Genomic DNA, 71,540 nt, shown 5'->3' on the forward strand with positions numbered 1-71,540 from the left:
CGGCTTCGGGTGCTCTTCACGTCTCTTTGTTGGTGAACACCCGGGGGGTCTACAGACCGCCTCTAGCGACTGACATCTACCTCTATAGCCGCGCAGTGGTTGTGTTTATAGCCACGCCGTGACGCGCGTGCCTCTACGAAGCAACACTCCATATTTATCTTCTATTTGCACCATCGTCGAGCGAGCACGTATACACGTGTAGCACGAGTCTTGTGAGCAGGTTCGTGAGCGCTCCCTCCTTCTACACATCTTTGAGCGTAGCTTGGCCTACATACCTTTGCAAGATGTTAACAGCACATCTAACGACGATTCGATTACACACCATGCTTACCACCTGCTATTACACCTCTACACATGCTACACACACTGTACATCCTTCTCTACCACATCTACCCTCTACCCTCTACACTCATCTACACCTCTATACATTTACACATCTACACCTCTACAAACATCTAAGCATCTACATCCTTACACAATCTACACCTCTATACCATCTATACATTTCCACCTTCACATATCTTACACATCTAACACCTCTAAGACCGTCTACACATTTACCATACACCTCTACACCCTACACCATTTACACCTTAAGCATCTAACATTTAACACTCTACAAATCTACAACCTCTACATAACCTAACACAGCAGTGACCTGCTACCTGTTGCAGCCCCAGGCACGTTTTGGTCCATACTTCTTGCTGATAGACAAATTAATTGGTCCACCGTATTTTCAAATTATTTACAAACACCAATGTATTAGTAGCTGATTAAATGTATTAATTATTCATACCCCAGGGTAGAGTTTTTTTATGTTCCTCTCTCCGTTTGAAAGGGTGGGTGGGATGGGAGTAGGTGCTTGTCCCAGGATACTCCAGTATTCCTCCTGTTGTGGTTCGGTGTCGTCGTGACCAAAAATGTAAAAACCGGAACGGCATTCCTCTCGTCGTCAGCACCATCAAGCCTACCTGTGGTGATATGTCTGCTTCGTGAGGTGGTTTGTTGACTTCACCTGTCCGGAGGAAACCTATGCTTGACAAGGTTAGAAGGCATACCATCTAAGTCCTGCTCGACTATCAATCGGGTTAGGAGCAACTGGAGTTGTGGTTTTCATGTCAATGCGTTAGAAACGAAGCTGTGAAGTCTCTCAGCTCTAAATGATGTTTCATCAAACATGGAAGTCTGGTCTGTGCAATGTCCAAGATGAACATATGTCATTCTCAGTCGTTCTAATCACGCCTGTTTGGTCATACGTCATGACACTTGGGCGTAATACAGCAGGTGGAACTTAAGGGTTGTTTATATTTCTCGCTCGAAAGATCTTACCTTGGGTGTTAGGGTGAGCTGGTCATGGTACCCCAACGGTTGACACATTGGCCCGCGATAGAGCCTTGTGTTGAGCAGTGGACTCCAGTACCTAGAGATTGATGGTTGCTGTAGACCACCTGATTACCACCACAGCAACCAGTGAGGATTACGTGGTTGCTCAGTTCCCCTTACCGCGTTGCAGTCTCGTCCAATCACAGCTCGTCATCACTGACATCGTCCCTACCGTCTATACTAACACGAGTCGACAGCTGTGTCATTGTTAGCCAGTGTGTCACCATCTCCATGGAAGCCTGTGTGGTTTCACCCAGATAGTGAGCACCAGTGACAGCCATAGGGGCACGGATAGTCGATGAAACTATAGGTTCGACTGTGCCGTGAACCCGGCGCGACTGGCTATGTAGCTTGGTCGCCATTTATACGTCATAATGTCACCGTTATGACGTCATGTGTCCCCTTATATCACCGTTATAATCGACCGTAGGTCACACTTATATCCTGTACGTCACACATTGTAGTCGTCATGTCACCTTTATAGCACCATAAACGTCACCAGCATCATTGTCACCATCGCTGACATACCCCCTGTTCTTATTACTGCACCACCTATAACTGTCACTGGTTCTCTCAGCTCTGTGTCGGAGTAAGCTGTGACACTGTTGACATTGCGTCACCAGGTGTTGGCTCACGTGTCGGACATCAACTCATCACCTTGTAGCTTATGATTGCGGTCGTGTGGCGGTCGGTTAAGTGTGTTGGAGCAGGTTGTGATTGTCTTTTCTCGTCCGTTGCCGTACCTTTACCTGGAGCTCCTCACCGTAAGGTGTGCAGACCAATGTATTCAACTGTAGCGTCTGCGCCTTCTCGTTAATTTTCTGGTCTCAATTAAAACCTTACAGGAATCGTGACGTGAGATTAGGAACTCCGACAAAGCAACTTCAGTAAACTCCTATTGTTTTTTAGAGGAGATAATTAATTTTAAGAAGGTCTGAACTTGCTGTAAAGAGTTGTTTTGTGATAGTTCGACGCTGTATCATAGGTGTTGTAAATCATCTTACCTTATCACGCCATTTAAACTGATGTGAACTTACATAATCTTAGTTGGACCATTCAGCAAATGTTTTTTGACTCTTCCTATAGATAAGGTAATTAAGTTGTCACTCTGGTGTGGATGTTCCGCTTGCCTAGGTGTGTCCTAGCTGAGGGCTTTTGGCTTTGATCATGAACTGCCTGCATTGGCTGCTGACGTTGTTTTTTCCAATGCAACTCATAGAAACGAGGCTAGTCGACAGAAAACCGCTTCCGGTTTAGTAATGACGACACGGACTGTCAGACAGAGTCTCAGAGAGGAAACAAACAATAACAGAACACACACATAAGCGCGGTTTATAGCTGTTCGAGGGAAGGGACGCCACTGCTTGTCACTGTCCGACGCTTGGGTGTCAGTGTGTTTCCACTTCTGCGGGGCAGCGGTGGACGACCAGGTGGATGACCAGGTGGATGGACAGACGAGACAAGTAGGGTGTAGCGGCGCCCACACGACTACGCTCCGTTCAGTCCGACTAAGAGAGCCAAGGTTTGGCTTCACGGCAACTTTGATGAGGAGTGGATAAGAATAAGATTCCTCATCCTCATTGTTGACTCACTTTATTCTAACATCTCAACTCTCTCTGTCCTGTTACACTTTCAAGTTCGCCGGATAGCTAGAGAAAATTGTCTTTTTCACATACGAAGATATGGCCAAGAAATACAAGTCACGTATTACAAAAACGTATTACAATACAGTATTAAAGGCTCACGGTATTACAGTCACGATAATTACAGTCACGTCATGCAGTCAGTATTGTAGTCACGTGTCTTATTACACTCACGTGTATTGACAGTCAGCGTATTCAGTCCAGCTATCTACAGTCCACCGTTATCTCGCACGACACGTACTTTGGTCACGTGATTACCAGTCACGTATGTGCAGTCACGTATTACATCACGCCGAGGAAGTCTGTCAATCTGCTCGCATGGAGACTAACAGCGAGAACTTGCCCCATGGAGGCCGAGCGGGTTGTTCTCGGGGTACAGTCAGCCATCCACCCACATATACCTCCGTGGTCTGATTGTTGGGGTACATTCACAAGTGTTGCGGGGCCTTTGTCATGAGCTCAGTTAAGTCCTTTACCATCTTTCTCTCCCCGTGCGTCCCTCCCTCTGGCTTTCCAAAGCGCAGTAGATTAATGCCCCCGCCGATACTCCAAGGCCCCACTGGAGTAATAAAGTCTACGTGCACGCCCTTCCAGCTTCCCATCCTCGCTCGCTAGCAGGGAGAGCGAACTGTTGTCATGTCTGTCAACGAGTGTACTTGACAGTGAGCGACACTAATGTTACACGAAACTGTCATGGTTTGAAACGTTCCAGGCAATAACTTCCATCCGCCTGAAAGTCTTTAGAACAAATTTAAAACACAAGACTAACGTTTGGCGACTTTCCTTGGACAAAGCCCAAAGGTCCGATGGCTCGTCAGCCTGGTGGAGACTACACGCCAAGAAGAGTTCCCCGTCGCCAGTGTCACGACTGTCAAGCTGTCACCGTCGTCACGAACTGTCTACCAATGGCAGCAGCCGTGTGCCACTGAAGGTCGCAGATGTGATGACTGGTTGACCGGAAGAAGACCTAGGCCGCGAGCTACAGGTCTCCCACGGGTGGGTGGTGGGTGAGTGAGGTGTGGTAGTAGGTGTGGGTGGTTGGGGTGTTCGGGTAGAAGTAGTGTGGGTAAGCTGTTTGTGCATTGTGATTTTGCGGCTAACTTACTCTCGCTCGTGCGTGAATGCTGGGTGCCACAGTCTGCGAGTGTCAGTGTCCGACTGACATCACGTTGTACGCGGGTGAGATGGAAGTGAGGTGTCTTGTTAGTCTGTCGACCAGACAACTTCGGTTATGATCAAGGAGAAGGTAGGTTAACTCTCGACTGTGTTCCGTTGTTTTAACTCTGTCATTCCATCTCCAAGTGTTTATGTCAAAGTCAAAAGCTCGTAATTCCTTACAAGGAAGCAATTTCAGAAATTTTCTGTTTCGGCATTAATGCTTAATTAAAAATAAACATTATGCCTTAATTACAAAATAAACATTGTTTCAGGAACCAAATCGACTAAGGAATCAGCCAACGATGTTTTGGAGTTTGTTTGTTTGTTGTTTTTTTTTGTTTTTTTTTTGTTTGTTGTTTTTTGTTTTTTTTGTTTTTTTTGAATTTTGATTTGTTGGGTGTTTTTTTTGTTTTTTTTTTTTGGGTGTCTTTGTGGGTTGGGTTCTCGGCTGTTGTTCGGAGGTAAGATAAGGAGTGGCCTTGGACCCTATCCACCTAGCTTCGTACGTACTCCGTCTGTGAATCAGAGTAGGGGAACATACTTTAAGAGGCGCTGTCCGTATTGTATTGTCAGTTGCCGTCCCTCTGTCAGACACCGTGTTTCGTCCATGACAACCTGTAGGTCAGCAAGCTTTGTACTGTTTTGTGGTGGAGTGCTGGAGGGGAAAGGGCCTCATACATAACTGAATTGCAAGTCTTCTGGTCGCTCTGTTTCATGATTATATGTTATTACAGGATCTGTCTTTCAACACGAAGTGTGGGCGTATGCAACATCTTCCCTCTGCCAGTCCGCCCTCCCCATCCCCCAGAGGCCGCCTGCCACCCGAACGTATGCGCTGTCTGGACTCAGGTCCTAATTGATCTTGGAGTCCTGTAATACAAGGAAAGAGAGAAAAAAGAAGGTGTTTTTGGGCTAGCCCACCCTGTGCAAATACAGCATGCACAGTCAGAGAAAGAATAAGATGTGACCCTGCGAGATCGAGAGCGTGGATACCCAGGAGGATCGTTGCGGCCACGGCAGCGCTCGGCGGAGCCTGTAATCAATTAATCACATCTCCATAAATAGCCTGGAGTCTTGTAACACATGTACTCTTACTCAGAATTGCCTGCAAACAGTGTAACATTCTCTCCAGCTACTCCTTGCTTCAATAGTGCAGTTTACTTCCCTCTCGCATCCTGCGTAGTCTTTCTTGTGGTAATGGAAAGTCCTTGGACACATCGTTCTGTCAATAAATATATTTTTACTGATCGCTTGAGGTGATGTGGTGTGCCCCCTGTCATATTATGTAATAGCTCTCACCTGTAATGTAGGTGTGGCGAGCCGTCAGCATATGATTAAGCTGACCACCTGACTCTTGCTGTGTTTACGTGGGTCCTCGTCGCTGGAATTTTTTGTCTTCGTCGTGGCCTTTTGTTATGTATTTGTTGTCATGTTTGATATACACTTAGGTGTCGTATTTCCGTCTGAATAAACTACAAATATTCGTGTGGTCAGGCCCAGTGGCAATAAAAGATCTCATGTCCGATGGCGCGTGGTAGCAGGATCACGTTATCTCACCCAACTTACCAGTGAATCGTTTTCCCCCGCACTACACTAACAGGTGAGGCTGAAAGGATGCTGATTACCTTAATCTTGCCGAAGGTGTACTGACAGCGACGGACCAGAAGGTAAGGACAATGACATGACTAACTGTCTTACTCCATAGCTTGCGAGTCCTTGCCACGCGCTGGTTAAAATGTGAATAGATTAAGAAAATGAACCGGTCTTTGGAATATACCCGGTGTGTAGAGTGTGTTTGCTCAATTTGCTCAAACTAGCTCCAGATATTCCACAGTCCTTGTCTGGTAGGCACGTGTATTTGTCCAGGCAGACGGCAAAACCCACAGTCTTGCTCACAGTGATAGTGCTCTATTTACCTTGTATGAACTGGCCGGCTAAGTATTCCACTTAGCGGGTGATTTGATGTTTGAATCTTTTTAAAAGCCACCCCCACCTTTCCCTTTATCAGCTTCAGCAAATACTCCACAGGCGCACCGAAGCTGGGAGGGACCGGCGAATAACATAAATAAAAAGAATGACACTCGTTTCCTCCTTTCGTCAACGGTCCTCTTAAGACCGGGTGCCGCCTTGTACTTTGCGGGTGGCAAACGTAGAGTACAGCCACCCAGTCTAGGAGCCAGACAGGACTGGGCGGGCCTGCCTGGTCTGCCCCAGACTGGATCTGTCAGTCTCAGTACTCTAGCTTGACCTGGGGCGTGGAGGTGTTGCAGTGGAGCAAGGACGTGTGTGACGTGGTGTGCGACCATCGAGCACGCGCGCCACCATGAATGGACAACCTCCACCCTAGGTCATCATCAAGGACGGAATGCTCTTCCCTTTCGACGCAGAGCTTTATGGGCGTCAACTTCACTCATGCGACAAGTCTCTAATACCGAAGGAAAAGGTATTAATCTATGCACTGTGTTTCCTGTCCGCTTGACTGGTCCTGTCTGTCTGCCTGTCCTGGGTTGTCCTGTCTGGCTGCCCTTCTGTGTGTAGTGATGTCTCCTACTTCTATGATTGTGCACGACTGTTTTCCTGTTGTTGGTGGTGACTGTGCTGCCCGTGACTGCTTGACTTGCTTGTGTCGGGTCTGTCTGCGGTCCAGTCTACATCCGTGTGTTCGTCTTCTGTCCGAGAGTGCTCTAATGTTTATGAACATTTCTACAAGAGTGAAAGGAGGAGTCGAGAAAAGAAAGAAAGGTTCCGGAAAGTTTTTAAACATAAGATGACGGATGGAGAGTCCGAAACGCATACGTTAAAATGAAAATGCAGGCCCTTAAACAATAGTTCTTTCAAAAAGCATCCTCGTTCGTAACACTGTCTTGTGCCAGGTTCGCGACTGTCGCACAATTGAAACTGTGAAAGCATAAGAAGGGTTAGCGAGGTTTTGCCGTCAGAGGTCAGAGGTGAACTCCCGCCAATACAATTAAATGTTCGCTTAAATGGCTTTATTCAACAGCGGGTGTGACCACAAGATGTATCCCCACCACAGCAACCAAGTAAAGGTCCCGTGGCCTCATGTGACGAAAGGTGTTTACTGTCAGTCACCTGCCATCCTGTCCTGATGACATCCTGTCCGTGGCTCCACAGTTGTCTTGTCCCTCGGTGTGAGTGTAGTTTCACTTTGTCTCTCAGCAATAGACTGAAGTGTATCTTCTCAGCCAGAAATTGTACAAATAGCTTGACTCCTTCCACGATCTCATTTTTCGTCCTTGCGCTCATTTGTTTCAACGGCACAAACCCCTCCCTCCCTCCCTCCTAAGTATATCGGAGTTGGCTAGCCCTGCTGCTGGGACTGGAGGTTTCATGTTTCAACTACTAAGGTCAAAATCTCCGGATTTCACAAAACATTGCTTCACACAAGCACTGGATCTTTCAACAATTTTTTGTACACGCCTATCGAGATTTCGTTTAGAGATTACAAGTTCTGACTTTGTTCTATCTTGACTTTGTGGATTAATTGTACTGAGGCTCTACGGCGAGTACAGCAAAATTCAGACCACTTGAGTAGATACTGCAATATTGCACGTATAAACCCTCTAATCCTCCTACCATAAAACAGATTCTACCGTTGTTGACTGACAGTGGAGTGTAGGCATAGTTTCATGATATATGGTATGGTGTGAAAGATGTGAAAGAGGACATGACACGTCCCGCCAAGTAGGAAGGAAAAGATGACAGGAGAGCCAGGACGCAACGGCTTTTCCGTGTGTGGAGGCCTAACAGACGGTCGCCGTCAATCCATGACAATCCACCCAGACCATGTTTTCTTAGTGTGGTTGACAGTGTGGCTTGCGTGGATTCACAAGGAGGTCACAGCTGTGCCCGGCGTGATTTCACTGATTCGTGGTCTAAGCAATATTATAAACACTGATCGATATATACGGTCAAGGTGGATTGGCCTGTTTAATAACTATGTGTTTCGCGCTTTCGATGGGATGCGTGTCACCCTGTACTGAGGAATCTGTCATCGACGTGTCACCACTTAGTAATATTTTGTCTTACCTAAAAGGCTTGACGAGACTGGATTGGCGCAAACGTTAATTCCGCCACCGTTCCGACATCGATAGGCCCCTCACACACCTGCCGTTTGTTGAAAACGGAATTAAACAATACGGTGTTACGGTGTGAGGCCATTGCGCCTCTTGTAGACTCTTCCTATTTGACTTAAGGACCGCTTACGGTATACGGAGATCTGCAAAGAGAGATAGACGGAAATAGTTTTGGGTCACATAGCTTTGACTGGAAAACTGCACCCCAACATTTACAGTATCCTCGCACCTCACTAGGGATACCGGACCGCTAACCGTGTGACCCGTGTGGACATTCGCCCTGCAGCATGCAATGTCTGGTAGTTCATTGTAAGGATATCAAGCCACGAAGTTATTGTGCTTTTTAAAAAATGATGATACAACAAAAGTATTAAACTGTGAATATTACAAGAACGGACATTCATGTATTATATTACATAAACGTCTTTCGCGTCGAGAGGACGGCTACAGAGCTTTGTTGTACAGTCCCTGAATGTACCAAAGTCTCGTTCGCCACAGGTCTCCTGCGCGGCGGGGCCGTGACGGTGGTGGGGTGGTTACGGAGCATGAAGCGCGCGCGCATCGCAACCACCACACACTTCAAATTCTTCTTTCGGTCGCTGCCCTCTCCGATGTCTACCAAGAAGATCCGCGATTCTATAATACTAAGAAACAGTCGCGAAACGCTTGAGAGGTCTTATCCATTGACGTGTATGTCGAATGGAACAAGTATAGCGCGTGTAGACTAACAACAGCCCAATGGGTTGCGTCATCTGCCCACCGGCATCTGGAGAAGTCCGTCACGTGAAACCCTTACACGGCCAAGCGACACAAAAGCGCTCCAGCAACCTATTATTATCACGGGGGCACGGGTGTGGGTCATTACGCTGTCTTTCGCCTCGGCTCAAACAGCGCGTGTCGCTGGCTCGACCACGCCATTCCGATGAGGTTTGACGTACTTTTGCACTGTAGTCATTGTATGTCAGACGCAGCCCTCGTTGATGTCCAGCGTTCGGGAGCGGTCTCCGTCGCTCTTTCTTCGCGCACGTACATACGGTCGCGACGCACACACACACCACACTTCCATTCTGGGCAGAGAGTGCGAGCTCGCACCAGTCGGCTCGTTCTCTCACTGTGTGCACGCAGGGTCTCTCTCTCTCCGAAGAGACGTAGCCCACCCCCTCGCCAGTTACGCTGGTGTTCGTCGTACGTTCACGTCTGGATCGATAGAGGCGAACGTGCAGTCAGTAGTCATGTGTCACCGCACCTACTCCGTCGGCCGGCGTATGGTCCTGCTTGTGTTCATGGCGCTGTGTCAGTCTTCTACTTGTCTTCTTATCTTCTTCTTTCAGTAGTGTTGGACTGTCTGTCGAGCTGCACCGGTTTGGTTACTGTCCTTCTGTCGGTTTACAAGAGACCCATCCAGCCGGTATTTAGGAGGGCTTGGCATTGGTTATTCCCCTAGTGCTTGACGACTACACACACGAGTTTGGCTAGGTGGGCGCGCGCGAGGACCCTGGAGGTCCTAGAGCGACACACACGTCAGTGTCTTAGTGTTATTGGTCAGCCTAGCAGTGTGCGACGTTGGGCAGGCTAGGAGTCGCGAGAAGCTACTATGTGGATTCGCACGCCACACCGTGCCAGCCTGCATTTTCAACGGCAATGTTTTCAGAGGACACACTGGATGGACGCGTAGGGCATGGAGCAGGCCCGAAACTGCCTCGCTAGACTTCGCGACGTTACTCGGAGTTTCCGGCACTAGCTGGCGCTGTGCATGCAGTCCGTTCTTTGGATCCAGAAGCGGAGTTAAACGAGTAGTAACTGCGCGTCGATCGACTCCGGTTCGGACAACCGTTGCACCACGCGCGCTTATCACCCAACTGTGACAGTCAAATCAGTAGCTTATCTTTCGTTACTGGGGCAAGCTCTTAGGTGTCTTCACTGAGTGTGTCGTGTGGAGCAGCTCGTCTCTGTGAGCGAGTCGGTGTCTGAGTCTAGTGGGTGTTCGACACTCTGACTGGCGCGTGTCTGGGTTCGGCTTGTTTCGTGTCTGTCTCGTGAGTCTCACGAATCGTCCGTGCAGGCGCTTCGCGAGTATTGGTCGTGCGTTGTCGACTCGCGCCGGTATCTGGCTGAGCCTCTCGGTTATGAAGGTTCGGGGGAGCTCTGTCAGTTGAGAGGTAGCACCATAATGCCTCTCACACAAGAGCTCAGGGCCTGCTGCTTTGGGCTTGGCTTAGATTTTGTCAGGAGGTTGTCACATCAGAGATTAGGGCGCGCTGTGGCAAGGCCCAGTGTCCCTGTCAAGGGGATGCAAGCCGCTCAACATTGCGACTTCCGATACAGTGTATTGTCTAGCTTCTTGGCAGAGTTTAATACCATTTGGTCGAGGAGGCGATTTGGGCCGATGACCTGACGCTGGCTGTGGACCAGATCCTATTACATGTGGTAGGTATCTTGGGGTACTCTTGGCACAGGGTGGGTACGAGAATGACGACGGTGTGGAGCTTGAGGGTTCCCAGGTGTCCCTTCATCGTAACTCGTCCCTATCCGGTAAACAGTCGGCTTCACTCGGTGGCCCTTGTGATCCTGCGGTGTTCGATTGTCGAGTTGAGCTGCCTCTATTTGTTGTGCGGCGTTGCGAGTCACGAATGTGTTGATATGTGCATGTGTGTGACGGGTATGTTCTTAACGGAGCGAAGGTGGTAAAGCGCAAGCCATTGTACAAGGATCGTCTCTGTTAAGAGATGTGCGAGTAACGGAGTTGTATATGGGACTGTGGTGGTAGATGGGGCGACTGAGTTGAAGGAATGCTAACGGCTCTCCTCCGTAACAGAAGTACATCAAGTTCGGTGTGCAAGAGAGTTAAACGGATTAGAACCCTTGATCGCTAGGAGAGAATCCTTTTTAGACTTCCCACAAACATTCTCACTCTGATTCGGAGAGTTTGCATCCGGCCTCACTCAACGCGGTGTGTGTACGAGACGGTTTCATTCGGAGCGCCAGTATACGAACACGCACAGCGCGGCCCCCCTCGGAGATTATTTTAATGTAAGGTGAGAAATGACAGTCCGTTAGCACCAGGGGCCAGCCAGATGGCGTTGGCTACGCAGGTGGCAGCACCGGAAAGTGGACTAGAGAGAAATCTCAAATCTTATGTGAGATATGAGGGGGAGCGGGTTGAAAGCAGACAGCGTGCTGTAACTTCTGTTGGGTTCACACATGGTTCGAGGGTGCATGTAACTGGCGTTGTACTTCAGTGATCCGCACTCGCTAAAGTTTGCTTACGCAGCAATCACACACACACAACAAAAACATTCTTCAACGAGGTGATTCTAAATAGAGACAGAGAACAGAAACCACGGCAACATGGCTCATTTGGGACATGTCTTTGTTTACTCCTTGGTGTTTGCGGGCCTTACGCTTTGATGCTTGGGGAGGTCGCTAACGAGGTGTTTCGTGTCAGATGCCTACTTCTGGGAGTATCTCGCCCGCTGGGTAGGCCCGTTTCAAAGCAAATTGCTGTGTGTACGGTCACCAGCTGACGGTGGTGGCGTCAGGATTAGCCCCGACATTGAGCTCACGTGCTGGCTGTCACGCCGTCATCTGTGACAGATCTTTGGGCTTTGCCCACTGGGCGAGAGATACCGACTTCGAGGTCAACGCCAACGTGGACGTACGACAACTAGCTTGGATCATTGCTGGTTCTCGAGGCGGAGAGTCTCTGAGGTCCGACATCCTCTCTGCCCGCTTCAGCCTCCACCTTGCGCTCACTTAACGCTTCTCGTCTCGTGACGGGGTGGATCCGCTCTTTCGATGGCCGGGCACATCGTCCAATTGTTTCTGGTCTTTTGTGGGAATCCTTCGCCTCGGATATTCAGGCTTGGTGTGCCTACGGGTCGTAAGTCGATGTTTACTTGTGGCGTTGGCAGCGTGTATGAGCTGTTCTCGTGTGTCCGGCCGCATTGTTGCTGATCACCGTTACACGAATACTCTTATATCGTTTCTCTGTTATTTGTCTTTTACATGTGCGCTTCCGGGCGTAACCTCTGTGCATCTTTGTTCCATTTTGTGCTGTGGTGCCTACACTGCTGCCTCGGTCCATTCTCTTGTATCCGTGGCTAGGACTGCACTGAGGGTACACGTGTTGGTGTTGAGACGTTCTATCGCACATCGTGAATGTTCACGTGAGCCGGCGTCGAGAGCCTCCAGTCTTCGTCTGCAGGTGCGTATGTCTCCTGACGCGTTCTGCACATATTCACCCCATGTTGAAGTGTGGTTCCGTACCGAAACTGTATCTTGACTCGCCGCCAAAGATCGATATAGTGTCAATTCCGCAGTATCCTGAGACTAGGTGTGGTTACGTGCCCAGCAGTTACTGATAGAGGAGACGGTGGTGTGTGTTATCGAATCGCGTAAGAGCCATTCTCTTATCTTGCAATGAAGGAGTATAGACAGGGGGTGTGTGTATGTATAAGTTCACGATGCTGCTAGAAAGTACAATGGTGGTAAGACACCTATTAAGCTGCCTACTAGCGGACAGTGTCTATTGGGAGTAGTAGAGTACCAGGCTGCTCATCATTCATACGAGTAAACCCTTGTCTGGTCGGTGATGTTCTATGGTCGTTAAGTAGGGTGAAGGATGACCATTGATGGTACGGCGGCCCTGGACCCTGAAGAAAAGGTGGACGGCGCATAACAGATCTGAGACGAGACGGTGGCGGTAGATGACAATTATAACACGTGAGAGCTCGGAGACGTGGGAGCGACAGTGAGCTCGCGGGAGCGCGTGAGGTGGTCCGCGTAATCCATGAACAGGTGCGCATGACAGTCGACCGTATTGTCAGAGGATATTGAAGAAATGGCACTGCTGTTAGGCTGTAGGGTGCTGGTGGTCTAAAGCTTTTGTCCTGATGATGCCACTAATTGCCTGTATCTAGTATCGGTGTACGTAAGCCTTTGTTCTGTCTTTTGTAATCACATAAGCCAGACTTCCAGAATATACTTACTCGCTGGCGACAGTCTAACCTTGTTGACTCACCCCGCAGTCCGCACTTTCAGCCAGCACACCCATACACAAGGACCTCTCACGGTACACACACACATACAATCTCTGTCACACTCACAACACATACACTCTTCTCTCTCAACACAGACACAACCTGTCAGCAACACACATGGCTCTTCTGACACATACACACTCTCTCTCTCTCACACACACAACGTGCGTAACACACCAACATACACACTCTGCTCTCTCTCAACAGCAACCACCACCTACAACACCACATGACCACCAAACACACACACTGCAGGTCGTTCTGTTGCTGCCGAGGACGTTTTCGTGGCCTGAGTCCTCATGGCCTACGTCCCGTGACTGGTCCTGTCCTCTCAAGTCTAAGTGCACCGACGGTTCCCGGGGAGGGAGCACTCAACGGTCCAAAGCTATTCTGAACTTCGCGGTTTCCGGGCAACACGCAGACTCGACCGCCTGCTGTGAACGGCGTTCAGTTCCTTGCTGCCCACGTGTTGGTCCGCTGACGCAGCCGACAAGACTTCACCTCCGGCGCTGTCGCAGGAAGAAAGGGTATCAGGTGAGACCAGCAGTGACCTCAGGTCACCACTCACTAAGTCACACTGCACTAATCACACTCACAATCAACAGGTATTCACCCAGCAGCCAGAAACATCTCGCTGCCACCACAGATAAGCCAATGGTCATCATGTTCACCTGTGTAGTGACAATAGGGTAATCAACTGAAAACAATGAACACGTCACCCCTCCTTCCAGACAGGTTAACAGGTCACTGGTCAAAACAAAGATATCCAATCAAGTGAAGTAAATGATGTCCAAGTGGTCACAAATCTTACGCGTGTTGTTGAATTTTTACTTTCTGTACATCTGCTTCACTTTCCCTAATCGTCTCTGTCCTTGCCCAGATAGCCAGGAGAACTCGGATCTGTCAGTGTTCCCAGCGTCCTTAGAACTCGAGCATAGGTGGAGGGTCGGTTCTCAAATGGTTCCTTAACCTGGGGAAGGCAAAGGGTTGGGAGCGACACCGTTCACATGCACGGTGCATATCATGTCTGGGTGTAGAAGGTCGGCTTATATCTACCTTACAGATGACTCCGGCTTTCTTCTCTCTGACACCAGGAATCGACTGCAGGGGGCAGCCCCGACAATGGTCAGCACTGTGCTGTAGTTGTACATGTGATGTTCCAGCTCGCTGTTGCTGCTAAACATTCTACTTACTAGCCATGCTATACCAGCCTCAGGGCTTGAACGGATGAGAAGCTACATTGTATTTCCCTATTGTTTATCTGTGTGGCGTGTGGTGAAAGGCGTGTCTGAAGCTAAGCACGAGCACTTTATCCCAGCTATTCGGTGTGCTGTGTATGTAGACCGACGTATAAGCAGGTTACGAAGGTAGAGCGTGGTCGGCAGCAACAGCAGAGGAGAGTGAGGTAATAGGAGGAACTCTTCCAGCTAAAGAGTTCGCTCACTGGTACCAGAAATTAGAACCGAACAAGGGGGAATAACTCAAGGTTTGTCCATGCTTCCGCACACAGGGGGCGAGTTCGTTTTGCAACAGATAAACGCACGTGGCTGATCCAACGTGGTCTCGGACATTAGGGTGGGAGTAGCCCGGACTATTGGTGTCAACGTAACCCGTTCGCGAAGCACAGTCACGTACCCACGGGTGGTGTATGTCGGTCATCCGTATCTAAGGTGACACACGCCGGGGCTTGTGGCGACCAGAAACCTGTGGCGGGTGTCTCTTGCAGCCTGGGGACGACGGAATGATGCTGCCTAGCTCAACCGAAAGTGCGCTTTTTTCTCCTTGACAGCCGCCCGCACTCGGCTTCCCAACTTTGCTGGGCGACTTTAACAGGAACCATTACAGGTGGACTGGGTAGTCTTCTTTTTTCTCTCTCTCTCTCTGCTGTTACAGAACCATGCGGAAGAACAAGGTATTTATTTATTCTGGCTCGGCCTTGTCTATTTAAAACAGATACCTTATTTACGTTGTGCACGTAATCTTTGGTTTACTTGCAGTGGTCAATCATTGATTAGACTTTCTTTGCTTTTTTAGATTAAAATAAGGTCGAGTGTTTTTAGTACGACATAATTTTTGTTTGCTAGTTACCGTGAGTTCCCGGCACCCATAGCCTGAGACTTGTTTGCCGGTGACATCGACTGACATGTGTTGACTAGTGTGTGCATTGTGTTTGTTTATTGTTTGCTAAGTAACTTACACAGTTGTGGGTGCTGATTCCTACAATTCCTTTTCAAGTTACCATAACATTTTTGGAGATACAGACAGTGCCTGGTTCTATCGTAACAAGCGGGACGTTCACGAGTAAGTCTACATTAACTACACGAATTACTAGCAGTTGTACTCTAGATCACACAACCCTAAAAGTCTACAAGGGAGAAACTGGAGCGAACTAGGAGTGTATTCTGTTGTAGCTGTCCCTCTGAAATTCGCCGGCTAGCCTCACAGTCTCACAGCCACATCTATCATACATCGCACCGAGCAAGAGCCTTTGCTCACACGTTTAGTGCAGTGAACTCTGACACTGTGATGAACATGAAGTGCTGAATGGCTTGACAATAGAGAGATGGAATTGCAGCTTTCGCTGTGTTGGAATACTATACAGCGAGAACAGATACAACTGCGGCTGTTTCGGCAAGTACATTGATAATCACAATTTGTTCTCTTCTCCCTGGTAGACTATGTACAAGTAGCGCCAACCTTCAGCTGGCTGGACCGCGATAGAGCAGCATGGAACATGGCAACCACGCGATGGGTCCTTTCATTGTGTTAATTTGCTGTCATTCGCGATAAACCACACTTGGTGTGGATGTTTGTGAAGTTGACACTTACATGTGTGTTCTCTGTGTGGCTATGATAAACGGTGTGTTTGTGTTGGTCTCAGAGAGAGAGAGCAAGACAGACAGTGTCATCAGTGTGAGAAATACGATAGTGACAATCGGTGACAAAAATGTGACAAACAATGTGACAGAAAGGTATGTGACAAAAACAATTGTGACAAAAACAACATGTGACAAACAATGTGACAAACAATGTGACAAACAATGTGACAAAACAATGTGACAACAATGTGAACAATGTGACAAACAATGTGAAACAAACAACAATGTGACAAACAATGTGACAAACAATGTGTTCATGTGTCTGTGTGTGTGATGCTAAATCGCCTTTAATAATGTTGTTGAGGTCCTTTGTGTACAAAACAATTTAACTAAACCGCTGCTACAGTGCGAGGAGGAATGAGAGAAGGTGATGTGAATGTCACCCGTGCAAGTAGGAAGCTTGTGACAGACTCTGGTGTGCTGCAGGTGAGGTCAGTCCCTCACTGACCCCGACCAACAGTCTCCCCACCCCTGGTACTACTTTTCTTGGTCAACAAGCACATCGGCAAACACACCACAGTCCGCACTGCTTCGTTTTCAAGCACACCGAACCTGAACAGTGACTGGGGTGTGTGTAGTTAAATTTACATCCCCTTCGTGATGACTGTGTTTCGCTCGTTTTCCCCACAAACCCCTGTACTGTAAGCAGCACGCCCTAGGGTGGTCAACCTCTCATGGCACGGCGACACGACCTGCAGGAAGGCAGCAGACGGACCGTGACGGGTTCGATTCTACACTCTGGCGAAGCGGGTGTTTGGGTCTTGATACGCGCCTCTGTCCACATAGTGTATGCATGTGTGGTCCTGTTGAGACTCCTTCACACCATGTAACACAATAAGTGCGAAAAAGAAAGATTTATTACATAAAGTATCATGACAAGACAGGAAGATGACAGGATTATTCAGTGAAAACTGTCAATATATTTTATTATGATGACATAGATGAACAGGGAATTTTTCAGACAAGATTATTACACGTGTTGGACAGGATTTTATGATCGCTGTAGTTACCCTGACAATATTAGACAAACATTTCATTCTTATCATCCCAGACAACAAGACAGTATTATTGTTGTGTTATAATCAGACAGGATTGTTAGAGGGCTTTTATTATGTCAGGGCTGAGGCTAAGGTGACAAGAGAGCTACATGTCTGTCTGATGTCACAAAGTCCAGTTGCAACAAGACAGACAAACAGCATGGCCACTGAGAGTACAATAGGTCACTAACCCGTAGACTGCTCACACCTCGACAAATACACTGTGTTTCTATGATGAAACAACACCTTTTGTTTTGAGACCGTGATGCATGATGACCAGAATGTTGCCTAGTGAAACTAAAAGAGCAAAAAACATAATTTAAACTCGTTTAACGCCTTTTTTCAGTTTGAAAGTGGTCAATCCTTTAAAACAATGTGACAGTTATCTGTTTCTTAATTAATTAAATAGTATAGCTGTTGAGCAAGTGCCACAAGTCTACCTGGTTTCGCTTGTGGACAGCTTGTGTACCTACACATTCCTGTAGCGGGGACAGTCGTGTGGTAAAGACACATCGATGGACGGAGAATGTTTCAGGTAGTAGGACCACTTGATGCAGTCTGAAGAATCGAAACTTCACTGAAACCATTGAAAGCTGATCACAATTCGGTCTTTTAGTCGATCAGTGAACAGGTGGTAGCCAGCAGTCAAAATACTGAGGTGGGAATAACACAGACACGACAGTGGGTAAGTGGCTTGGTTGGGATATTCTCCACATCATCACCCAAATAAATCAAAGCACAAAATGGAATCCAAGCCAGATCTCCCAAAGTGAATAAAAAAACACTCAAGTCGATCTATTGCAGGTACTGTGAGCTGGAGGAGCTCCTTTACACTCAGAAGGTTGAGGTGCAGGGTTGTAGGGCGAGGGTGGTCCGGTGTAGTTAGTGTGCTGAGAACGTGCATTCCTCCATATGGTCCTCCATATTGTCCTCCATGATGTCCTGCCTGCTGCTGACTTGGGTCCAGGTGAGATTTCCACTGAGACATTGAGCAGGCTTGCACATACCATGACAACAGCCAGCTGTACATACGAGCCTGGTTATTAGTACTATGATAACAACCAGCTGTACCTACTACTGAGGACAACAACCAGCCTGTACATACTATGCATAACAATCTAAGTAACCTGTACATCACTATGACAACAACCAGCTGTTCATACTACGACAACAGCCAGCTGTACATACCATGACAACAACCAGCTGTACATACGAGCTGTATATACTATGATAACAACCAGCTGTACCTACTATGGCAACAACCAGCTGTATATACTATGATAACAACCAGCTGTACATACTATGACAACAACCAGCTGTACATACTATGATAACAATCTAAGTAACCTGTACATACTATGACAACAACCAGCTGTACATATCATAACAACCAGCTGTACATACTATGACAACAACCAGCTGTACATACTATGACAACAACCAGACTGTACAGTACGATACAACAAGACCAGCTTTACATATAGAGCTGTATATACTATGATAACAACCAGCTGTACCTACTATGGCAACAACCAGCTGTCATCATACTGATAACAATCTAAGTAACGCTGTACATACTATGACAAGGCAACCAGCTGTACATACTATGACAACACCAGCTGCCAGAACAACATGCTTCATGAATGAGCGACTGAGTCTAACACGGCAAAGAAACGCAATGAAGTGAGAGTGCGAGGACACAACGCTTTCTTACATCAAAGTATTGAGTTGTACATTTCTATTGTTGAGTGTGAGGGCGAGTCAAGGAGCTGCAGTTCCCACCTTTCAGCTAAAATATGTGTGTGTATATACTGAGTGGTGTACACACCGGCACTACGTTGTCTCAACGTATCAGACTACGCTGCACTACGTCGTGTGAACTCATGAACCAGGTCGTGCTCAACTGTCACAAAGGTCAACAGGTAAGTACTATAGTCTACCGCTGAGCTGACAACTGTCTACGTTTCCTGTTGCCGGGGCAGCCTGCCGGGTAGATCATTTCTCTTGTGGATTGATGTCTGACTTTTGATGCAGCAACCAGATGCAGATGATGCTGGCGATGAAGACGATGGCCGACAATACGCAGCCTACGATGAGGGCAACGCGCCGCGCTGTGAGACACGGGACAGTCACGACGTGTAATGGAACTGACAGACATGAAGTGACACGCTCACGACACATGCAGTTTGTCACTAGTGGCTTACAATGTTTGTGTAAGCGCAGGCTCACAAGTACTTAGATCATCAGTGACATGTCTTTGTACGGTGGGTGTATGTTGAAGTCTGTTGGAACTAACATCCAAGGAAGTCAGTGAACACGTGAACTGTTCGTGTTTCACAGTGAGCTGCTGAAACATCTTGTATTGTTTGTATGTACGGGAAACATCAGTTGTACCATCTCAATATACTTACACGGTAAGTGCTTCATCTAGAGTTGTTTGAAATGTCATTTCAGCTGTCATCGGACTGTCCTCGCCATGTGTCAGTTCCTGATAATGTGTGAACTGTTCTTGTTACACTGGTGTGTATCATGTATGAGCTGTTCTATGTATCATATGTATGAACTGTTCTTGTTACACTGGTGTGTGTCATATGTATGAGCTGTTTTATGTATCATATGTATGAGCTGTTCTATGTATCATATGTATGAGCTGTTTTATGTATCATATGTATGAACTGTTTTATGTATCATATGTATGAACTGTTTTATGTATCATATGTATAAACTGTTCTTGTTACACTGGTGTGTGTCATGTATGAACTGTTTTATGTATCATATGTACGAGCAGTTCTATGTATCATATGTATGAGCTGTTTTATGTATCATATGTATGAACTGTTCTATATGTCATATGTATGAGCTAATCTATGTATCATATGTATGAGCTGTTCTTGTTACACTGGTGTGTATCATATGTATGAACTGTTTTATGTATCATATGTATGAACTGTTCTATATGTCATATGTATGAGCTAATCTATGTATCATATGTATGAGCTGTTCTTGTTACACTGGTGTGTATCATATGTATGAACTGTTTTATGTATCATATGTATGAACTGTTCTATATGTCATATGTATGAGCTAATCTATGTATCATATGTATGAGCTGTTCTTGTTACACTGGTGTGTATCATATGTATGAACTGTTTTATGTATCATATGTACGAGCTGTTTTATGTGTCATATGTATGAGCTGTTTTATGTATCATATGTATGAACTGTTTTATGTGTCATATGTATGAGCTGTTTTATGTATCATATGTATGAGCTGTTTTATGTATCATATGTATGAGCTGTTTTATGTATCATATGTATGAGCTGTTCTATGTATCATATGTATGAGCTGTTCTATGTATCATATGTATGAGCTGTTCTATGTATCATATGTATGAGCTTGTTTTTCTATTGTATCATATGTAGTGTATATAGTATGAGCTGTTCTATGACTATGCTGTCTATATGTATAGCTTGTTCTATTGTGTCATATGTATTGATCATATGTGAGCTGTTCTATGTATCATGTCTGAGTTTCATGTATCATATGATGAGCTGTTCTATGTATCATATGTATGAGCTGTTCTTGTGTCATATGTATGAACGTGTTCATATGTTGAGCTCTATGTATCTATGTTCTATGTATCTATGTATGAGCTTTCTATGTTCATGATGTATGAGCTGTTCTACTGTATCATTATGTATGAGCTGTTCTATGTATCATACGTATGGTAATGTGAATGCTACCATACACATGTACGTTACCAAGGGCGTGTCTGGGCGCGCAAGGTCACAGCATTCGTCGGAGCAACAGCTAGCCTGAACAATAAGCTTGTAGGTTGTGTAGCTCCCTGAACAGTATTACCAGCCGTTACCAATCCTACAACAACAACAACATCAACAACAACAGTCCACCGCATTTCCACACGCCTGTGTTTGTAAAGATATAGTTCCAGCAAAAAACCAAAGAAATGCAACATAGACACACACAATCTCACTCTCTCACACTATACCCTACTCACATACACTATACCCTACTCACATACACTATAGCCTACTCACATACACTATACCCTACTCACATACACTATACCCTACTCACACATTTCAGTCACCATAGAAACCCAAGCACATATGCAAGCATGCTGATGTATTTGCTCACTCGCACACTTTCACTATACATGAATCTGACTATAAATAACCCTCACTATACTAACCCTCACTATACATGACCCTCACTATACCAACCCTCACAGACTACAAGCAGATAGTCCAACTATTATCAGTTCTCAACCCCAACATGTCTGTACCTGACCCCAGAGGGCACAAGACAACAGACCACTGGCCGCACACACAGCTAGACAACGATTGTGACTACAGGGCATAGGTCACAGGGCATAGGTCACATCCAACAGTTCTGCTCACACACCTGGGTGGTGCTTTCATGCCAGAATGGAAAAAAGATAAATTTCTACAATTTGTACAGATTTCGTTGTTATTTATTTTTTTCATAAAAAATTAATTGTAAAGATTGGACACATTATTTTAGAGATTATTTATTTAAAAAATTACTCTACAATATTATAGGCAGATTATTTCATAAAGATTTTCTGTGAGTGTAGAAGATAAAAGCAGCTCATTGAGTTGTCAAACTACAGTTTTGTGGCTGAGAGCAACGCAAGGATGGGGTTTTTCTTCACCCGGGTGGGCGAAAGGCGGCAGCTCCTTGCCGACATGGGACTGGTCACACAGCCAAGACTTCACCTCGTGACTCTGTACAATCTCTGCTTCACGACAACCCCAGGACTGATGGTGTTAGACCATTGTGTGGCACCAAAATTACAAATCTGAACATTTCATGTCACGTGAACGTGGTCCTGTGAACACCTCGTGAAGGACTTACAGACGAGACGAGACGAGAGCCAACACTTACAGCCCCCCAGTAACCTCTGTGACCGATGTCTCCCCTGACAACCGCTTTGTGTACAAACGGAGTGTAGCGAGCTTATTAAGAGGTAAAGCAAGTAATAGTAGAATATTTTAATTGTAAACTTATGTTCAAATATCCGCCACTACTGTTAACAAAAAACTGTCAAAACTGAATGGAAACAACGCTACACCAAATAATGAATCAAATGATTAGCATTAGTGAAGAGGTCAAAGTACAAATTGACGGTTAAACAGAGATGAATCAGTTTTGATAACAACGCAAACAAAGTACGATTGTGAAAGAGGGAATACGAAAGGAGGAAGCAAGACAGTGATGTAATGCATGAGTTCACAACGACATTTGATTAAAACTAGATGAGCAATCTGTTACGGAGGGTACGACATACCCTAGTTTAGTGGGTCACAAAGACAAAAGCTGGAAAGACTTGCAGGCAAGTTCACAGGGAACATTAAGTCAGTCAGGAGGGTGGCGCCTTCTACCCCGGGTGGATCTTGTCAACGTGGGCTTCCGTCGTTCTCAAACGGCGTCAGTGCCTGTTAGTGAGGGCTGTGAGTATCAGGAGGCACAGACCCCTGCTGAGGGACTTGTTGCATCACACTCCAGTTCTTGTGACATAGAAGGTAATGAGTGGGTTTAGCGACAGTGAATTCAAATGCCGTCTACAGGGCGGAAAATGTGTCTGTGTGTTCACAGGAACCGTGGTCTGGATACTGCGGGACCTTCACTCTGGACATGGAATATTTTGATCAAGATGACCTCCACCCTGCCAATAGGGTGTTGAGATTCACAACTGTATAATGAAATCACAGTATGACACCGACCATAATTGTATGACCACACTGTGTGACACAGTGTGATGACATTCACAACACGCGGCTATCTAGATATTGCTGTGTGTATATTAGTTCATTGACAAGTGGAGACACTTCATCTGTATGTGTTACAACTTGCTCTCTGTCGTTCAACGACTCGGGTGGGCTCGTGTGCACCGTGTGCAGTGCGGTGCTGGGAGCCTTTTCGTCCGTCATGCACTAGGGCCAGCAGGGATATGCCGCAATTTTCGACACCTCAGGCCCGGCCAGGTCAGTCGCCTGCCATCTCTTTGGCAGTCTTGTTTTCTTTGGCATCGGCCCACTCGGTGGGCCGAAGTTGACCCGAGGTTACTCCAGTAAGTTTACAACTCTCTTGGTTAGGACACGGTGGTCCACCTTTTGGCCTCGGGTCATGTTGTGTAGCGGTTAGCACGAGTGGCAGGTCGGCTACCGCTTCAACGGCCTCGGGGGACGGTACCTGTGTGCTGTGTGTGGTAGGTCAGCCATATCGGTGGGGCCGCATACCAGGTCACTTGCGGCTCACTTTGGCCAGGCTGTCACCTGCTTCTTAGCCTTCTATTTTATCGATAACCGATGTTATAGGAGCGGAGTAGTGGGACTGTGAACAGTGTTCGACGTAGGAGGCCAGTGATTTTCTACTGTAGATTAACTGAGGGTTGGGGGATTCCTATAACGGAGCAAAACTGGCCCTGGCTGCTGTAGTTGCTGGTGCTGATAGCGCGGTGAAGCTGTGTGCTTGCGGGCTGGGTTGCAGGAAAGGCGACAGTGGTGGTCGATGTTGGGTGGTGGCCAGAAGTGAGTTGGTGTGAGATGGCTTTGTCGTTAAGTAGTCTAAGCATATTCCAAGGTTCGATTCTTTCCATTTTCGTCTGAAGTCAGTGACACGCGTGTAAAATATCGGACCAGATGTGCTCTTGGATAACTATCTTGCTGGTAAAGATGTTAGGGTCACGCTATGGTCGAAAATGCAGGACCCTGAATAAATCCCTTCGTTCATCTTTGGACATTTCAGTCCTGCTTTCGTATTAAGAGGTTCAATCGCCGTCATTCCAGTCGCAGACTGAATTGACTAACGTACGGAATAAATACATTGGTTTCTGCCAGAGGCTTGAAGATCCATAGGATGGGATCGGAAACCTTGTCCGGTACTCCGCACTGACCGTTGCACACTGACAATCTCAGTGAACTAGTTTGATTGTGTCTGGTGCTTGTCTTTGTCGATGACCTCAGCGGAAGACGAAAGAATCAGTGGTCATGGCTTTGAATCCTCATTTCAATACATGGGAGAGGGTTCGCGGGCTGCGGTTGTTCTTATCGACACTGTTTGATTCATTGTTTTGATGTCAATAGTAGCGTGTGACCTTCGCTCTCAAACTTTCAAGCCCTCGGTCTTTCTCAAGTTGGGAGGGGCTCTCTCGGTCCCCCTCTCTTGCTCCGCCCTATCTTCTTCTTTCTTCCCCTCGGGTGTGGATAATCTATAACTTGGTCTACTTCGTTCTTGGGCTGTAGCTTAATCTTTCCCCATACATACCATTGCCTATCTTTACCGCGATCATATATGTACTTACACACAGTCACTTGCAATAGCATCAGAAGTAAATAACAATAACTGAGTCAAGCACGTGTATGATACCCAAATCACAACATCAACAATAAACAAGCAAATCGAAGCAAAACTCAGCAGATACCAGCGATAAACAAAAACAATCTGCTTACTTCCATGCAATGTCGTCAATACCACTAATAATCAAGCAATAAAATTGCAGTTGACTATTTTGTAATTTTATGTTTTACTTTGTCCGACCTCCCACCTTACGCCGACACTGGCCACACGAGGACCGACGACGCACAGGTGCCTCCCCCCGCCACACACACTTGTCAGAAACTGGAGAGATTCGGCCATAAACGCAATCCTGTGTCACCTTGTGAGTGACATCAAAACATTTCCCCTGGCGCTTGTGGCGGTGGACAGTCACCTGCCATCTCACCTGGTTGAACCTCAGCCCGCCACAGACTCCTTGCAGGAGTAGACCAGGTGTGTATGAGGGACCGACACGGTGACCTGGGGACCCGTCCCCCTCTCCCCCCACCCGCAACTGACCACCTGAGCTGACACTTTCGCTGGGTGTTCATTCAACACCTGCAGGAGGACAAGTTCCTGAGGTCTACTGGACATGCCGTCAGTCCAGACGAAAAGTTCGACAACAGGTGGGCACCCAGCACTGGTAGGACTGCAGGCACAGCAGCTGGTGGTGTCCTAGTAGTCTTGTCTACACATCATGTCTACACATCTTGCCTACACATCACTACAATGTACACGTTGTGCTACATGTCATGTCTCCACATCTTGTCTACACACCATGTCTACACATCTAGTATACTGTGTACACGTTGTGCTACATGTCATGTCTACACGATAATGTTTGTCTACACACCTTGCCTGCTCGTTGTGTATTGTGCCTCAAGTTGTGGAATGCGTGCTGACGTCCTGTCTGACGGCTCACGTGACCTGATGCTGCTGTCTGGGGTCAGTGGCTGACCTCATCGTCTACCTCACGTAGACCTTGTTTCCACCGACACAGCTACATTCCATTTCCGTTTACTTTGTCAGGTACTTGCTTGGTGAGGGAGGACATTTTGTGTTACATTTTGACACGTGACTGTACCAACATGACACTGACATGACAGCAGGCTTGACAAGATCCCTTGATGTACTGACTGACATACTGTACACGATAGACCACTCTCTCAGTCTCTCGGTCTCTCTGTCTCTCTGTCTCTCTGTGCTCTACGTACCTTGCCAGTCCTGATGGACGCGAGCTGGAAACAAAGACCGTGTCACCATGATGACTGTGCCACTGACAAAGACCGTGTCACCATGATGACTGTGCCACTGACAAAGACCGTGTCACCATGATGACGTGCACTGACAAAAGACCGTGTCACCATGATGACTGTGCCACTGACAAAGACCTTGTCACCATGATGACTGTGCCACTGACAAAGACCGTGTCACCATGATGACTGTGCCACTGACAAAGACCTTGTCACCATGATGACTGTGCCACTGACAAAGACCGTGTCACCATGATGACTGTGCCACTGACAAAGGTTGAGCCTCACTTGACACCTCGTGTAGCTGTTTACATATTGTAAAAGACTTAAATCACAACGAGACCGCTTGCCGTCAAATACTGAAACTAAACTGTCAGTGACATGAGACAATGTCAAGTCGTGATAGGCTGACAGTTACAGGCACTGTCGGTGACGTCATAGTTACATCAGTGACATCATACACTATAAAGTTATGATAGACTGACAGTTACAGCCACTCTCGGTGACTTAGTTACAACCACTGCCAGTGACGTCGCCTGTGACAGGATCGCTGCTTCAAGCAGTTGACACGAAGAGTGCACGTGGCGTGACAGTCAGTGACACTGATGTTGTCCTAGATTCACGACTGCTGCCATCTGCTCAGGTAGCAACTTCCTGGTGTAACGGTTAGGTAAACATCTGGAATTTCAAACACGTGCAGAGACGTCACACCAACACAAACCGTGGCCACTAAACACACCTGTTTATCTACTCATCTGTTTATTTGTTTACCCACTTATCTATTTAGCTGTTGACATCAATTGTATACCTGACTTAACTGCTGCTGTTTGCGGACTAGTTACACAGAACACGGTCCTAGAGGGCAGCACTAGTGCTACTCACCAGGTGTGTTGTATACCTGTGCTCATCGTCTCTTGCTGTACGTGTGATCTCTGTCACAGGATGTGTAGCTAATCTCTCACTAACAGTGAGCTGGACTACACACCAGGGTAGTAGGCGGTGTGATGTCATCACAACTGAGTACAAATGATAACACACACACTAACATACACACACACACACACACACACATGCAGCATACATACACACACCAACATACACACACACACATACACCAACATGCACACAACAATATACACACACATCAACAATCACACACACACAAACCAACATCCACCGGTCAACAAGACAACAACAGGAAGGAAGGATGAGGTAGTGTGGGGCAGGAAGGACAACAGGACGAGTAGGTGTTTACAAAGATGTTATGTGAGTAGGTCGGAGGTCATGTAGTGACTAATACTTAGTCATGCCACATTTATTATCTAAACATTTCAATTAGCGGCATTCATCGACCTGTTCAGGTGAGAACAGGTAATAACAACGTGTATTCACAGAGCAAAGGCCACAAAATGACTGACGGCATCTTCTGAGCACAGGAAGGTGTTGTACACTTGACCATCAATATGTCATGTAGATGTGATGAACATGTGATGAGGATGTGATGTAGCAGTGATGTGCATGTAATGTAGATGTCATGTAGATGTGCTGTAGATGTGAGATTCATGTGATGAACATGTGATGGAGACATGTTGTACATGTCATGTAATGTACATGTCATGTGATGTAGATGTAGATGTGGTGTACATGTACTGTGATGTACATGTGATGTAGCCGTGATGTAGGTATCATGTATAAGGGTTTTAAGCTCCACCTGTTTACCTGTAAGTCGGAAAGTTCAGCCAAACACGACGACAGCAAACATAAACACATTTTCTCATTTTTTAATTTCACGCCATTTGTTTATTACAATTAACTTTGTTGACAAAGTGTGACACGAGAAACTCCTGAGTTCATTACACGATGTTACACACCCGATACACTTAGCCACACTTGCACTGGGTGTGATTTTGTGTTCTACAGACTCTACGTCTGTCACGTGTTGTGTTCTACACACTCTACGTCTGTCACGTGTTGTGTTCTACACACTCTACTTCTGTCACGTGTTGTGTTCTACACACTCTACTTCTGTCACGTGTTGTGTTCTACACACTCTACTTCTGTCACGTGTTGTGTTCTACACACTCTACTTCTGTCACGTGTTGTGTACTACACACTCTACTTCTGTCACGTGTTGTGTTCTACACACTCTACTTCTGTCACGTGTTGTGTTCTACACACTCTACTTCTGTCACATGTTGTGTTCTACAGACTTTACTTCTGTCACGTGTTGTGTACTACACACTCTACTTCTGTCACGTGTTGTGTTCTACACACTCTACTTCTGTTGTATGTTATGTGGGTGTTCCTTCCTGCTGGAAGACCTAGAACTTTCGTCGAAAGCGACAGGAACGACTTTTATTTTTAAAGAGGGTCTTGTAGTCCTGTCTGTGTAACAGGAAATCTTTTTGTTTGTCTGAGATGTTTGTAATGTCTTTATTTATTAAATTAAGATGTTTGTTTGTCATTTTCTATCTGGTACGAAAGTAATTGCAGAGTTGCATGAAAAAATTTAAAATTAATGTTGATTATAAGGCTAAGAGCTTGGTGAGGCTTAGCTAATCAGGCAAGTGTGAGGCTGAGGTTGATGATGAGATTATCATCACAGATGATGAGACTGAGTTTGATGATGAGATTACCATCACAGATGACGAGACTGAGTTTGCTGAGGTCAGGTTTTCATACCATGTTGAGACTGAGGGTCAGGTTGAATGGTTGTGGTGACAAGGTTGAGGTTCTGTTTGATGATGTTGACACTGATGCTGAAGTTGGTGAGATGAGTTGAATTAAACTGAGTAGAGGTTGTTGTGACAGTTGTTCAAGCTGTTCGTGAGGTCCTCCCCGTCAGAGAGAGATGATCAGGACCAGGGCTACCTGTACAAATAGGAAACATCTCGTCAGTCTCATGACAGCTGTATCAGGAATACTCTGTCAGTCTGATGACAACTGTATCAGGAATACTCTGTCAGTCTCATGACAGCTGTATCAGGAATACTCTGTCAGTCTGATGACAACTGTATCATGAATACTCTGTCAGTCTGATGACAACTGTATCAGGAATACTCTGTCAGTCTCATGACAGCTGTATCAGGAATACTCTGTCAGTCTGATGACAACTGTATCATGAATACTCTGTCAGTCTCATGACAACTGTATCAGGAATACTCTGTCAGCCTCATGACAACTGTATCAGGAATACTCTGTCAGCCTCATGACAACTGTATCAGGAATACTCTGTCAGTCTCATGACAACTGTATCAGGAATACTCTGTCAGCCTCATGACAACTGTATCAGGAATACTCTGTCAGCCTCATGACAACTGTATCAGGAATACTCTGTCAGCCTCATGACAACTGTATCAGGAATACTCTGTCAGTCTCATGACAACTGTATCAGGAATACTCTGTCAGTCTCATGACATCTGTATCAGGAATACTCTGTCAGTCTGATGACAACTGTATCAGGAATACTCTGTCAGCCTCATGACAACTGTATCAGGAATACTCTGTCAGTCTGATGACAACTGTATCAGATGCACACAAAGTAAAACTGTCATTATATTTACATGTCACTAATATATAATTGTCATTCTGTACTGCAATGTTGATATTTTTTCCTGATTTCTCAACTGTTTCTTCTTTGTTTTCCTTATTGGTTATGAAAACTATAATGTACTGCAATGGTGTAGAGCTACATGCTACAGCTCCAGTTCACTACAACTCATCGCTACAACCAGTCTAAACCACTCCATAGAATTCTGTGGTCACATACAATGTTAATGGAGTTGGTTGGTGAGAGCACAAAAGGTGTGATGGAGGAGTGACACGTGTTCACATAGCAATGAGGTGACAGGACAGACAGACTGAGGAGTGACACGTGTTGACACAGCAATGAGGTGACAGGACAGACACAAGAGGTCTGACTGAACAAGACAAACAAGATTTATTTTCTGCCTTTCAATAAGACGACACCATATCTTTCAATTAATGAAACCTGATTCCTGAGGAGGCAAAGCCCCACACTGTGGACAAAAGAATGAACTACAAAGATCGCGACCTCGGTCATGGAGAAGGCTCACGTGACACACTGTTAATTTTTCCTCCTGCTGGGCCCGTACATCCGGGTAGTCACGTGACGTCTAACATACCCGGCCAGACTGTATTATAGGGCTAAAGTGGTCTTGTCACAATGATGTCAACTCTGTGGACTGTGACGATGTCTAGTTTGAATACATTCAACAGATCGACCAGTAACTGCAGCCCGCGGAACTTATTTACATTTTATTTACATGGCGAGATCCAGCAGCCACAGCCACTCCTCTGTGTTCTGTAAACATGTGTCTTTAGAGATGTCTTGTAAACACTTGTCCTACTTTAGAGATGTCTTGTAAACACTTGTCCTACTTTAGAGATGTCTTGTAAACACTTGTCCTACTTTAGAGATGTCTTGTAAACACTTGTCCTACTTTAGAGATGTCTTGTAAACACTTGTCCTACTTTAGAGATGTCTTGTAAACACTTGTCCTACTTTAGAGATGTCTTGTAAACACTTGTCCTACTGTCTCCACTAGGGTGGACATCCTATCGGAATGCAAGGGCTGCCTGTGTGCACCTGTCTATTGTGCACGAGACACACAGCCCAGAGAATGTCTGTGCCGCTGTCGTCTTTGAGACCCACGGGCCACAGGTATGACATTACTCGAGCCTGGAGCACACGTGGATGAGGTCATAGGTGGGGTCATAGGTTTACCTGTGGTGGTTTACTCCGACTCCACACAGCGGCCATACTGGGTGAGCGCCATCTGCTGGCGGTGTCTCCTGTAACAGTAGACGACGGCCGAGCTGATCACCGACACCGTGAGGACCACACCAAGCACCACTCCCACCAGCGACCACAACACCAGGCTGCAGAGGATGAATTAGAATAATTTGAGCAGGGTTGACACAAAGATGACAGAGTACTGTGAACACTACAGTTGTGACAGACACCAAGATGACAGAGTACTGTGAACACTACAGTTGAGACAGACACCAAGATGACAGAGTACTGTGAACACTACAGTTGAGACAGACAACCAAGATGACAGAGTACTGTGAACACTACAGTTGTGACAGACACCAAGATGACAGAGTACTGTGAACACTACAGTTGAGACAGACACCAAGATGACAGAGTACTGTGAACACTACAGTTGAGACAGACACCAAGATGACAGAGTACTGTGAACACTACAGTTGTGACAGACACCAAGATGACAGAGTACTGTGAACACTACAGTTGAGACAGACACCAAGATGACAGAGTACTGTGAACACTACAGTTGAGACAGACACCAAGATGACAGAGTACTGTGAACACTACAGTTGAGACAGACACCAAGATGACAGAGTACTGTGAACACGTACAGCCGACTGCAAGATTAGGTAGAGTAATACGAACACCTACAGTTTACACAAACAACCTGAAGATTACACAGCACCCTGAACACCAAACTGCACCTGGCAGCCTGACTTGTAGAGGACAAAAGGTACACTGGCAAACATGTTCACACTGGGTAACAACTATCATCTGAATAATCAAATGCACTTTTCACACTGCACAAAGTGACAATACATAGTATGACAAACTACACCAAATCCCCGGTGACAACTTGCACACGACACAATAACGATAACAAACTGTGCACTAAATGTGTTAAAAGTCACATAACACAATGCACCCTGCAAGTGGAGACATAAATCATTTATATATATTGATGTTTCAAGTTGGCGAGTACACATGATGTCAACACCCGGCTGGACGGTGTGTCCAGGAGACAGTCGGTGTGTGTGTGAGGTCGGGTGGCCTGCACTCACATGTGTAAAGACCCTCGTTACTGTCCTGGTACTTACGCCACTGAATATAAGCAGCAGTCGTCATGGCAACACCCGTATTGACACCAGCGCTTCTCAGTGTAGGACAGGTTGCCAGGAGGGTCCTGCAGTGACACCTTGAACACACACAGTGTGCTACCTGACACTGGCACTGGCACTGGCACAGAGAAGGATAGTCAGTGTCAGTTAATGTCGAGTGTCTGGCTTTACAATAGAGTACAACAGGCGCCAGCAGGTCACACACACACACACGCAAGAGGTCACACCTACAGCACACAAACACACACGTGTACAGCAATATTAAAAGACGAGAACTGATGTTTTACTCTAAGTCACACAAACTTTCATCAGGACCAAGCAGCCCAGACGACATCCACTGAGCTGTGCTCGCTACACTCAGTGACCTCACGACCCTGACACGCAGTGAGCAGCCAGCAAAGCCAAAGGTGGGAAATGACCATCAGGTGTGTCTGCACAAGCAAGCCACAGCCTGTCCACCCGCCCACCCTGCAGCAAGCATCACGACACCAAGCTTACCTGCTGAGGCCATCAGGAGACATGCTGCCATCAGTGCGTCCATCGTCAGACTGTTGTAGCAGGCACCTCCACCGGTATCAGCACAACTTCCTTGTGGTGTCACTGAAGACACGTCTTCCTTGAGTGCTACTCCTGCACCATCCACACAGTGCCAGTCTTTGTCACACGCTGTCACACAATGTCACAGTCACACGCTGTCACACTCTATCACACAATATCACACACTGTCACACCGTCACATGCTGGCACACAATGTCACAGTCACACACTGTCACAAATGTCACACTCTGTCACACAATGTCACAGTCACACTCTGTCACACAATGTCACACTCTGTCACACAATGTCACACTCTGTCACACAATGTCACAGTCACACTCTGTCACACAATGTCACACTGTGTCACACAATGTCCCACTGTGTCATACACTGTCACACAATGTCACACACTGTCACACAATGTCCCACTGTGTCACACAATGTCACCCTCACTCTTACTGCTACTGCCTTGCTCGTCTTCCTTTACCAAGTCACGATACTCTCAGTCCTTGTTACTTGTTGTTGTTTGTGTTTTCTGTGTTTGTCTTTTATTCCTCCTCAGTACTGTTGTTTATCCTTCCGTCGTTCATACGATGTCTGTTTGTCCCTAGTCTGTTTTCCACGTGTAGTTTCTGTTTCTAAGCGCTACACTACAGCATGCTACTAGTGAGTGTGAGTATGCTAGACTCATCTTGCCTTGACTAGTACTTGTCAGTCCTACCTGCACAGGCAGCTTGCCGTTCACCTGAGGTAGGCAGGTAGACACAGGTAGACACAGGTAGACACAGGTGTGACACAGGTGTCACTGTCTGCTGCATGCAAGCAACTTGTACAGCGACTGCAGGCCTGCACTCAGCCGTGTCGTCGCCGCACCCGCTGTATGTAGATGTTGTCTTCTTTGTACCAGATGAATAGGCCATGGAATATTTGAGACTAGTTTGGGTTTTTGTAACCCGTGTAGGGGTGTAAGCTTTTCGTATTAAACAGGATCCAGATCCTCAGTCAAGTGGGGCAGCCAGTCACCCGGGTCCCTACATCAGTGGTTCTCAAAGTGTGGTCCGTGGGCATAAGTCAGGTGGTCCGCGGTTGACAGTCGTCATATGTCAGCAAAGTGATGTTTACAGTGATGCATTCCTCGCAGTAACATTTTAATTACAAATAACGAGGTCTTTTTGTGTCAACTTATTACTATACTACTGTCACAGAAGGACATTTAGTTTTGAATTGTAATGAAACAAATGCGGCAATTTAAATTTGAAATTCATAGTACAGACTGATTTTTAGGCCTTGGTGGTCCGCCATATTTTTTACTTAAGTAAAGTGGTCCGCGGTCCGCGGTCCGAAATACTTTGAGAACCACTGCCTGAGAGTAACAGGTGTCCTACCTTCCTGCCGTCTGCACGTGGCATCTGTTTACAAGGCTGCTGCTTGCCTAACATAGCCTCAACTGCTGACACGGCGTAAACACCAACTCCCCCGACCTCACCGGTGTGTTGAGGGCTGTGTTGAGGGCTGGGTGGGGTTGGGGTGGGAGAGCGAGTAGATGTGCAAACAATGCGCAGTGAGCAGCAGGATATTGATACTACTGCTTACTGCTAAATACCTATTGCTCTCTGACTACTGACTACTGACTACTCACTACTGACTGCTCACTACTACTAGCTGCTTACTACTGACTACTCACTACTACTAGCTGCTTACTACTGACTACTGACTACTCACTACTACTAGCTGCTTACTACTGACTACTGACTACTAGCTGCTTACTACTGACTACTCACTACTACTAGCTGCTTACTACTGACTACTCACTACTACTAGCTGCTTACTACTGACTACTAGCTGCTTACTACTGACTACTCACTACTACTAGCTGCTTACTACTCACTACTGACTACTATATAAGTCATCACACGGAGCTACAAGAGGGTGAGCATCACTTCAGTTTGCTCAGTGCAGCTCCAGGTTGCTGCTGAAGCGAGAGAAGCAGGCGGAGTGGACTCCAGCCAACAGATCCAACAGTTTACACTTCAAATAGCATGGTGTAAACAACATTCTATACATTCTATAAACAACATTCTATACATCATACACAGACCTGCTGCACACCAGGAGATGGAGCAACAGCAGCAGAAGCACGAGTACACACCAAGGTCCAAGACTTTTATCCAAATACAAGCACGAGCACAAAACACAAACACAATCAAAGAACTACAACAATCAACATTTCACGACCACAAACACATTTTTATGTCAAAATACAAACAACAGTTCTCTCTGTATTATTGCACAATAAATCACTTTATTGTGGTGTTTACAAGGCAAGTATGTATGAAATGAAGACAATGCCATTAGGCTCATCTTTCCTAGTAACTCAGGTGAGAAAGGCCACAGGGGAAAGGTCAGTGTTTACAGTGTACCTCATGCACTCGGCGAACCAAGGTGAGCATCAAAAGTGAATGTAAGAGTGAATATAAAACGTTAACAGCAGTGAATGATAAAAGTTTATAAAAAGAGTGATTGTAAAAAGCTAAGGTAAAGTGACAACAGCAAACAGGAAAAAAATGACTGAGCAAAGTGAATATGAGTAAATAGAAAGAGAGAATGTACAAAATGAATGAAAAACAAATACATGGTCCGCTATATTGCAAAGTGAATATTAAAATATTAACAGAGATTTTAACTATAAAACTTGTGCAGCCCCCAGACAAACTGCTTTCTTGTCCACGTGCTGTCACCCTAATTCTCTAAAGTTTTGTCCTCTCAACAGCGCCGTTGCCATGGTAATCTGACCACGTGACTCTGTTGACGGTGACTGTTTACTGATTATCATCAGCGCTAATGAGGGCGCATGCGTGTATGTCCCGTAGGTTGATGGCATGAGGCTGAGGCTGAGGTTGAGGTGGAAATTACGGGTGGGACCGGCTAGTAGAGTCGTTAGCTACATCAGTAGTTGTTGCCATGGCGGCGGGGGACTGGCTGGTGTGGTTGTAGCTTGCCTTTCATGAGGGAGGTGAGGTCCTTAGATATGGTTGCTCAGGGTCACTGTGAAAGGTGAAAACATTGTGTCAGTCTTGACTCTTACAACTGACAGTTTTAAGATGTCAGTAACAAAGTGACATGTCAAACTGTTCCTTGTCAACAAGACCGCCATGTATGTCAGTGCCTCAGTGCACTTTAGTCTCTGGATCAACAAGGTGTTCTAAACATTAGGTAAACACAAAGTAAACACAAGCTTGGTGTTCATTCTTGAAACGAGTATTTAGTTATCATACTTTTATATTATATATTAACGGTCTTTCTGGTAAGTACCCTGTCATTGATAGGATGTATATCCTACCTATCCGGATGTGTACCCGTCCTCCTAGGAAGCACATTGTAGGGTAGGTACCCGTGCATTACTACATGTTGTCTTTGTGAGAAATAAACTCACAGCCGCAGCTACCTGGAGTTTCTGACACAATCACAAGGGAAAGCTGTGAGTACCACAGACCTGTGTGTGAACAAACAGCTGTGAACACCACTGAGCACTTACCAGGGATGGCATTGTCCATGTTCCCCGAGAAGCCTTGCGTGACAATCCTTGGGTGTCGCCTCCTGTACACGCAGCAGGCGGCTGTGGTCAGCACCATCAACATCACCACAACACCCACAGCAGCTCCGATGAGCGTCCATGTCTTTCTCCTGTGAACGGGGAACATGTGAACACATGCATGAGTGGCAGATAAAGCAGGGCGATGTGAACAGCGAGTATTGTGCATGTTGTCATCAAGGTCCTTATCTATCGTCTCCAATAACATTCAGAACATCGCTCGCTTTGGTATTCAAACCTAGTGAAGCTCAGTACATGTACATTACATAACAACTCTCGTCTTCAATGCTGCTGTCTGCAACTCAAACAATTCATCCTTTTCCAATTCCCACATGACATTTGACCTTTTACATTTGTGAGTTGCAGCCTGCAGTCACTCACGTGAAGATAAAGTTTGTTGTACTTACTTGCTGGTCGCCAAGTAATCGTTGTAAGTACAGCAGTCTTTCTCACAACACCCGTATTCACAGAACTTGTTGTCGGTGTAGGACCAGAAGTTGCCAGTCACGAGATATGAACAGTACTCGCTGCCAGTCACGTGTCCTGACAAGGAAATCAGTACAACACAGTGTCCACAGTCTGTGACAGGAGATACAAAGTCACAGCAACTTACACATCCAGACACACACATACCCTGGGTGGAGAGTACGGGTAGCGGCATCCATGTTTTACGCCGAGCAGCAACTATTGCTACATCTCCGTACAACACGGCGACCTTCACACATATGACACACTGACACTGACACATCGACCTTCACACATATGACACACTGTGACACTGACACATCGAAATTAACAATATGACACAATGTGATACTGTGACACTGACACATCGACTTCACACAAATGACACACTGTGACACTGACACATCGAAATTAACAAGATAACATACTGTGACACTGACACATCGACCTTCACACAAATGACACACTGTGACACTGACACATCGAAATTAACAAGATAACATACTGTGACACTGACACATCGACCTTCACACCTATGACACACTGACACTGACACACCGACCTTCACACATATGACACACTGTGACACTGCCACATCAAAATTAACAAGATGACACAAGGTGATACTGTGACACTGACACAGTGACGTGAACAAAGACTTGACATCCCACATCGTGACTTACAGGTAGCAAAGTAGGGGCTGGAGAGCTGACATTAGGGTTAGACACACTGAGCACGCTATACCCTACACTAGGTCTCCAGCACTCTAGCACTATGTCTGTAGCAGCATGTCACTAGCACTGTGTCTATAGCACTATGACAATAGCACTATGTCACTAGCACTATATCTATAGCACTATGTCTATAGCAGCATGTCACTAGCACTATGTCTGTAGCAGTATGTCACTAGCACTATATCTATAGCACTGTATATCCAGCACTCCAGCAATGTCTAGAGCACTATGTCACTAGCACTCTAGCACTATGTCTATAACACTATCTCACTGACTATGTCACTAGCACTATGTCTATAGCACTATGTCACTCACTATGTCACTAGCACTATTTCTATAGCACTATGTCTCCATCCCAGCCCCAGTCCTATCATTGGATAGACCATAAGTTTCGAGGAGAGCAATTATAGCAAATACAGGATTGCACCCAGTCGACTGAGTGTGACACTGACCTATATCACATTATATATAGACAAGATGTGACACTGTCACATGTCAGATTATATTAAGACAAGATGTGACACTGTCCTATATCACATTATATATAGACAAGATGTGACACTGTCACAGGTCAGATTACACCAAGACACGATGTGACACTGTCACATGTCAGATTAGATCAAGACACAATGTGACACTGTCCTATATCACATTATATATAGACAAGATGTGACACTGTGCCATGTCAGATTACACCAAGACACGATGTGACTGACACAAACACGTGTTTCAGTGTCCTGTCATGTTTGTGTGCATGCACAGAATGCTGTGAAGTCAAACACCAAATAACAACATACCTTGTAAGAAAATTAAAAGGCTTGTGACAATCCAGACTGTAGCCATGGTGTGATCGGTGTATTTGAAATCTTGAGGCGACAGCATGGACTTCCTGGTGACAGCTGTAGTCCGCCTGCACCCAGTGTCTCCCCCGCGGTGACATGTGAAGCCCGCCAGGGAGGTGCTACCACTGCAGTCCTTCAGTACCCCGGCTAACCTCCAGCTAACAAATTGTGTCCTGCCTGTTACACTAGTCGAGTCTGATAATACCAACCATCGTATAGCTCACCCACCCACCCACCCACTCACTCACTCACCCACTCACCCACCCACTCACCACTCACTCACTCACTCACTCACTCACCCACCCACTCACCACTCACTCACTCACTCACTCACCACTCACTCACTCACTCACTCACCCACTCACCCACCCACTCACCACTCACTCACTCACTCACCCACTCACCACCCACTCACTCACCCACCCACTCACTCACTCACTCACTCACTCACCACTCACCACTCACACCCTCCAGAACAAAACACGGGCAGCATACGAGAGACAGGAAAACAAACAACATATGAATTACACAAACACCAACAATAGCACCACGACTAATAAACAAACAGAAAACGTAAAGACCAAGCAAGTAACAAGGACTGAGAGTATCGTCAGTGTGAAAGAAGAAGAGGAACAGAAAGTAGCAGTAAGCTGACAAGTAGGTGATGGTGTGAAGGACTGGCATTGTGTGGACTCTTGTTGTCAGTGCACGTGTACAGGATTCTACTGTGGGGTAGGTGGCGGGTATGGAAAGGGAGAGAGTTCTATTGTTTCACCACACAATAACATCCTGTGGCCATGTGTTGGTCTGGTGACAGGAAGTCAGGAGACGATCACCAGACAAGGAGTGGAGTTGTCTGGCTGGAAGAGCAGTTGAGAGAAATAACCAACATCACCTTTGTGTCCTCCATCAGGAGCCTGGGATTTATCGTCCCTGCAGACATGACTCTTGCTAAACAAGTGACAGCTGTCTGTCAGTCTGTCTGTTATTACACACGTCTGTCAGTCTGTCTGTTATTACACCTGTCTGTCAGTCTCTCTATTATGATTTTATTGCCTTGTTTTAAATTAATGTGGTGTTTGATAAGTTTTCTTATTTATTTATACTTACTTATAAACATGTGATATTAGTTATATCCAAGGTATAGCCCACCTACATGTTATCTTCAAGTATATAAATTCATATATTGTTATATTGTATAAATTATATAAATTGTTATCTTCAAGTATATAAATGTTAAGTAGGGGAAGGAAAACGTGTCTCCTCACAAACATGTTCAAGTAGCTATAGGGTATCCAGACTACAAGGAGACATAAGGGATTCGTGATTTTTTCTTTCTCACAGATACATAACAATATAAGTTTTAACAATACACATAACAAACAAGCAATATTTTAAAATATAGCAGCATAAAAAAATAAACATATGCACATAAATTTAACAAACATTTTAAGAATACATCCTCCATCTGCCCAAAGAAGCCAGCAAATGTAAAATTTTACACAACAGAAAAGTATGTGGGGTTAGTTCCCCCCCAATCTCACACAAACAAAGCAATCATCATGGACGGCACCTTCGATCTCATGTGTCATAGGATGACAGCACAATAATATAATAATATTAATGTATATCCTATCAAGACATATGTGGTTTTTGATAATCAATTCTCATTCGGACACACAGAGTGACACACACACACTTAGTCCACACAAGTCACAAGCCTGACGCAGGACAGGAGACCAGGTGAGTCGCAGGTTGTTGTCTAACCACTGAGCCATCGCGAAAGCATGGACCGTGCTACACCGGGGGTTGGTTGTCTGCCACCTGGTGTTCACCTGCTGCTCCAGACACACGCCACGATGACATCGATGATCAAATGGTTGGAATGAGAGGCGCTTTCAAAAGTTGATGATACAAAGAAGTTCCCCTGCCCCCAAAATGCAAGTTGCCAGAAGTGTGACAGGTTCCACTGACCCCAGATGTCCACGTCAGGTGTTTTGTCGCTGTAATAATCACAGGTAACCACAAAGACTTCATCCTTTTCTCTTCCTTTCATCTCGACTACTGACCCTCTACCCCCTCCTCAATCTCCCAGTCTGTCAGACAGTGCTGTGACACTGTTGTTGATGTGTGTGTGTGTGGAGAGTGTGTCAAGCACATCAGTAAACACAGTGGATGTCTGTCCTTCTGCCAGAGCTCTCCAGTCAAAGACAGAACCCGGGTATCTTGCCGGTACCCGAGGACCAAAGACGTGACAGACGTTCTGCAGGCCATTCGAGTCAAAGACAGAAGTCATGACCCAGGGGTCAGAGGGGAGCGAGGTCGTGACCCTGAGGTCAGAGAGGGGCAACCGTCACGACATCCGTACAAAAGCCGTGGCACCGTGCTGGCCGGCATCGTGGCCACTAACAGACGTCTGTGAGTCCCAGACTAACCTACAGTCTGTCTGTCTGTCTGTCTTGTCTGTCTGTCCGTCTGTCTGTCTGTCTTGTTTGTCTGTCTGTCTGTCTGTCTGTCTGTCTGTCTGTCTGTCTGTCTGTCTGTCTGTCTGTCTGTCTGTCTTGTCTGTCCGTCTGTCTGTCTGTTCACAAGCTGTAATCATCACTGTATGTCCTCGCGTCGCTAGCAGTCTCATTGTCCGTCTCAGTCTCTACGCCAGTCTGTCTGTTTACCTGTCTGCATGTTTGTCTCACCGTTTCTTTTCTGCCTTTCTCGTCGTTTGACTCAGTCCTGTGTTGTTGTGAGTTGTTTGTTATTGCAATAAACTAGTGTCATGCCAAGCAAGTATGACATCTCTGTTTATGTAGATATCTGCCGTGGCCAGTGCCATGAAGTTACTTGTCAATGCTCACGAAGAGTCATGTCATGTTGATGTGCTAGTGACATATTATGTGGGTGTGTTAGTGTCATGTCATGTCGATGTGGCATACTATAAGGGTATTGTACTAAGTGTCATGTCATGTCGATGTGCTAGTGGCGTGTTATGCTGATGTGGTACAAGATGTCATGTTGACTTGGTCATGTCATTCGGTCTGATAAATAGTGCCATGTTGGTATATTGTTCACCTATTACATTAATTCATGTTCTTGACCTTTGGCTGACCTGGACGCAGTGGGTGTCAAAGGTCGCCGTTCAGTGACCTTTCTTGTCCGGCTTCGTGAGGTCAGACTCTCCAATGTTACATGTTTCTAGACATACCATCAGTATTCAAACGCTAGTCCAACGTTTGAAATGCCTGTTGACATAACGTCGATCTTGCCGATGTTGCAGTTGCTTTTTTTAAAAATAATTTTCCGACAACTGATGAACTGTTCGGGTATGCTGCTACCCGGTCTAAAGCTCAGCGGTGGATGACCTTGCGGTCATTGAGGATCACTCCCAACATCACTTTTCCTAGGAAGCTGATAAGACTGCTGGCTCTGTAACTATAGTCCCAGCTAGGATTTCCTTTCCTGGGGAATAATCCTAAGGACTCGTGTCCATTTCTTACGCCAGTCTTTGCAGTGAGAGCTGTTCGTGAGGTCCGTCATGTCCACTGATTCATTATCTCATTCATTAGCTCGCCGTACCCTCCACTTGACTTCTACTTCCGCGAATTCTCTTCCCTCCTGGGGAATGATGACGTGTCAGACATCCACAAGCCCGTCCTCCACACCAAGCCATCAGGCTACCAATTCCACCCACCCATATTCCCCAAAACACTCCCCACCTCTTAGGCATGGGATGGTCGGATTATTACTGAGATCCTGGGGTTAGTGGTGAGGACAAAAACCGTTGGCGCTATCAACCCAAACTTAGAAGGTACCATGATGGCTTGCAGGTAAACACCTGACACCTGATCTGCTACATTCCCTGCACGACTAAGTGTTCAACCATGTTCCCTTCCCACAGAGGAGCCATCAGAAGCCCCTCCCCACCTAACCTACCCCCCCTTCCACCCACACACTTTCAGTCTCGTGATATTACGTGGCAGTGGATCTGTGGTACCTGTGGCACACCTGTGGCACCTGTGGCACCTGTGGCACACCTGTAGCACCTGTGGCACCTGTGGCACACCTGTAGCACCTGTGGCACCTGTGGCACACCTGTAGCACCTGTGGCACCTGTGGCACACCTGTAGCACCTGTGGCACCTGTGGCACACCTGTAGCACCTGTGGCACCTGTGGCACACCTGTAGCACCTGTGGCACCTGTGGCACACCTGTAGCACCTGTGATACCTGTGGCACACCTGTAGCACCTGTGATACCTGTGGCACTGTCTGCTCCATTAGCGCCGCCGGTTTTTTATGGCCGCCTGACAAATGGCGCGATGACGACTGGAGACAATAAAACTCTCCAGGTGAGAATCATGGCCACTGACACTCCAAGCGGCTGACAAACAGGTTCTGGGCCTCCGACTGGAATGTGACATGTCACTCACTGTTCGTATATTGTTGGCAGACCATTTCTCGTTGTGTCACGTGCCACATCATCGATGAGCACCGGGTAGACATGAAAGATAAGCGTTACAATCCCTCAGCCAGCCAACCAACACATTCTCTACATTTCACTTCATTAACCGGGTACTTCTCTGGCCATGCCAGTGGCTGGCATGTGAATGTGAAATATTATGTGAAATGTGACCAACTGAGAAGTGGCAGTTGAAAAAAGTGATCCGAAACAACACCGTGATGTGCTCTTTGACAAGTATAGTGATGTGAGTGATGCACTTGAACAAATCGTTGGGTGGATGACCAGAGGCAGACGCGGTTAATACTAATAATGGTTAATACCACCAGGGTAGATCGCACCCGTGTAGACGAGTGGCGTTTGTGAATGGTTAATGGAGCGGTTTGATGTGACGAGGAGACTAAGTGAAAAATTCTCAATCTCCACCCCCTAACCCAGCGGTTCTCAACCTTTTACATGTGGCGACCCCCCTGACGAACACCGGTACGTCCGCGACCCCCTTAGCCAGCTAGGTCGGTGAAGAGCGGGGGGGGGGGGGAGCCTTAGCTAACCTCGAACGCCGCGTCGAGGAAATCAACAACGGAAGAACAAAGTTCGTATCTGCAAGAAGTATAACTGTTAATGAAATTTTACTAAAGCAAATTCTGTGGTGCTAATAAATATTATTTTATTGGACACTCACTTTGATTAATGAGAAGGTTGAGCCTGCTTGCTGTTGCATAAAGAAGCGAACCTGTGTGCGATGTTCGTACCCACTGCTATTAGCAGTTCAGCCTCTGTGTCCACACGATTTGTGTATAGAGACTTCAGTGCTGCCATTGCTGAAAATCCTTGCTCACACATACACGAAGTTGAAAATGGCAGCAGAACTTTCATTGCTTTCTCAGAAAGGAGAGGATATTCACCGTTGATGCTAATCCAGAATGTTGGCACTGGTGTTGTTTGGAGACCATTTCAGGGATTGGTCACTCGAAAGGTCGATGAGCTGCTCTTCTTCTTGCGTGGACAACCCGCTTGTGCTAGGATCAGCCAGAATGGATTACGAATCCAATCGTATTTAGTCACATCAATTTCAGCGAAGTAATGCTGAACCTTTCTTGCAGTCCGTTTAGATGGGCAATAATTACATTCTTCACCTGATCAAGATTCAAGTTGTCAGCCTTGCACTTACACAAGCACGGAAACATATCAAAAATATTTTCTTGGAGTATCTTCTGCGTCCACAACGAAATTTTTCGGACGAAAGCATTCATCTTGTCAGTTGTTTGTAATATGGTGGTGTCCTTTCCTTGTCTGGTCATGGCCTTCTGTCAGGGACCTATAGAGTACTAGGACTGAGCACGTGCGAATGAAAGGTGTGAATGATGGACGTTTCCTGAATGCTTGCCTTTTAGATGTTTTTTAAAAAGAGAGGTGTGACTGGAGAGGAGAGGGGTCAGCGATGAGAATTGGGAAGAGAGAGGGCAAAAGGTGAGAGGAGGGAGATTGGAGGCTTAATTGTTGAGAGGGGGATTGTGTTTGAGTTTTGGAAGTGAGAAGTCACTGCATTGCCGAGACAGTGTACTTGAATAGGGAGAAGAGATTTGGAGTTTGATCGCCCCCGCACCACTCGGTTACACAATGTAAACTAATTTCACTAATACCAGTATAAGAAACTTTTTTAAAAAATGACCACCTTCACGACCCCCTTGTAGGCACGTCGCGACCCCCCAGGGGGTCGCGCCCCACAGGTTGAGAACCGCTGCCCTAACCCAACCCCCCTACCCCCCCCCCCGACACACACACAACAACAAAAACACACACAAAAAAAGACAGTTAACTAAAGCACTCACCCGCTAATGGAAGGTGTTTACGGACGGATTTACACAAAAATAGTCCAGGAATGGGAATGGCAGCTCGGAGAAGACAGACAAAGTAAAGTCGCAAATAAGACACAGTATCTCCTAGGTGATGTTCATCACGTGACTGCTACCATCATCAAGTGCTGAGCGTCTTGCTTCAGTTGTCGTAGCAGGTCCTGTGGTGTGTGTGGCTGTGGTGTTGCTGTAGCGCTGGCGGGACGTACGTGCCTCAGGTGCCAGACAGGTGTAGCAAGACAGGATCTTGGCGCCTGCCTTACTGACGGCGTGGAGTGAGCAGTGGGGTCAAAGGTGGAGAAAGAAGTCCCACGATGCCCCGTTCTTCCCTTCCTCGTGCCGGTTGCTGATGATGATTTTCTCCCTCTCTGTTGTTGTTGCTGTCTTGTCGTCCCTTCCCGACGCTGTTGGGATTTCCTTTCGCTCCCTCCACGTTGTTGTCGAACTATTTCCTCGTGGCTCATTCCTACAAGCATGTTGTTGATATAACCAACATCACCACCTGTTACCTCCGTGTAGCGAGACAAATGTTCCAACCCAGAATCTCGTTCCAAGCGAGGTGTGCGTCTTGTTGTCAGGACAGAACCGAACTCTCAGCGACAGCCAATGGTCTGTGCATGCTACACAATTAAATTTAACAGTAGAGAAACACAAGAAACTTTTAGCTTGAAATTATTACAGCTTTGCAAAGAGATGTAGATAGTGCACTATTTTCTTTTGATATCACTGCGCGAGTGAGTGATTGATCGTGTGCTAAAGAGTAAGTACAAGTCAAAGTGAAATAAAAATAACATGAAAAAGCTAAACACATACAACTAAAAATTTATTTTTGGTTATGATAAAAAAAATACCACAAAATGTCTGCTAAATCATTCAGCAACACTAGAAGACCCAGCGTCTGCATTCCTCATTAGAATAACATTCTTGGTTGGAAATCTTGTCTCGCTACACCTGCACAGATGGATCCACTAATTTCACAAACAGTTTGCCGCCAGCCGCCGACCATGTGTCTCGGACACCTTCATGTTGCTTTAAATGATTTAGTCTTTGCACATTGAATTGAAAGGTCTTCTGTGACAGACATACCTGACCCCTTGAGTCGACTTCCTACTTTCAGCACTCGGTCTCTGTCTTTACGGGAGATGAACTTCACAATCACTGGTCTTGGTCTCGGTCTGTCTTTGTTTATTTGTCCTACTCTGTGTAACGCTGAGATTTTGTGAGTGTCGATGTCCGACAGACCAAGTCCTGACTGAACAACATCAAGCACTCTTTTCACACTCCTCCGCCGTTTCTATTGTCGTCCTGAATTCCATAAATTCTTACTGACTCTCTGCGAGAGTATTGTTCTAGAACAGGGGTCTCAAACACGCGGCCCGCGAAACATTTTTGTGCGGCCCTCGGTGCTTGGTAATTAACTCCCGCAGTGAAAATTACCCCCGTTATTAGTGACAGAGACAACGTCAACTTATTTTAATAAACTAAACTGCCTGTGCATGTAATAAACTACACTAAATGTAATTAATAATTATAAAAACTTTATTTTAGCATTTAACTGCAGTGACAGTAGTGTTCGTAAAATTTAATGAAAAAACATTTTCTTTTCGTGGTGCGGCCCGCTGACTGGCTGTTACTTTCCACTGCGGCCCACATGCTAATATGAGTTTGAGACCCCTGTTCTAGAAGATTTATCTCTTCCTTACACTGATCCGAGTGAACTGTTAGTTTGCAAGTTTCTTCTTTTAACTCCTTTGTTTGCTTTTGTAGAGCTGCAACTGTAGCTTTTAGCATTTGGTTTTCCTTTTTGACATCAAAAGTTCGCTTGTTAGCAGCTGTACTATTGTCAGTCTGTTTAGCCAGTGCCCGATGGCAGTCCTCTATGTTGTCTCATCGTTTCCGTTGTTTGTTGTAGATTTTCCGATTTTTTCCCAGAATCCGTTGGGTCACTCTGTCGATTGCGGCGGCTTCTCTGTCTCCAGCGCAGAGACACTGGCACTGGCACTGGCACTGGCACTGGCACTGGCACTGGCACTGGCACTTGCTTGTCCACCACAGACTCACTCGTGGCGGTGTTGCTCTGGTCTTGCCTTGTGTCTTCCCGGCTTCTTCCGTCCCTCTGGGTCTGGGGGTTGACTCGACTGCAGCACCTCCCAGGGACCGACGCTCGTTCACCAGATTCAGCTTTTACTGGTTTCACCAAACAGCTGCTGGTGCTGGAGCACTATACACTGTTACAGAGTGGGGAGCACTATACAGTCTGTTACAGAGCGGGTCAACGCACCCCTGAAGTCAACTGTTGAAGTCAACACACTCCTCAGGCAGGTTGCAGTGAAGAACTTGGAGTCGAGCTCAGACAACTTGACTCCACGACAGCCACATGCCAAAGACCACCACACTTCTCTGTCCGCCAGGATATACTCTCAACCGCCTGGTTTCTCCTTTCACATGATTGGTCAGTCATTCCTCAGATTCATTGGACCAGCTCACCATCTAGATATATCCAATCACCACTGAACTAATACAGTAGAGATGGCTCTCTCGTGTTTAGTCAATCATTCCACAGACACACATGGACCATTCCCTTATCTCAGTATAACCAATCACTCTTTAGCTATTACATTATAGTTGGGTGGTCCACTTGTCTCCATCCTGTCCACTCTACACCCCCTCCTTACTAGAAGGCGGTACAAAACCTTGGTGCCAACCAGTGTGGTCCCTTCATTCCCTGTACCGAGTGTCAATAATGTTTCCACTGTCCTACCTCAGAGTGTAAACAAGGTACATGTATGTCTGTTTACACTTCCAGATGGCAGTGGCCACCTAATGTCTTGCCTTGCCTCGTGAGTGTACTTCAGGGTCTGTCGTGGGGTGAGCGGTCCATTGCCCAGTGGACATACCCGATGCTCGGTGTCGACTGTAGGTGCGCACCGCCAGCGGCTAACCATTCCTACCCTTTGTCAGTCAGTTCGCTGGCGTGAGCGCTCGTCAGCGTGGATAGGACAGACGTGCAAACCCACACCACAGCCCTATTCTAGTGATTACATGACACTTACATCACTCAATATAGTCATAAAAAACTTTATTTCAAAGACGAGGTGGCACAATTTTATCAGAAAATATAAACACCAATTTGTTGTCTTGTAATCCGACATAATCAGTTGAGTTGAGTAGATAGAAGGCAAACACTTATTAAATAGAAACAATTCAAGCAGCTTATATTTGTCAATTAGACACTAAATTATTTATTGGTATTGAAAAAAACTCAGTCAGGTATGTTCCTCACTTTCACTTAAAAGAGAAAAAAAAATAAAATAAAAAGCAATATAAACTTGACCGTAATGTCCACATAAGAAAGAAGAGTTTTGTACCGCCCCCATATTAACTGTTTTCCCGTACACTGGTAGCTGTCTGCCGTCCATCACGTCTTGTCTTGTCTCCATTGCTCTTCATGGCAGCCTCTTCATGTCAGCTGACCCCTGGACGTCTGCTTTAGGATCCGTGTCCATGGTGATCGAACCTTTTCTGGAATCGTGAAGGACCGCAGGGACCCTGTCAATCACTGCTAACAGGACCGCCTAACTGACACGTCACGTGGTATTGGATGAAGAGCACGTGGAGGCTGGAGGATCGGCGAGGTTGAGTTGATGTTGCTATGGTGACGGTAGCCTGGGCCTGCAGGTCCCGTGATCTTCGAGGCCACTGTCTTTTATGTGGTTGGCAGGGTCTTTAGATATGGTTTGTAGTTACTGTAAGAAAAGAAAACAGTCCTGGTCCATAAATACAGACAGACAGACACACACACACACACACACACACACACACACACACACACACACACACACACACACACACACACACACACACACACACACACACACACACACACACACACACACACACACACAGAGGACATTATGGTCCTGAGTAATATTTCCACAGACACGGTTGGCTAGAGGTTCAACATTTGCAAGAGAAAGGTTTTCAAAAGTGAAATCCACACAAACTAAAAGTGAGTTTATCCTACTTGTGAAGTAACAACATACTGACTTGGCATGCAAGGCCATTTTGAACACCTGTAGGTGTACCTGTGGTGGTGTTGCCTGGGTCCCTAAAGCGGCCATATTGGAGGTCCCTCTTTCGTAAGCGATGTCTCCTGTAGAGGTAGATGACAACGGAGACGATGAGTGACACCACGAACACTGCGCCCAAACAGACTCCAACGTATGTCCAGGTCTGGGTGCTGTGGACATGTCAAAGGTCAAGCACAACACTGGGTTTGTCAGTTGTCACTTCCAGCCTGACAAACTTACCTACCGGTCGTCAGAACTCACATACATATTCACACAATACACAAACACTTACCAATGCAGGCACACATGTACACACAGAAACACATGCATACAGAGACACGCACACAACCAGACAGACACGCACACACACACAAACACCCAAACATGTGGCAGCTCAGTGGCTGCTGTGCTGTCAACAGATGACGACCCAATAGCGACATTCGTCACAGCATCACTGACATGATGATGTCATTACCCTTGACCTCTGTCCCTGGAATCGTGTCCTGTCTGAGGTGCAGTCATTGGCACCGAGCTGGACTTGTACTCACGTGACCTTCTTGTGGTCGTCGTAAGTACAGCAGTCATGCAGACAACAGCCGTAGTCGCACTGCAGGTCCTTGTAGGACACCCAGCTCCCCATCGTCACGCGGTAGGTGCACCGGACACTGGCACCCACGGGCTCTGACACAACAAATAATGTCATAGAGAGATGGCAGCGTGACCTCATCACCCTGACATGTCACACTGTGTAAGGGGGTGACAGTCACAGACACACACACGGACACACGGACACACGGACACACGGATAGGAAGGTCAGCAAATTGAATCTGACGATGGACGCTACGCTTCGGTTGTTACTTTTTAATTGTTTGTGTGTTGAGCTCTTCGTGTGCTAAAAGATGGCCGATGACTAGAAAATGTCTCTTGAAACTGCTTCAGCATTACATAACTACCGTCCTCACTTAACAAGATTGATGTATGACATTATTTCCACAGAAATTGTTGATGAATGACACCATCTACACAGTCATTCATTGACGATGGCTTTGATGCTCTGTGTCATCTTCTCGTTTCTTGAGCTGCCTTGTGGTGTGGATAGGATACATAGTCTGAAGGTGACCAGTCGTGAGTGAATGCATTGCTGAAATATGGAAATATTTTACCTTTACCTAGTAAATATCAATATTTCCGGCTCTTAACCTAGAACATGTCACTACTTCCGGTTCTTACAGGACAGCACGAGTCCTCGGCGAAAGTCGCTGGAAGTGGAGCATAATCACAAAAACTTATTCCGGGGTTTATTGTAGACAGAGGCACAGAACATTTGATACTAATTAATATTTCTCTTGTAAACACACTTGCATTTGTCGAGAAAACAGGAAGTGACGAAAGGGAATTATTTCTAAAAATAACATCGACTTCATGAGCTGACTTGGAAGAGAAAAGATTCAATCCTCGGTAGAAGAAAACAGACCAGCACACACTGTGCTGTTATCATAAGGATGCTACTGCTAACAACTCAGATAAAAAAGAAGAAAAACAACAGCGGGTCCCGAACCACATACTTCATCTCTGTGGCCACACTGGCCTTGAAGAGAGAACAGAAAACTCGAGCAGCTTGCAAGTAGAAACGAGTTTTGCCATCAGGCAAAGGATGAAGACAACCGTGGAGAAGTGGAGCAGCTCGCCCCAGCGGAAGTAGAAGCTCTACAGGTTGCCACTAGGTGTTGTATAGTTGTATCACCTGTGAAATGTGCCGCGTGAAATCCGTCCCCAGCAGACACACATACACAAACACACAAACACACAAACACACACACACACACACACACACACACACACACACACACACACACACACACACAACACACACACACACACACACACAAACACACACAAACACACAAACACATACACATACCACACACACAAACACACACACAAACGACAAACACAAACACAAACACAAACACACACATACCAACACACACCAACACATACACACACACACACACACACACACACACACACACACACACACACACACACACATTCCCCAGGTAAAGACAGCGCCCTATACACTGTCTCAGGTCAATGAGATCATCATTTCCAAGATATTATGTTAAATCATGTCAAAGTCACAATTTTAATACAACAACACAACAAAGACACAAAAAGAAAGCACCTACCTCCTAAGGAGACCCACAAACACACGGCAAAAAGCCAGAGAGCAGACATGGTGGCGACACGGCACCGGGCACCTGAGTGGCACATCAGCCTCCTTGTGGCAGGTGCAGGTGCAGGGTCTGTCCTGTCCTGTCCTGTCCTGTCCTGTGTGACAGTTCCATGAACGACACCAGTGGCTGGCCAACCGTATCATGGCCGCACCCAGCATGCCGAGCTCTCGTGTGGCGACTATCGCACCAACAAACTTCCTGCTCGCTCTCTATCCCAGTCCAACGGTCAGTCTGGGGGAATTAATGTCACATCCGGGCATCTAGGTGACACGAGAAGCAGGCGTGGACGCTAGTGTGTGACGTCATGAGTGTCCTAGCTAGTGTCCCCCTTACTGTCTGATAATGGTCTTCCGCATGTCACCTACGCTAGGTGGGAAATCTTTCGCCAAGTCTTGCCGTGTACTTGTTAGGGATATCCTCCTCTAGATAATGAGATTAATGTATCCACAGATACTGAGAACAGCCTGACAAGGACGACGGGGAGGAGACAGATGGCGCTGGTGTATCCGGGTTCGCGGTTATCACGGGAGCCCGCGGGCTTGGTGACTGGAGTTTTTTTTTCTTCGTCCTTTCCTTTTCTTTTTCTGTTAAAGAAAGGTTGCAATAACATCCTCACTCTGTGGATGTCTTCTATGGTGCTGAGTTTGATTGTTTATTGTTTTTATTTATTTACTGACCGCTCATGTGTAAACAGCTCTATGCTCAAGTAGTGATAGATTCTCGTGCACTTGTCCTTATGTCTTCAGTCTATCTCACGGTACTGAATGAAATGTACATAGTGAAAATGGAATTGTAAATGTGTTATTATATATATACTGGGGAAATCATTCACCATTACAATTACAAGGAGCCCGGAGAAGTTGTCTGCCCCGGGCGCGTGCTGCAAGCCATGTGATAGTATGGAAGGTGCTAGAAGTGAGGTCTCTTGCCTTCTGCTAGCAACCACCAGCCTGTCTGTGGACAACAGCCTAGCAACAGCCAGCTGCAGTGTACACACACACACACAGATGTGCATTTGTTTAAAGCTCATGTGAACACCTGTCGCACCCCACACTCCTCCTCTCGCACGACTACAAGAGAGAAGTTGAAAGCAGTTTAAACTCTACAGAAAAGATTATTTAAGAAAATAAGTATTGAAGATGTAAAGACCCAAAGGCTTTTGGAACATTCTAAACAAAACTAAAAGTGAAAAGAGAAAGAAGGAAATCCCAGTCTGCACTGAGATCTTAGACACCTGCCGAAACACTTTTACTTAAAGGAGATAAAGCATTCCTGTGATGACACATTGGAGGCTGAACTACCGGTGGACATAGCTGACACTAGCGACACCTATCTCATCATCTGACAGTCAGGTAGTCAGTGGCTAAACATGCTTAAGGCAGCAAAGCATGTAGAAAGGACAAGATAATCAGTGATTTTGTCTCAACTCTCACATTAAAAGACTGTTCACAGCTCTCTCTCTCACCTCACACTAGGAGCAGCTCCTCCTCCCACACAATAAACAGTTGTTGTGACACGAGCTTGTACAGAGTGATCCACACACCTACCATGCTATCACAACCCTTACCTGCTTTGGAAAGTTATTTACAGGTGTCCTCAATGAACATTTAAGGTTTGGGAAGAAAACGACTCCTTTGGGAATGAACAAGCAGACAGAGCTTATCTGTTTATTGACAGAGTTTATCTGTTTATTGACATAGTTTATCTGTTTATTGACAGAGTTTATCTGTTTATTGACAAAGTTTATCTGTTTATTGACAGAGTTTATCTGTTTATCGTGTTATAGCACTCCATGTGTTCTTTGTCATAACACTCTTGCACTTTTACAACACTGGTTTATTTACATTAAGAGATTTTCATCTTTGTCGCTAAATAAAGGTAATTACAAATAGTTTGTAAGCAAGTAGCCACGGTCACCGGACAAACATTTCCTGATCAGATATTCAGAGATGTAGCACGATCAACTGCTACACACTTAGGTACAATCAACTGATGATATACATGTACATATAGTGAGAGTTATCTAATGAGCATCTAGTGACGATCATCTGACAAGATGTTGACACACAAAACTGATAAAGTGAGAGTGGAATTACTATCTGACTCTGATTTCACTAACAGGGCTAACTAACATTCAGACAACTGTTACCTAGTCTTTGATGTGAGACTATTGATGATGATCTCAATCACAGCAAATAGACTATTGATAATAATCTCAATCACACCAAATAAAACGCATACTGCGATACAACATAATCATGATCAGTCCCACAAATCCTATTTGCTGTGTAGAGGTTTGCTCGTGTAGTAACAGGCTAAAAGTCAGATCATGCGGCTAGGTCGTTGTGTTTCTGTGAAAGACTGACGTTTTCTCCTTCATTCAGAGTCTGGCATCTCGATGCCAAAGTTGTCCAAGTGGCGTTTAGGAGGTTGTAGCGGCTGTGACAGGGAGGCGGCCACAGACTCAGCTGTTTGCTGAGGGGGCTGCAGGGCTGTGTAGTAGGAGGGGGGACCCACAGGCTGCAGCAATACGGAGACCATTCGCTCCTCCACTGGCTCGTGGAACTGGGTGCTGGCCATGTTCAGCCCTGACACTGTAGAGACACAGAGGAGACACTGTAAAGACACAGTAGAGACGTAGAGACACAGTAGAGACACAGTAGAGACACTGTAGAGACACTGTAGAGACACAGTAGAGACACAGTAGAGACACAGAGGAGACACAGTAGAGACACAGTAGAGACACAGTAGAGACACAGTAGGGACACAGTAGACACGACAAGTACAATGTACAGCAGGATGTAGTGTCATCCAACCAGTTATAACCTACTGTAACCAGTTATAACCAGTTGTAACCTACTGTAACCTATTGTAACCAGTTATAACCAGTTATAACGGATCCACACAACACAGTAGGTTCTCTACACCGAGCTACGCTGAGTTTTAAACTGTAGAGCAATGCAATCTGCAATGAGCAGAACACTCCCGTTGTGTGCCACAAAGAGCAGAAGTCATGTGACTTTGCGAAGGGATCCAGCCTTACCTTTTCACTGTCTGTCATCAAAGCTCAGATACACCTAAGTAATAGCCCCGCGAGAAATGGGATCATTCCAGCTTGCTCAGACGGAACATGCATCACGACATACGATTTACAAGGTAGGCACTCAGAGGCGCAGGTGCCATTGCTAGTCACGTGAAACTAGCTCAACGTCATCTCTTGAACGCCGACGAGCTGTTGCTGAGTGAGCTGACATGAGGAGTCAGGCGTCGCAAGAATGAGTCTGTCGGCTCCGCATGATGACGGCCAGCACCAATTATGTCCCATCCTCCCTTGCGCTATCGTCCACCCCATACAGAATTGCTGACAGCTTGATGCCTCAGATCCACTCCAAAGTCCACACAACCGCGAACTGCCGAGAAAGTCTACTCACTCCCCAATCGGACTAGGTGTGTGGTGCTGATGAGAAGGGCTGAGACAAGTGCTGGAGGTTTCATGTGACAGGTGCCTTGTGACAGGGGCTTCCAGTGTCGAGTTCCTTCCACTGATGGCGGTAAGTCTGGCAAGCACTGAACATTTCTACTTTGTAGTTTAGGAGGTCGACATCCTCTGACTTGCTGCCTGAGACCAGGCTTGTGTGGCAAAGGGTCTTGATGTCCACTTGCTGCCTTCCAGTCGTCTTCATCGTCGTCTCCAACGTCGACACAAGAACATTTTCTGATGGCCCAGTGCGCTCGTTGCCACCAGCGGTATGTTATGTTCCTGCAGGCCGATGATAACAAACTCTGTTGCTTTACTTGTTTGAAACAAATGCTTTGGTCTGTCCGTTGCATCTTGGGCGACACTCGATGATCAGCCCTGCGAGTCCGAGCAAGCAGACGTGAAGACAAAGGTTCATGGTTCACCTTCGTCTCCACTCACTTGTTTGAAAGATCGACAGCTCCTCGTTGACCCTCGACAGCCTCGTCTCCGGTATGACAGACGTTACGAAGCTCATATGTATGAGTGACAGAGACAAGGGTTATTGCCCCTGACTGTTATGGTGAGCATGCATTGTCTCCCTTGGTCGCATGAATGGAGAGGAATGGCAGTTATGAGTGAACGAAGTGTTCAGCTGTGTCGCGACTTATTTTTTTTTTTTTTTTTTTTTTTTTTGGCGGTTGAAGTTTGGGCATTCTCACAAAAGACGTTTAAGAAGTGAGAAGCAGAGAGACTTGCTGTGTGATTGGAATGAATGTGAATGTGATTCCTTGCCGAGCCCAGGTAATTGCAGGTGAAAGAGGAGTATAGCGTTTAATTAGGAATAAGAGACTGTAAACAATGGAGATTTTGTAAGAAACAGTTTATCTGTCTTCGAAGAGAGTACTCATTAAGTGATGAAGATTGCAGTAATTAAGTAGGGAGGGGGAGTTAGAGCTAAGGGGAGAGCACCCCGTCTACCGGACCATCACCCCAGGTAAACCCCAGGGTTTGATCCCCTCTAGTGGGTAGCCGCGCAGTGACAGAAGAATAACGACTGTTACAACCATCGTCTATGGACTGGCCTCACTCACTCACTGACATCAACACGAGGGACTCCTGTAATGAGGTTAGGTGTGTACTCAAACTGTATTGACATACAAACACTCTCTGTCGTCAGTCGTGTGCTTTGCTCACCTGTCCTGCGCACCTTCTGGTCCTCACCTAGGTATGTGTCATCATTTGCGGTAGTCACTACCTTCAACTACACAGAGGCAAATTACCTGAGCTGACGACAGACACCTGCCCGTGCTGGCGGTGCGCATGGTACAGGTGTGTTTACTGAATCACGTGACCCTGTTCGCTTGTCTTTGATGCAGCAAGCCGAGTTGCGGGTGATGATGAGAGAGATGACGACAACGATGGAGATGACGCTTACGACGATGATCCATACAGAGATACTGTGAACGATTAAGTGTGATACTGTGAACAGACATACATGACACTATGAACAGACAGTGACACTAAGTGTGATACTGTGAACAGACACACGTGACACTATGAACAGACAGTGACACTAAGTGTGATACTGTGAACAGACACACGTGACACTATGAACAGACAGTGACACTAAGTGTGATACTGTGAACAGACACACGTGGCACTATGAACTGACAGTGACAGTAAGTGTGATACTGTGAACAGACACACGTGGCACTATGAACTGACAGTGACAGTAAGTGTGATACTGTGAACAGACATACATGACACTATGAACTGACAGTGACAGTAAGTGTGATACTGTGAACAGACACACATGACACTGTAAACAATATCACAACACACAGGCTGCTCCGGATCTCATGGAACCAAGGACTTTGTGTGAAACAAGATGGCCACACTCGCAGGACACCAGGAACCTCTACTTTCTATGGTCAGGCGACGTAAGCTGGTCTTCTGCGGTCACGTGACCCGGCACGACACCCTGTGGCAGACTGTCCTTCAAGGTATCCTGGAGGGTGGCCGACACCGCGGAGAAACAACTGACTTACGGAGGTCAAAGACTGGAGGTCGTCGTGTACAGAACTGCTGACTACCGCCCACAATAGACAAGATGGCGGCCTGTCAACTGTCAGTCTATCTAAGTGATCCTCCCAACCACAGGTGGCGGTCTATCTGTCATCCCCCCAACCACAGGTGGACTGACTGACTGGCTGACAGCTAATACAATGTAAGTTCATATTACACCTTTAATCTTAAATGTTTTAATATACCTCCAGATGTTGAGTTACTGTGAATGAAAAACCGTTACTAAGATACCTGCCAACCTCACTTAGGAGATAAAAGAGTTGTCTAGTACTGTATGTATATATATGTATATTACCACTGAGGTAAACACTGTACTGTATATATATATTACCACTGAGGTAAACATGTTTAGTACTATGCTGTATGTATATTACCACTGAGGTAAACACTGTACTGTATATATATATATGTATATTACCACTGAGGAAAACACACCCGCTCTACCAAGCAATATTATCAATATTCCACTGCAGGTCAAACAAATCTGACGGACGTGTATCCTGTTTTAGAATGCTATCTAGCCAAGTACCCTGTGACCATGTATTTGTATCCTGTGTTAGAATACTAGAATTAGAATACTATCTAGCCAAGTACCCTGTAGCCATGTATTTGTATCCTGTGTCATAATACTATCTAGCCATGTACCCTGTAACCATGTATTTGTATCCTGTGTTACAATACTATCTAGCCGAGTATCCTGTAACCATGTATTTGTATCCTGTGTTACAATGCTATCTTGCCGAGTACCCGGTATCGCTGTGTCTCGGTGGCGCCCCCACCCCTATGACGTTGACGTCACTGATTTCAGGCCGGGTGTGTACCTGTCCACGGAGCAACAGTCAGTTGAGCAGCAGTCGTACGCACAGTACGTGTGGTACTGATAGCCTGTCTGTACGGGTAGTAGTCGCTGTACCCTTGGTGAAGGTGCAGTAGTTACCGCCAGCAACCTAGCCCGCAAAGGAGAGATCATCACCACAATAAGCAGCACTCAGTACACATCATCAATAATAATAATAATAATAATAATAATAAATAATATATAATAATAATAATTAATAGTATTTATATCACACTTTCTTCAGCACCAAAGTCGGGCTGAGAGCGCTTTTCTTACAGCACAGCCATGTTTTTTTCAGGGTGGGTATCAGATGTACCCTACTACACGAGCAAACACACACACACACACACACACACACACGCCTGCATCCACAGACCACAGCATACACGTGCACGCTGACGAACACAAATGTCTGATAGACGAAGTGTCTACTTGCAGTCTACTGTCATGCTTTATATGTCAAAGGTGACAAACATAGCACACCACAGAATACAATAGTAAGTAGCTTTACTTTGAGCATCACAATCCACCCGCTGTCATTTGACAGCATTGACTTCTACCAATATTGACTAAACACCGCATAATAGTATTTATATAGAGATATATCATAAGCATAATAACATTGTATCTGTATTACAAGATTGGATCTTTCAGATGGAATATTTATTACAGGATGGTGTATTATCGGATTATCTAGATATTATGGGATTATATTGTGGTTGGTTTAGGAGACGTAGCTGCTAAAATATGAAAGACTTCTTCAAACCCTGAGCTTGAGACCTGAAGGTGTCCACAAATAATACATAAGTACATATTTATTTGCCTCAAGCGGTCAGTTGGGGTCAGTCAGTGATCAGCTGTGACAACTGACAGAAGCTGCCAGAAGTGAGTGAACATCAGACTACAAGTGTGGCTGACACTGTGGCACTAGTCGCTATCTCTTGTTGACATGAGCCCGGGTGCAATGTGGCAACACACAGATAGCGCTTATCAGGCTACTGGCAAAGGTGTGTTGATGTAAGTCTTTCTGTTGGCGACAAAATGGAGACAAGTCACCTGAGGACGAGTAAGAACGAGAGAAATAAGGTTGTTGACCTACCGACACTCACTGTCCACACTATGGCAGCCACCAACTGTCCACTCGCCATCTTGAGCTGCAGGTCCCACAGGGTCTCACTGTGAACAACTGTGAACGAGCCTCACACTCACCTGCGTCGAGCCACTATGCCCAGCGACCACCTCTGACCCCTGTCACGTGACACTTGGGGCGCGTGTTCCAGTGTGTGTGCGCGCGCAGAATGTTTATGGATGCTGCGGTCAGTTCGTTCAGTGAACAGCTGGGTGTGGTGCAGTGTACTTACCATCAACCACTCGTCAAGACTCAGACTGAACTAAACATTTGTCGCTCGTCTGCTGACATCCATAAAGCATTGACCACCAGCGATGAAAGTTGACGACGCGAGCAACAAACAAACCTTACATACACGTGATGGAGACAGACTTTATTCAGCAGGATGGTGAGACAGTCAGCAGGTGCAGTAACTCTACCTCTCGAGTGCTGGCACTGACGCTGTCTGTCTCACAAGTGTCAACATTACAACAGATGATAGTTTAGTTTTGATACAACAGTAAACACCGGTACAATCGGATTAATCATCAAGCGATTGATTTTGTCAAATGTTATTGTCTGTGCAATGATTCTCATCACAATAGGTCATCAATGTTTTCAGGAGGTGGGAGGTAACTGACACAAAACTTGACAACATGTACCTGTCATACAAAGTTTTACTTTCCAATCAGCTTTCCTATTTCTAAATCGTCTGCAGACAATGTCGTCATCGTTTCCGATGTACATAAAGACACTGTGGATAACCCAGAGTCACAGGTCACGTGACGTTTTGACGAAAGGGGAGATGACTGTTCTAAGGGTTTTCAACAGGTGATTGTGAGACGATGGTCTCCCCCTTGTTGCCGTCTTGGGCCTGTAGACTGTCGTAAGAAGGTGGTGCTAATGGCTGTACATGGTATGGGGCTCCATACTGTCCGCCAAACTGTTCGCCAGGCTGTCCGCCATATTGTCCACCAAACAGTCCGCCATACTGTCCACAAAACTGTCCGCCAGGCTGCCCTCCAAGCAGTCCATCAGACTGTCCTCCAGGCTGTCCGCCATATTGTCCACCAAGCTGTCCGCCAAGCTGTCCATCAGACTGTCCACAGAACTGTCCACCAGGCTGTCCGCCATATTGTCCGCCAACCTGTCCGCCATATTGCCCTGCATAGGGATAACTGGGAGCTGTGGGAGTGGCAGTGGCACTTGTCGCCTGGTTCACTGTCAAGAAAACAGCTTCTTATGTCAGCGTACACCGGACACATATCAATATATACACCCGCTACATGCATACAACATACAGCAAGTCATACAACAATAATTATTCTGCAAATAATACAACAATAATCCAAACTATTATTCTGCAAATAATACAACAATAATCCAAACTATCACCCTGACACAAAAGATCGACTACAATACTTGAGACAACGGAATCTGACCAACAACGACATCCATGAACGTAGACAACAAGTGTGATGGCCCCAGAGACAGCCACAGTCTGTCGAGCGAAGACATTTGACGGACACAGCCAGAACATGTTGTGTACTTATGTCATGACGCAGGTGTAAACTTACCTGAGCTGACGACAGACACCTGCCCCGTGTTGGCGGCGGCGTTGTACTGAATCACTTGACCCTGTGTCGCGCGTCTTCTGACGCAGCAGCAGATGCAGGCGATGATCAGCGAGATGGTAAGAACGCCAGCGATGACGCATCCGACGATGATCCAGACGGTGACACTGTGAACAGACATGTGTGATACTGTCAACCGACACGTGTGACATGGTGAACAGACACGTGTGACACGGTGAAGACACTTTGCAACAATGTGAAACTATGAACAGACTGCGGGATACTGTGAAGAGTGTGGCAATATTACAAGACAGCAATAATATGAACACAATGGGACACTATGAACAGACTGCACTGGCGAGTGATGTCCCTTGGCTAACTGTCTAGAGGGGATTACCTCCACTTTGCTTGTCACCTGTTCATCTGAGTTCAAGCTTTGTGTGAATGTTGCTCTGTGCATCTTTAACACAGTTTCACATATTTTTGTGCCTGGGCCACTTTTCTTCTTGTCTACACCGTGTTGTGTGTACTGCCACGTCAGCGCCATCTTGGCACGACTGACATGGTACATCTGTGTGTGTCAACATGAGGCTACACTACTATACTATTATCCTGTCACATATATATATGAACTATACTACTATCCTGTCATATATATAAACTATACTACTATCCTGTCATATATATGAACTATACTACTATCCTGTCAAACATCCTGCCCCGCTAAATAATGAGTAGTGTGCACTTTGTTGGTAGTCACACCTTTTCATTTACAGGGAATGTTGAGTATGTGTGCACTTCCAGTGTACGACCTACCCTGTACTCACCTGTCCTGTGACAAGCTTCCTGTAACCATCCTACCTGGGGACAGGTCTTCCATCAGCTTCCATGTTCGCGACTGTGCGATGTCCTACGTGCTTTGTCTTGGCAAGTGGTTTGTTATGTAACAAGTTACATGGGTTACATATGTAACCCTGCCATGTGGTGAGTATCCTCCTATGAGTATCCTCCGATGTGATAAGTACCCTGCCATGTGACGAGTACCCCACCCCATGTGACGTCATACTCGAAGTATTTTTTGCACCCCCATCAGTGTGACGTCACTCACCTGTAGAAGGTGTTTCTTGTCGACGACGTGTAGGTGTTGTCGGTGTCCGACGACGTGTAGGTGTTGTCGGTGTCCGACGACGTGTAGGTGCAGCAGTCACTGACACAGCAGTCGTATGTGCAATATTTATATATGTAGCTGTAGCTGCTGGTAAAGTAGCTGTAGGTGTAGTAGCTACACGTACTACCTCCATAAGCCGCACCTGAAACACAACAGACAGTAGGAAGGATTGAACCCACGTATCCCGTCTAGCTTCAACTGTCAACACCAGCCACCTGCACCTCTACACCACACACACATATCACGATCACGATGATGATGATGCTTGATAGATGATGATGATGATTGATGGATGATGATGGTGGCAAAGTGCATTTCCCGGTGTGAGTACAAAGTCCACGCGCTGCAGTTAATAGTAAAAAGTAAAAGCAAGCACACAGACACACGAGCATCAGATAACACCGACATTAGATGAAGGAGAGGCAGCAGATACTGTAGCCTTGCTCAAAGATCATCATCTTTTGCTGATGAGAAAGTTTAAGATGAGATTTGAAGGCTTCAACAGAAGGCACAGTCCCGAGACAGGTATACTGGGTGAGGACATGAGGACAAGGTAACACATGATGGGGGTCATCAGGTCAGACAGGTACACTGGGGTGAGGACATGAAGACAAGGTAACACAGGTGATGATCTTGTCATCAGGTCAGACAGGTACACTGGGGTGAGGACACGAGGACAAGGTAACACAGGATGGGGATCTTGTCATCACTACGAGCTGAGACTGGCAGCCAGTGAAGATGGCGGAGGAGGGGTAAAGCCGTTCCCCTTTACAAGATCAATACGAGCGGCAATAGGTTAAGCTCTTTCAAGTTTGTTTTTTTATAAAATTAGGACATAAGGAAGATCGTCAAAAGAGCTATAAATAGCGTTTCAGCCGTTACAAGTAGATGAAGGACATAAAGTATATCATGCAAACACAAGGAAACCTCATCTAATTATTGTTGTTGTAAGCTAGATATTTATTAAAATCAATTATGATAATTAAACCAAACTTAATGCTGTCCTGATTAATAATTCCTGAGTATTGCAAGTTGCTGTACACCGAGTTTAATATTGGAATGAGTGAAAACAGCTTTATATCCAACCGCTGCACTCCCCCTGTCCAGTTCCCCTTGCTCCGTGTGACAGGTGTTGATGGTGGGTTTGCCCGCTCTGAAGTCAGATTGTGTGTGTGAGTGTGTGAGTGAGTGTGTGCTTGTGTGTGTGAAAGAGAGAGAGACTGTGTGTGCGTGTAAGTGTGTGTGTATATGTGTGTGTGTATATGTGTGTGTGCATGTGTGTGTGCATGTGTGTGTGAAAGATACTGTATGTGTGTGTGTATGTCAAGACACACAAACAGGATAAAGGGGAGACCACTGTCACTCGGCGAGATACCGGAAGAAGTTGTTTATAACATTTAAAGTGTCATCAGTGAATGTAGATCCGTGTTTAGCATTAAAATATTTTCTCGCAGTAAAGCCGAGGATAACAAACAAACCCTGGGGTCTGTCATACGACCTGTGTGCTAGTGGATGAGAGGCTGTGGCAGTGAATGACGGATGATAATCAATGAGAGAGTTTGGGAGATAATTACACGGCTACACTTGTCTGACATTCATTAGTGTTTGATACAGTGTGTGACCACTAGAATTGTTGTTGATATCATGTCATAGTACTGGCGGAAAAGAAAAGATGAGAGGCACTAGGCCAGCCTCAGTCCTCAGGACAATTCTCACAACACCGCGAGGCCCAGTGGCAGATGTTGTGTTTACAATACACACATTGCTTGTCGGGTGCGCGCTGCTTCAATACCCGACTAGCGCAGCAAACTTTCCCCAGTCGACCCAGGGAGGGAACCTGACTGCACACAGGGTTGGGCAAGGTTATGACCTTATCACACCGAGGGAGAGGAGATGAGCTGACCCGGAGGTACGTGAGGTCTCTAACACCTTCCCCCAACCACCTGAAAAGGTCAGGGTATGACCTTTACATTTGTTTAATTGGAGGTGAGGCTAGCGGTCAAGGGGAGTGTTTTCATTTTGCCCTACTGGCTAGTAGTCAAGTAGTTAGTAGTGGACTGGCTACAGGATGCTACGTGTCCTCGTGCAAATTCACTCCTTGGTGAGAGAGAGAGACTGTAAGGGAAGACTGAAGTACGGGAACGAAAACAAAACGATATTTCTCGGCAGGACATCTGTGCAAACATGACAATTGTTTACTCACGAGGGGGTAGAATAAGGAAGTAAATGAAGAATAAACTAACATAAAGCATGAAACATTAATTATAAAAATATTTACATGGGATCCTGGAGTCAGAAAGTGTCTAAAATGGCTTCAGGGTTTGAATCCTGTACCACAATCGCCAGTGGTGGGTGACAGACAGACAGAAGAAGAGGAGAAAAATTGAGTGAGAGAGAGTTCATCAGTAAGATGAGGAAGGCGTGCTACAAGTGGATTCAAAGTTTCAGATAATGTGTCAACAAATAACACGTGTAACAAATATCTAACGACTGTCTAAGATGACAACCAATAATCAACATTGCTGCTGACTGAGTGATGGAGCGATCTGTGGCAGGTGGAGCTGGTCACGTGACTAGAGCACGTCTGTCAGTCAGGGCGGGTATGTCACGGTGTACCTGTGGTCGCCGCTAAGGTTTGGCCACAGACAACTGGTCATCACAATGATCCGTGTGACGTCACACAGGTATTTCCATTAGCAGAAACTATGTTTTGGAGAAAGGAAGACAAGAAACAAGACTTGCCGTACAAAGGTCACATACCTATACAAGCGGTGAAGACTACTGTAGACAGAAGCCTCACAGACGCCATGTTGACGAGCTTGGAAGCCAGGTGTCACACAGGTAACTGCACTTCTATATCCTCCACACCTGACTGCATGACACAGGACCCCACAACTCGGTCATGTGACTCGCAAGGTGTGTCCAAGTGCGCGGGTGTGTTTGCGCTGGATTTCTGAGGAAAAAATGTGTTTATGTTTCTATCAATATGTGTGTAAACATATGTTAATAGTTGTGTGGTAGTGTGGGACATCGCATACAAGTAGGATGGACGATGACATACTTACCCTGTTACATTCGACTGTGTGTGCGTTTGCGTATCTAAATGTCATAAGAAGTATGCAGGGGTAAGTCCGCCCTCCCTACCCCCTCCACACACACACACCCGCAAGTAGACTTCTGAAGTTTTGAAAGGTTTGTAGCAGTCTGCCTCAGCCACACCCGTTACACCCGTTACACCCGTTACACCCAGAAGAAGTCGCTAGCCCACGACGTCTAACGCTTTTGTCAACACAGGTGAGGGTATCGAGTGGCCCATGTGTCTGTACCGGGTACATGTACCCAACTTTGCTCTTAATTCTTTCAAACTTGTTTCGTGTTCACGCTGGCTTTCCTCACCTGCAGCTTTACTAGGGTGCACCACCCGCTTCTACTGGTGGTACTAGACCACTGCTTTGATATTTCTGCTCGGAACAGACATTTTGTTGACTACTATTATATATTATATGCTACATATCTAGAGTATGATATGTCCTAACCATCTAGTAAATGCCAATGCTGGTGTCTCATCAAGTATTGTGTCAGTGAAGTACGACAGTAGTGTGTCACACATGGAGGCAGAGGTAAAGAGCAGCAATTAGCGACAGGTGCTGCCATCATTTAATGATTGTACTCGCACTTTCAGCAATGAATTCCTAAGTTTACAGCACCCATACTTGTCGGCTTTATCCACAAGACTGTTTAATCCGATACCAGGTCACGTACTCGCCCAATGGCTGTCGGCTTCATTTAGTCAAGTCTCAGAAAAACTCACGAAAGGAAGTGAGCCTACAAAGTTTTGTGGTTTATCAAGTTTATCAACTATCAACTAAATTCTAATCCTCTGTGAACAATTGTTTTAAAGTAAGCGTTGTCAAAAGACAGATTCAAACTATACTTAGTTAAGTTGTTTGCAAAGCGAGCTTTGTCGATGACCGATTACAGATATAGATATATATATTTATATGACATAATACAAAAATAAGCTCATTGGTAAAAAGGATTTGAGTCCGTGCTATCGATCACGTGTTTACTTTACATAGTATAGTCGTAGTAATAGACAATCAAAGGACAGACATTGTCTGTAGAAAATGACATAAAGTGATTAAAGTAATTTTGTTAAAGTTTATAACCGGCAAGGGAGGCTATCCAGGTGTTTGTAAATCTTTGAGAAATTGTCTCCCTTGTATCTGTCCTTGCGGAAACCGTGTGTGACAGACATGAGACTTCAGCCAGCGCTGGAGGACCCTGGTCGTGTGTTCCGAGATGAGTTGGACAGCAAGGACAATCGTTTGTGGTGCACACCGCTGACCTCTGCGTGCGTGTGTGATTGGAGTTGCACGGAGCCGAGTGAGGTCATAGCGGGGCCCTGAGTGAGGTCATAGCGTGGCCGAGAGTAAGTGTAGACTGTAGACTATACACGGTACCACCAGAATCTCCTATGGCGGGGCCTGTGGCCGCCTCTGTACCAGACGACTATCTGCAGAATAAGCTAGATATATTCCTAAAAAGTTTGGTGAGGTCGAACAGTGTAGATGTTTGTGGTAGACGAATAAACCCCGACTCTCTCTCTCCAAGATGACAGTAAGGGTGGACAGCGACAGTGTCGGTGGGTGACACCATATCAGCGACACATACTGTCAGTCCCCACCTGACATCAGATGTTTAGTTTGTCTCAAGAACTTGTATTACTGGACTGCTGGCAAACAAGTTTTTAATACCTGTCCGTAGTGTGTCCCACGGACTACCGGTCCCCCCCCCCTTCTCCCCTCTGGCAACGTGCCGCCAAAGTGTTGCACTTGTACTCACCACAAAAGCTTTTCCTCAAAAATAAATTTGTAGACAGGCACCCAGCGCATGCACCACGTGACTGGCACTCACCCTGTCAAGACTGGTGTTCAGATGGCGGCTTTGTCAAAGCTGGTGTGTGTGCACTCATGCAAGCCTAGTCACCAGGAAGTGTCACCGGGTCATACCAACCTGGCTGACAAGGTGTCGTCACACCTGGCCACGTTCCAGGTGTCATAGTGTGTCTTCTTTCTCCTTTCTCCGTTCATCACGGGGCTGGGTGTGTCACACCCGACATGTTTGAGCGTTTATAAGATGGAACAGAATGTACCCGAGAGTCACGTTAATGCCAGACACAGGTCTGGTCTAAGTCAGGTCTCAAGCAATGTGTGATGAACTCGCGCATTCATGCACACACATGCACACAGATAAACATATCTAAACGCATTCACACACACACACACGCACACACACATATATATGTTTCTCTACATACTATACTTAGTGACTGACACCTGTGCATGTAACCGGGTACATTGTGGCAACACCCTGCACACGATCAGTTCTCCCTAACTACGACCAGTATGTGACATGTCATACTACACCGAGTCAGACAACACTCGACCTCGTGTACGGCACTGTACCACATGCGTACAGATCTCTACCCCTGCCCAGTCTGGGTGCGTCCTATCATCTGAGTGTACAACTGATACCCGTTTATAAACCTGTGATCAGGCGGGTACGCCGAACAGTTCATTCCACTAAATGCTGGGCTGCCGACAATGTTGCACACTTACAGGACTGTTTTCAGTGTACTAACTGGGATGTCTTTTTAGAAGCATGTCCTACTCTGAACGACTTAGTGGACACCTGTAATTCTTCATGCTCCAGTGCATCTGTCCTTGATGGCCTTGATGACAACCCTGTGCCTATTGACATCTCATTAATTTCTTGTGACACCAGTGTTCCTGCTGTTCCTCCGCCCTCCTCCCCTACTCCGGCATTCCCTTTCCAGTTTACAGACCTGTCCCCTCACTGTACGTCTATTGTGAATGAAGATGGGTCTAGTGTTGACCCCCTTACATCAGAAACGCTAGATATTACAAGTTCGTCTGAGAGTCAGATAGTTCAGACTCAACTGTTATGTGGCCTTCTCAACGCCCAGTCGGTCGTCAGGAAGGCTGTGGACATTCACGATATGATTATTGACAAGTCACTGGATTTGCTGTTGCTCACTGAGACGTGGCTTAGGGAGGCTGGAGATGAATTTGTTATTAGGCAAATCACTCCTGTGGGATATTCGTTCATTCACAATCCCAGGTCTGGAGATAGATGTGGTGGTGGGATTGCTGCTGTATACAAGAAATCCGTGCTTCTGAGGCCGTTGGTGTCAGAAACGTTCAAGACTTTTTGAGTCACTCAGTTTTGCCCTCTCTCGTGTTCACTGACGTTTCATGTCTTGCTTCTATATCGCCCTCCTTACTCTAGAAACAACAAGTGACTAATTCAGCGTTCTGTGAAGAGTTTATTCCCCTGGTCTCCAACCTAGCTGCTGCCAACAAATACTTGTTAATTCTTGGAGATGTGAATCTTCATTTTGATGTGCCATCTGACCCTGACACTAAGAGACTTTGTCAGCTGTTGGATTCCCTTGATTTTGTTCAACATGTCAACTCCCCTACCCACTGTAAGGGTCACACCTTGGACTGGGTTATTGCGAGACCCGGCCATCACACTGTTAGGTCTATTGTTGTGGAAGACTTGCAACTTTCGGATCATTTTCTTGTGTTGTTTACTACCAGCATGTCAAGGCCTGGCTTACCGAGAAAGACTGTGTAACACTAGAATGTGCGGGGCATGGATTCTGATTCTTTTCGTACTGCACTTCAGCGTTCTGCTCTCCTGGTCTCCCCTCCTGACAATGTGGATGAGCTTGTGGCTCTGTACAACAGCACCCTGACTGCTCTTCTTGACAAGTTTGCGCCTGTGAAAAAAGAGGTGCATTACTGAGCGTCCTGATACCGCGTGGTTTACTCCAGAGGTACGCGAGCCAAGAAGGTCAGGCGTCAGGCGGAGCGCAGATGGCGCAAGAGTAGACTGGAGGTGGATCGTCAGATTTATCGCCATACAAGGAGCCAGTGTTCAGCCATCATTGTCAAAGCTAGGTCGCGGTATGTTATGAATATTCTAAAGCTCTGCAGTTTCTGATTCTCGCAAGATGTTCGCAGTTGTGAATGGTCTCCTGGGTAAAGATGTGACTCAGCCTGTTCTTCCAGAGATGGATGATCAGATCGCGCCAGTACACTAAGTGCTTACTTTGAAGACAAGATAAAGACCATCATGGACAGCTTCAGTGACTCGGTTGCTACTGTGTGAGCAAACCAGTGACTTGTTTTGTGGCACGCCCCTCTCTAACTTTCAACCAGTGACAGAGGATGAACTATTGAAATTAGTTCGGCGTTGTCGCCCAACCACGTCCTGTGGATGATCCTATCCCACTAGTGTTCTTCTCCAGCACCTTGACATTCTACTTCCTGTACTAGTTCGCATAGTCAATGCTAGCCTTTTCTCTGCCTCTGTACCCAGACAATTTAAAACAGCTGTGATCAAGCCTATCTTAAAGAAGCACAACTTGGACCCTAGCTTGTGTAAAAACTATAGACCTGTTTCGAATTTGCCTTTTGTTTCGAAACTTGTGGAGCGTGTCGTTGCTCAGCAGTTGACATTCCACCTGGACCGCTACAGCATTTTGGATAATTCCAGTCGGCGTACAGACCCAAGCACAGCTGTGAGACAGCCTTCTGTCTTATGAACGATCTCTGTGCAGTGCGGATGCAGGGAAAGTGACTCTTGTGGTCCTCCTTGACCTGAGTGCGGCCTTCGATGTCATTGATCACTCCCCTCTACTGATCGTCTCCAAATGGAGGTGGGCATTGGTGGTTCCGCCTTGCAGTGGTTCCATTCCTACCTCAGTGATCGCACACAAAGGGTGATGGTCAATCAAGCTTCTTCAGTGACAGTTCCACTGCTGTGCGGTGTCCCGCAGGCTCTGTTTTGGGCCCGGTTCTATTTTCTATTTACACATCTCAGCTTGGTCCTCTCATTGAGAAGCATAATGTGACGTAAGATGTTTGCAGATGACACTGAACTCTATTTTTCCTTTAGTACTGACAGTGAGTCGGTGCGTGAGGCAGCTTGTGCTGTAGAAGATTGTTGCTTAGAGGTCAAGTCATGGATGCTGAGGAATAAACTCAAACTTAATGATGAGAAGACAGAGGCGATGCTGTGTGGTTCCAAGCTTAGCCTTAGTAAAGTCTCTCTAGACTCCATCCAAGTGGGTCAAGCTAGAATTCCTCTCTCCAGCTCCGTACGGAACCTTGGACTCTATGTCGACAATCTTCTTACTATGTCTGATCATGTCAGTTCTGTAGTCAAGGCATGTTATTTCCATATCCGCACTCTTGACGACTCCGACCCAGTCTTAATAAGAAGACTGCAAATGCAGTTGCTGTGTCCCTCATCGGTTCTACATTAGACTATGCCAAACAGCTGCCTCTGGGGGATTTCAAAGAGCGAGTTGTCGAGGCTACAGCAAGTGCAAATACGGCTGCGAGGATAGTGGCAGGAAAGAAAACAACTGACCACATATTACTCCTGTACTTCGTGACCTGCATTGGCTTCCTGTGGAGAAGCGAATTGAGCATAAATTGTTAACCTTAACCTATGGCTGTCTTCACGACCTTGCGCCTGCCTATCTGCAAGAACTCATTCGCTGTTTACCAACCCCAGCGGAACCTTCGTTCAACAGCACACTTCAGACTTGAACGACCGTGTGTTTCAGTCAGGGAATGCTAATAAGAAGACTGCGGGTTTCAGATCCTTCTCCAATGTAGCCCCGTTTTGTGAACTCGCTTCCCCTCTCGACCAAGGAGTCTGATAGTATTGGATCTTTCAAGAAAAATCTGAAGACTCACTTGTTTAAACTTTGAAGTTTTCATTTGACCTGCAGTTTGGTGGCTGCTGGGATCACCGCGCATTGAGCGCATCTTTGTGATGCGGATACTGGCGCGCTATAAAACTACATCATCATCATCATCATCATCATCTCGTCATAGGAGAAAATGTCACAAAGCAGGTGACAGGTAGTAAAGTTCTGGGGTGGATTTCATGTTCAGCGCTTAACTTACCTCCGAATAAAACCCGCAGCCCCTATTAGCTACTCGCTGGTAAGGCCAGCGCGTCCCGCGCATTTCGTGTTTCCGACTTTACCCGACAATAGCTAACTGGCGATGCAAATTTAGAACTGCGACCTACATTCTTTGTTCCGGGGGATTCCCTACTTGTGCGCATGTCCAGAAGACGTTAATATGTCTTCCGGGAAAAACAAACAGACGTGCTCACAGATTTACTGTACAACTCTGTGGATGTGCTCTTTTCGCGGAACAAACTTTGTCAGCCGACTTTTTTTATAATAATGGAGCCGACGTCTTCCAAACGCCAGCGAGGAGCAAACTGGTCCAGCAGGGAAGTACGGGCATTATTAGAGGTTTGTTCTGTTATTATTATTATTCAATATCAGTTTTTGAACTTCGGTAATTGTGATTCAGTGATGTAAAAACTACTTTTTACTGATTTTATTTTAAAATATTTGGTATAAACTTAATTTCATTACAGTACTTATATTTAACTATTATTTGTATCTATTATTTTCTCTTTTTTCTATGCCATAGATAACAATATTAATATTTTAAAGCTTCGATTTCACCATTAATTATGAAGTGGTAGTGTCACAGTCATTGCTGCTCTGTGTGTTGGGGTGAGAATGGGTGGGTCGATGAGGCAAATAAACATTTCTTTAATTCTTTTTTAGCTCTTTTCGGTTACATTTTGTTTTAAAAACAATACTGCATAGACATTGAACTTTTTTTTCAGTTTAAGAGAGAGGTTTTTGAGATAACTCTAGTCAGCAGCTGCCCAGGTATGGTTTATTAAGAATTAACAATGAATTCAGTTTGATACCAAATGATTTTTTTCACCTTAATATACCTCCACCCCACAGGTCTCTTTGAATTAAAAGGTTCATGGTGTAGTTTTTGTCTTTTCTTTAGGAAAGAGGGGAAGATGACTAGGGGTAGTACTATATAAAAATACATCATTCTACCACCCCAAAAAAAAAATCACTGGCATGATCTGAAAGTGAATTTCATGTCTAAATGTCAGTAAATCTAATGCAAGTGTTAATAACATACAGTTGACTCATACAGCTGGTTGAATGATAAACAGTTTACAGTGCATGGCTATATCACATAAGTTGATTCAGTGAATTTATCGTAAGAACAATATTTATGTTTTGCACACAAATAAAATGTACTTGTGCTCATAAAGCCATAAATTAAATTGAAAAGCAAAGGTACATAGACAATCATGAATATTTTGCTGTGCAAAAATCACTTCTTCATCACTATTGTGCATGACTGTCATAAAAGAATATTGCTATGCTTTTACTACATTAAATATTTATGCTTGTGGTTTGATGACACATTGAAAAAAAATAATGTTGTCCTTCTCAGGAGATCCGTCATAGTGTTATGTACTATGCATCACATTACCCATGGCATGTTCCCTGTATATCTGTTTTGCACACTTTGCCATTACTATACATGAAACAATTTGGATGTTTGTTACAGATTTGCCTTCATATGCACCTGTTCCTGATGGTGGCCTAACAAAGGAAGTGTTCTCTAGTGTAGATGTCTATGATACAAATAGTTTAAGATGTACTCTCAATATATATTCTGAGAAAATAAGTGTCAAGCAGAATTTAAGTTCAGGTCAGCTTTATGCTATACCTAACGCTGTTTGCAGAAATGACAAGTACTGTTAATAGTTTGTAATCTCAGCAGTCCTGTCCAACCTTAAATGAATTTTCAGTAGGATGC

General features: G+C 45.9%; 5 protein-coding genes across 8 annotated transcripts in view; 1 reads left to right on the forward strand and 4 right to left on the reverse strand.

Moving 5' to 3' along the window:
- Positions 1-27,909: 27,909 nt before the first annotated feature.
- Positions 27,910-33,298, reverse strand: LOC112571616. Of its 2 annotated transcripts, none has more exons than XM_025250747.1 (5): positions 33,018-33,298; positions 32,258-32,425; positions 31,739-31,877; positions 30,597-30,751; positions 27,910-28,720 (listed from the first exon to the last, which is right to left on the reverse strand). In XM_025250747.1, exons 1-4 carry the CDS (start codon positions 33,214-33,216, stop codon positions 30,607-30,609), a joined length of 651 nt encoding a protein of 216 aa, XP_025106532.1. In that variant the 5' UTR covers positions 33,217-33,298; the 3' UTR covers positions 27,910-28,720; positions 30,597-30,606. The 2 variants fall into 2 exon arrangements, with proteins under 2 accessions (XP_025106532.1, XP_025106533.1); XM_025250748.1 differs by having other exon boundaries at positions 32,258-32,389; positions 33,018-33,296.
- A 1,312-nt stretch (positions 33,299-34,610) lies between these two features.
- Positions 34,611-38,000, reverse strand: LOC112571625. Its single transcript, XM_025250764.1, has 4 exons — positions 37,885-38,000; positions 36,296-36,431; positions 35,832-35,980; positions 34,611-35,341 (listed from the first exon to the last, which is right to left on the reverse strand). Exons 1-4 carry the CDS (start codon positions 37,967-37,969, stop codon positions 35,319-35,321), a joined length of 393 nt encoding a protein of 130 aa, XP_025106549.1. The 5' UTR covers positions 37,970-38,000; the 3' UTR covers positions 34,611-35,318.
- Positions 38,001-47,447: 9,447 nt separating this feature from the next.
- Positions 47,448-51,017, reverse strand: LOC112571626. Of its 3 annotated transcripts, XM_025250767.1 has the most exons (4): positions 50,497-50,957; positions 48,855-48,987; positions 48,322-48,389; positions 47,672-47,982 (listed from the first exon to the last, which is right to left on the reverse strand). In XM_025250767.1, exons 1-4 carry the CDS (start codon positions 50,579-50,581, stop codon positions 47,963-47,965), a joined length of 306 nt encoding a protein of 101 aa, XP_025106552.1. In that variant the 5' UTR covers positions 50,582-50,957; the 3' UTR covers positions 47,672-47,962. The 3 variants fall into 3 exon arrangements, 2 of the variants coding, with proteins under 2 accessions (XP_025106550.1, XP_025106552.1); XM_025250765.1 differs by lacking the exon at positions 48,855-48,987 and having other exon boundaries at positions 47,448-47,982; positions 48,322-48,476; positions 50,497-51,017; XR_003100853.1 differs by lacking the exons at positions 47,672-47,982; positions 48,322-48,389 and adding an exon at positions 48,398-48,476 and having other exon boundaries at positions 50,497-50,946.
- Positions 51,018-58,627: 7,610 nt separating this feature from the next.
- Positions 58,628-63,792, reverse strand: LOC112571614. The gene is made up of 4 exons (XM_025250744.1): positions 63,538-63,792; positions 60,718-60,919; positions 59,613-59,776; positions 58,628-59,256 (listed from the first exon to the last, which is right to left on the reverse strand). The coding sequence occupies exons 1-4, from the start codon at positions 63,584-63,586 to the stop codon at positions 58,850-58,852; spliced, it is 822 nt and encodes a 273-aa protein (XP_025106529.1). The 5' UTR covers positions 63,587-63,792; the 3' UTR covers positions 58,628-58,849.
- A 5,965-nt stretch (positions 63,793-69,757) lies between these two features.
- The window catches only part of LOC112571628, a 2,207-nt gene continuing 424 nt past the window's right edge, over positions 69,758-71,540 (forward strand). Inside the window, exons 1-3 of the mRNA XM_025250769.1 lie at positions 69,758-70,147; positions 70,534-70,579; positions 71,289-71,540. The exon at positions 71,289-71,540 is cut by the window's right edge and continues 424 nt beyond it. Of these exons, the coding sequence (XP_025106554.1) occupies positions 70,076-70,147; positions 70,534-70,579; positions 71,289-71,485 (315 nt within the window). The 5' untranslated portion in view covers positions 69,758-70,075 and the 3' untranslated portion in view covers positions 71,486-71,540. The remainder of the gene's footprint in view (positions 70,148-70,533; positions 70,580-71,288) is intronic.

The sequence above is a fragment of the Pomacea canaliculata genome, linkage group LG9 (genome assembly GCF_003073045.1).
Source record: "Pomacea canaliculata isolate SZHN2017 linkage group LG9, ASM307304v1, whole genome shotgun sequence".
NCBI classification, from domain to species: domain Eukaryota; kingdom Metazoa; phylum Mollusca; class Gastropoda; order Architaenioglossa; family Ampullariidae; genus Pomacea; species Pomacea canaliculata.

Bases quoted from the DNA above. Each gene is read 5' to 3' on its own strand.
- LOC112571625 (XM_025250764.1), bottom strand. From the start codon at position 37,969: ATGCTGTCGCCTCAAGATTTCAAATACACCGATCACACCATGGCTACA. The intron at 35,981-36,295 runs GTAAGTACAACA...CCCCGTTCACAG, and splicing joins GATTACTTGGCGACCAGCAA to GAGAAAGACATGGACGCTCA. The intron at 35,342-35,831 runs GTAAGTGCTCAG...CACCTTTCACAG, and splicing joins CATGGACAATGCCATCCCTG to TGACCCTGAGCAACCATATC.
- LOC112571616 (XM_025250747.1), bottom strand. From the start codon at position 33,216: ATGGCCTATTCATCTGGTACAAAGAAGACAACATCTACATACAGCGGG. The intron at 32,426-33,017 runs GTAGGACTGACA...ATTGTGTGACAG, and splicing joins ACGGCAAGCTGCCTGTGCAG to CGTGTGACAAAGACTGGCAC. The intron at 30,752-31,738 runs GTAAGTACCAGG...CATCCTCTGCAG, and splicing joins TGCTGCTTATATTCAGTGGC to CCTGGTGTTGTGGTCGCTGG.
- LOC112571614 (XM_025250744.1), bottom strand. From the start codon at position 63,586: ATGGCGTCTGTGAGGCTTCTGTCTACAGTAGTCTTCACCGCTTGTATA. The intron at 60,920-63,537 runs GTATGTGACCTT...GTTGTGTTTCAG, and splicing joins AGTCTTCACCGCTTGTATAG to GTGCGGCTTATGGAGGTAGT. The intron at 59,257-59,612 runs GTAAGTTTACAC...TTTTCTTGACAG, and splicing joins GGTGTCTGTCGTCAGCTCAG to TGAACCAGGCGACAAGTGCC.
- LOC112571626 (XM_025250765.1), bottom strand. From the start codon at position 50,702: ATGCTGGGTGCGGCCATGATACGGTTGGCCAGCCACTGGTGTCGTTCA. The intron at 48,477-50,496 runs GTAGGTGCTTTC...ACATGTCCACAG, and splicing joins TTTGTGGGTCTCCTTAGGAG to CACCCAGACCTGGACATACG. The intron at 47,983-48,321 runs GTACACCTACAG...CTTTTCTTACAG, and splicing joins CCCAGGCAACACCACCACAG to TAACTACAAACCATATCTAA.